The 72,089-nt window shown below is 38.8% G+C and overlaps 1 protein-coding gene across 6 annotated transcripts; it reads left to right on the top strand.

Annotated features, from left to right (window-relative positions):
- The first annotated feature begins 17,849 nt into the window (after positions 1-17,849).
- Positions 17,850-31,012, top strand: LOC149223411 (splicing factor U2af large subunit B-like). Of its 6 annotated transcripts, none has more exons than XM_089385833.1 (18): positions 17,850-18,389; positions 19,948-20,135; positions 20,554-20,667; positions 21,057-21,124; positions 21,801-21,871; positions 22,026-22,097; positions 23,016-23,075; positions 23,475-23,535; positions 23,628-23,740; positions 23,897-24,012; positions 24,182-24,289; positions 28,854-28,929; positions 29,046-29,134; positions 29,244-29,310; positions 29,423-29,515; positions 30,111-30,192; positions 30,279-30,346; positions 30,484-31,012. In XM_089385833.1, the coding sequence occupies exons 1-18, from the start codon at positions 18,258-18,260 to the stop codon at positions 30,616-30,618; spliced, it is 1,713 nt and encodes a 570-aa protein (XP_089241959.1). In that variant the 5' UTR covers positions 17,850-18,257; the 3' UTR covers positions 30,619-31,012. The 6 variants fall into 6 exon arrangements, with proteins under 6 accessions (XP_089241959.1, XP_089241960.1, XP_089241961.1 ...); XM_089385834.1 differs by having other exon boundaries at positions 17,852-18,389; positions 29,247-29,310; XM_089385835.1 differs by having other exon boundaries at positions 17,852-18,389; positions 24,191-24,289.
- Positions 31,013-72,089: the final 41,077 nt, after the last annotated feature.

Genomic DNA, 72,089 nt, shown 5'->3' on the forward strand with positions numbered 1-72,089 from the left:
AGCACGCAACTGACCTTAAACGTAGGAGAACCAAGTCTTTCGCTTTAGCTGAGCATGCAAAAAAAACCAAACATCATGTTTGTATTGAGGAGGCTAGTGTCATTGCTAGGTTTCACAGTTCCATCATCGGAAATTTAGGGAAGCCCTTGAGATTGAAAAGAGGCCGAGCAATCTCAATAGAGAGGATGGCTGGAAGATCAGTAGTTGCTGGATCCCAACACTCTCTCCCTATGCGCTTTCTTCCTTCCCTTCCCCTCGTTTTTTGGCTCCTCTTTTTATTTATTTGTTTATTTATTTATTTTTATTTTAATTTTTAATTTTAATTTTATATAATTTAATTTAATTACTTGTATTATAATAAGTTATTTTAACAATTAGATATGCAATTAATTTTATCTGGTTATCTAAAATATTTTTATTCTTTGCATCCATTGACTTATTCTAATAATATTATTTTTAAACTATTAATACCGGTTATAACTAACTATTATCTTTTTTTCCCTTGGAAAAAGTCATAATTTCTATTAGTAAAAGAGAAATTGCATTCTGTAGATGCCATAGCATATTCATATTGAGGCTGGTTGCCTCACCAGACTGTTTGACGAAACCACCAATAGAAAGAAACTGTACTCTCCACACATGGAGGTCATGTAAATCTCGATAATATTGTTGTTTATCAGAGTTTTCAAAAATAACCAATGACAAAAAAGGAGCAGTGACACTGTATTCTCCACACAGGGAGATCCTGTTGTCTCAAAAAAAGTAATAACACTAGATCGTTTTAACAAAAGTTCTATAGTCGGTATGTACGGAAATTTAAACTGCATACAAAAAACTGAAAAAACCATGAAGAAAGTAAAAAGAGAGTATTTTTTAAGACTCCAGGTCCCTGTCCCGGTCCATGAAAGGCCTGTGATAATATTGATGGAAAGTGCCATCAATTTGCTCCTGTACTAACCAGTCCTCTTCCTGCCGGCGCGCTGCCTCCTTTGAAAGGTGATCTGCCCCTGTGTTGCGCTCCCTGTAGATGTGACGGCATACAAAGTTATCAAAAGATGCTATCAATCTATGAGCCTCATCCAAAATGTGCGACAATGAGAAAGCAAAGCAATGAGATGATCTATTGAGCCAGTCACAGACGAGTTTGGAATCCCCAAAAAGTTGGAGCTGGGTGCAATTTCTCTCAAGGGCAAAATGAAGGAGGTGTTTTGCAGTGGCAAGCTCAACAAAGTTGTTTGTGCCTCTGCCCAGGTGCATTTGGATTTTGAAACAGTGGAAGTCACTAAGGTAGAGGATGGCCCCCCCTCCACAGCCCTCATCTTGGGCTGACCCGTCAAAATAGGCCCATGGGTATGATCTGTCAATGGATTCCAGTTGGGGGTTCCTAGGGGGAGGCTGAGGGGGATCCTCAGGGATAGAGTCAAAATCAGTTATGACTCGGGATTTGATGGAAGGCCAGTGGGGGATTTTGAGCTCGAAAATGGCTCGGTTTCGAGCTGTCCAAAAGGCCCAGTTCATCAGCAGCGGTAGATTTCTGTCCTTTCTGTTGTGTCCACCAAGCCAGCAAAGCCAAGCCTCTCGGAGGTTTCCCCTGTGCCAACCCTAAAGGTGGGGGTATTGTGCCTGTATGAGGTTCCATTGCTCGGAGATAATAGGGCAATCTAGGAAGAGGTGTTCAGTGCTTTCCTCGTTGCATCTGCACAGGTGACACCGGAAAGGTCCATGAAAGGATCTCTTCATCAAGTTCAGGTCGGTTGGTACTTTGTTGAAAAGGATGGACCACATGAGTACTCGCGTTCTGGGGGCCGCTTTTAATTTCCAAAGAGCCTTCCACCATGGTTCTAGATTTTCCGGTTTGTGAGATTCCATGAGTTTTGAGTACCCTTCCTTTGGCGAATATCTGCCATTCTTGGCATGAGCCCACACAATTTCATCCTCTCCTTCAGTGATTCTAATGTGAGCTTATGTGAGGGCATCAGTGAAAAAACCCCAAGCCTGTTGCCATTAGGCCGGGAGCTGTAGGTCCTGGGCCGATTTCCAGGCCTGCTGAAATAAGGTGGAATGTGTGGAATCAGCAATTTGACATAGGTGTGTGTATCCATGTTCCGCCAGGAAAACCAACACTTCAACCGGGAGCCTGTGAGCGTTCCCACATCCAGTCCAGAGGTCGACCCCAATACGAACAACATTTCGTTCTAGAATCCTCCATGTTAGACCATCCCGGATGAGGGGGAGTGAGTTTAGTACCACCTTCCAGATGGATGATATGTTGTTGGTGTTGCGGTGGTCCTGCCTGATCTAGTCCATAGAGTTAGATGGAGAGATGTAATTAGCGTGGGCAACTTTTGTCCAGAGACTCCGTGTAGTTATGATCTGCCATCCCAATTTTGCTGCCAGAGGTTTGGCAAAGATGTCCAATTTCTTGATGCCCCATCCACCCCATTTTTTGGGTCTAGAGATGGTGTCCCACTTGACCCAAGCTAAGAGGCTACCCTGCTTTTTGCCCTTCCATAGAAAACTACTACACATACTTTTGAGCCTTACTAGAATTCCTCTGGGGATCCAAGCCAAGGTCATCCAGTAAACTGGGGTTGCTTCCAAAACAACTTTGATGAGGACCAACCTGCCAGCTCGTGAGAGGTATCTGTTGTACCAGTTATTTAGTCTCTTTTCTACCTTAGAGATGAGCCAGGTCCAGTCCGCAATTTTGTAGCCCAGGGCCTTCAGTCGGAAACCCAAATACTTCAGACCTTCCTCCAAATAAAGTAGAGTAAAAGAGAAATGGCGGAGGGCAATTGTACTTCTTGCCGAGAGCAATCTACAGCAGTCAGAGTGGACTTGTGGATGTTGATAGCCATGCCTGTTGCCTTCTGGAAGAGTTCAAAAACGTGCAGTAGGACAGTGGTGTTGTTGATGCTGCCGTTCAAGAAGATTAGGACATCGTCCATGAACAGAAGGTGAGTCAAATGACAATTTTCCATAATCTTGATTCCCACTATCCTGCCCCTGCTGTGTTCGGCTCCTATAGATCTACTAAGGCCTTCCATGATGAGGAGGAAGAGTAGGGGGGAGAGCGGGCATCCCTGCCTTAAGCCTCTTTCGACCGAGAAGAAAGGAGTGGGAGCTCCATTTAATAGAACACCGTAAGTGACATCTGTGACGCAGCTCATAATCCATTTGATGAATAGGAAGGGAAACCCCAAGTGTGTGAGGAGCAAACGGATATAGAGCCAATTCGATCTGCCGAAGGCCTTTGTTAAATCCACCTTCAGAATCATGCCTTTCAGCTTCTTTGTGTGCATAGAGTGGAGGAGCTCCTGAGCGGTTCCAACTGCCTCATGGATTTGTCGGTGCTGAAGGAAAGCAAACTGCTCGAAGGAGATATGAGCCGAGAGGATGGGTTTAAGCCAATTAGCAATGATTTTGGCTATGATTTTGTACAGGCAGTTACACAAAGAGATGGGACGGAAATCATTGTAAGAGGAGGGCTTGTCAGCTTTGGGGATGAGGGCAATGAAGGTGGATTTTATAGCTGGAGACATTCTTCCCAAGAGGCGGCAGTCCTCCACCACCCTTAGCAGGTTGTGGCCTAGAATGTCGAAAAAAGCCAGGTAGAATTCAGCAGGCCAGCCATCAGGCCCTGGGCTCTTGTCTCTTTGAAAGCCCTTGATGGTGGCTTCAAGTTCCCCCAGGGATACCTCCTTGGATAGTTCATCTGCCCCATCCCCCTCAATAAATCGAGGGAAAAGTTCTGCTGTGCGCATTACCTCCAGAATGTTGGCCTCACCGGAGGCCGAGTATATGCTTTTGAAATGAGAGCTGGCTAGGGCAGCTAATTCTCTCGCGATGTTAACTTTATATCCCTGGTCATTCTGGAGCTCCCAAATGGTGTTGATGGCCTTTCTCCCATTCGCGAAGCGATGATAGAACTTGGTGTTATCATCTCCTTCCTTGAGCCAGGTCGCTCTGCTTCTAAGATGCCAGCTGCCTTCTCTGTCCTTGAGAATTTGGGTTCTCTGCTTGATCAAATGGTTATATTGCTCCTTTTGCTCGAGGGAGGTGAAGGTGCCCTCCGATTGCTCTTCAGATTGAGAGATGGCCTATTCAGCAAGCTTGAGACAAATATCCTCCTGCTCCCTCTTCTTGTGTGCCCATCTCCTGGATAGACCTTTTAGCTCCTTTAGGTTTTTTACAAACCCTTTTGTCGGATCCGGCTCCCCTGTGATCGGGTGAGATTGCCAGTACTAAGTGAGCAAGCTGATGTAGGAGGGTCCCTTAGCCAGATGGAGTTGAATTTGAAAGGGGCAAAGATCTTGTGTGAGCTGTCATCCAGTTCCAGAAAAATGGGCCGGTGGTCCGAGATACCTCCATTGCCTACCCATTTCCTAGCACGTGGAAATCTGGCATAAAAGGCTTCCTTAACGAGAAAACGGTCCAATCTCTGAGCCAGACTTTGGCTACCAGAATGATTGTTTTTCCAGGTGTGCTGAATTTTTGCCAAGGGGACGTCAATCCAGAGATGGTCTTCGAGTAATTGCTGGAAAACATCAGATAGCGGGTCTATCTGAGCCCTATGGCCCCATGATTCCATGAAACCCAAGGAGAAGTTCAGGTTGCCATCAAGGATTACATTGTCTGCCTAGAAGAGAGAGGTGCTGAGGAGCCTTCTCCAGTGGGTCTCTCTGTTTTGACAGGGCCCGTAGACATTTATGACTCGAATCTCCCTCTCCAAATCTTTGGAGGAAATATCAGTTCCAATAAAAACCTCGCCTCCCCAAATGTTCTTTATATCAATAGTTCTGTTCTTGAAACCCATAGCAATCCCCCCAGATCACCCAGAGGCATCCAATGCATGGAAGGTCCAGTCAGCCAGCCAAGATTTCATGAGGGGGATGATCGTGTCAGTTGTACAGAGGGTCTCTTGTAAAAAGATCATGTCGACCATCTCAGAGAGTAATAGTCGCTTCAGGGCTAATTTTTTCTCGGGGCTAGCCAACCCTTTACAGTTGTAGGAGACGAGCTTCATGGAGGGAGGGGGGGAGGGTGTCCTTTGCTCTAAGAACCCTTTCAATAGTTTTCTGTTTGCCCTGGGCGACCTCCAGCCCAGCTTGGTTCCTCGCCTTATGAAGATAGGAAGGTCTACCTTTTGCAGGTTTGGGCAAAGTCAGGGGGGACTCCACATCAAGACCTACAACATCTGGGGGCCTCTCCTTCGCTCATGAGCGGGTAGAATACCTCGGGGTAGAGTTAACTGAGGGGGAGGGGGGCGGGAGAGAAGGGGATGGGTCAGAGGAGAGGGAGCAGGTGGTGTAAATAGGGGGAGGCAAGGGGATGGGGCAGGATAGGAGGGGGGGGATCGGCAGGGAAAGGGGGGCGGATCGGTGGGGAGAGCGGGGCAGATGTGAGCCAAGAGAAAGACCAGATAAGGAAGGGGGAGGGGGGATCAAATCCAGGGAAGATGTCAGGGGAGAGTGCGACGAAATAGGAGCCGATATATGAGATGCAGAGATAAAGGGGGAAGGAGACATACCCGAAGAGTAGACGTCGCCTTTTGCAGCGCTGGAACGCGTCAGTGGAGGAGAAGGAGGCCGCAGAGGGGTCTTGTCGCACTTCTTCAGAGCTGGACCATGCGGTACATCCACTATGTCTGATGTCTTGTTATGTTCAGTCGTCTGAGTCTCTGCCACAGGCGGGGGAGGCTATTCCGCTGGCAATTCCTGTTCCTGGTCCTATGTAGCCTGTTTCAGTTTCCGTAAGAGAGGGCAAGCCTTGTAAAGATGACCCACCTGGTGGCATCGTCTGCAGCGGTAGGGGATACCTTCATAATCAAGCGACTGTTTTCGCGAAAAGGACCTCCATTGAATAGTGATGAATTCCTGTAGACTGCCTCTGGTATCCAAGTGAACAAGGATTCTAGCATATGCCATCATTCCCATGGTCTGATAAGACTTGTCAAAATCCATGAATGTGCCGAGGGAGTTCCCAATTTTCCTAAAAATTTCCTCTGACTAGTATTGAAGGGGTAAACGAGGAAGGGGGGCCGACAAAGGATCCAACAGAGCAGAAGGACCCGCATAGTTCGGAGAGGGTTGGAGGCAGTCCAATATGAACCCTAAGGTAGCCGGGGACGGCACAGAAAATTGCAACCAGGACGAGGGTTCGTTCGGCAAACCGGAGGTGGGGAGAACAGGACAAGAGGGATGCGGATAATCAACAAAATTAGCAGATGGGTCCTCGCTATACATACCTTCAGAGGCAGCAAATGAGGTTTTCCATATGGAGCCCTCCACCAGAGGGTCCTCCGAATAATCTACCTCGTCAAGGTCCATAGTGACAGCTGCACTGTTAAATGCAATACCTCGAAACCAGATGCCGACGGGAAACCGGCACCGATAGCTACGAAAAAACGGACCAAAGAAGGGACGAAAACCTCGGGGGGGGGGGGGGGGGGGGGGGGGGGGGGGGGGGGGGGGTGAACCTCTATGGGAGCAGGGGTAGGCACAGGCGCCTAACCCTCGGGAGATGGAAAGGATGAAAGCGAAACCCGCCTGAGCGCAATCAAAGAAGATCGGAAACCCTGAACAGTGAAAATGTAAAAATGGTGCAGTGAAAGTGAAAAAGAGGGTTAAGGCGGGTAAACAGAGGGGAGAGGAGGCACGGCGAACGAGAAAATCATGTCAGGGGTAGCTGCAGGCCAGGTGTCGGCCTCTGCAGTACCCCGTACCTGTGTTAACCATACCGATTAACCCATCGTTGTACCATTGCAGAGGGTCGCCATCGCTCCGTCCTGTTGCAACCGTATAACTAACTATTATCTTATATATATATATATATATATATATAAAGTAGTTTAAACCTTTAGGTGTATTCATATAAACAGTTAATTAATATTTGGTTAATTTTATTAAATAACCCTCTAAGTTAATTTAACAAAATAGATAAAATTAACTTAAATATCATTTTCTTATTCTAAAATTTCTATTTTTTATGTATTTATTAAATAGTTATTACCTTTTATAACAAACATTTAAAATTACTTTATTTTAATATAATTTATTTTTATAGTTAAAAATTAAGGTATGGTTATTTGTCCCTCTGTCTTAATATAACCATCTTCCTATGTAACCTATTTTTATGACCTTGGTCTAACTAACTGATCCCCGGTCAAATTTAGCCATTGGTCCATATAGCCATTGCCCGATCAGGAATTGTAACTGTTGGAGGTTCCGCTCTGACTATTTAACATGTCTAAGCTTGATCTGATTCTTCAACTTGTCATGACGATGAACCACACTGGTTGTGTCATGCCCCTACACCTGCGGTAGTCTTTCAACCGCTTATAGCGAGGTGCGGCACTACCAATCGTTTTATTTTCACCAATACTTACGATTGTAGACTACGCCTAACATTCCACTTATCCTACTTAGTTTTTGTTTCGTAACCAAGTATTATTAATGTGTTCCTTTATACAAGTGAAAGCCCATAACATTCACATAAACAACATTATATAAGAGAAATGCACTACAGTATAAAGGGAGGGGCAACTCCCTGCAATATGAGTCTGCCCGAATCAATATATTATACAATCTTCAATGTTACAAAGCTTTACAAGTTAAATCTTGGGAAACCCCAAATTTACACTTAGCTAATTTTCACAACTTGGAAAACTCGGTTGCCCAGCTCGTCAGAACCTCCGCACGGTCGCTGCACGACTCACCAACCCTTCGCTCACCTCATCGCACAATCGTGTTATTTGCCTAACTTGGGCGCGCCTCCAAGTTGCCACACATGGGCGCCTCTGCCCGAGACACACCTCCGTTCACAATCTCAATACTTCACCAACAGTCACACCGTGCACACTTGCACGACGGTCAGGCGCTCACCCGAGTCGCCCAAGAACCCGTGCCAAGTCATCGCACAAACCGGGCGCCCATCAACGTTTCACAATCGGGCGCTCCATCGCATAACCTGGGCGCCACACACCTGTGCACGCCCTCACCCAACCGTCGGGCGCTCCTGCTCGCGCCCTCGCCCAACTCTACGTTGTCACCGTGTGGCCCTGCCCAAGAACGGGTGCATCTCTAAGTTCTGCGCCTCTATGCCTTGCTGCACCCACGCACTAGACTGCGCCTTCCTTATGAGCGAGTTTGTTTGATCGTTGAGCGATGATGGAATGAGCTCCAACGCTCTCCCAATATATATGGGGCGTAGGGCGAGGTCGCAGCTACCCAGCCGACCTGCCCACGCCTTCACACGCCATCGCAATACTTCAAAACTCAAGTCGGCTTCCTTCCAAACGCTCCCCAACCTCCGTCGGCTTCATACGTTTGTTGGTCGGCCTCCATAACTCCTAAATCATGCTCCACGCATATATATCAGCTCGCCCTTCTCTTCCTTGTGCGCATTATCTCCATCGCACATGAAGCCGTGAGCTCGCACCCGTTCAACCTGCTACTCGTTCGACCTTCTAACCGCGCGCCGTCTCCATCCGGTCGTGGTCGTTCATCGGCGGAACCGCAGGTCCTCACAGGTTGGTTCGAAACACGTCAACAAATGAAATATCATGCGAATTACTCTGAAAAGTCTGTTGTAAACTTGTTATGGATCACAGAAGCCTCAATTCAACAAATTTAGTCTCATTAGGAAGTGCTCCACTCGATGTGACTATGCTCTAAGTACTTAACAACCTAGTTTCATGTAAAATGTGAATTCATTTGGTTGATTAAAATAGAGAAATCATGTAACATAATCATTAATTTATTTTATATTAGTTGTATAAGTTTATGATAATATATAAGTTCGAACAAATAAGGGGTGGTTTTTATTAATTTATTTTATATTAGTTGTATAAGTTTATGATAATCAATTTATTTTATATTAGTTATATAAGTTTATGATAATATATTAGTTCGAACAAATAAGTGGTGGGACAAATAATCCTCTAAGTTAATTTAACAAAATAGATAAAGTTAACTTAATATCATTTTTTTATTCTAAAATTTATATTTTTTTATGTATTTATTAAATAGTTATTACCTTTTATACCTCGAGACTATGCCCTAAGTACTTAACAACCTAGTTTCATGGAAAATGTGAATTCATTTGGTTGATTAAAATAGAGAAATCATATAACATAATCATTAATTTATTTTATATTAGTTGTATAAGTTTATGATAATATATAAGTTCGAACAAATAAGGGGTGGTTTTTATTAATTTATTTTATATTAGTTGTATACGTTTATGATAATCATTAATTTATTTTATATTAGTTGTATGAGTTTATGATAATACATAAGTTCGAACAAATAAGTGGTGGGACAAATAATCCTCTAAGTTAATTTACAAAAATAGATAAAATTAACTTCTTCTTTTTTTTTTTTTTTTTTCTCAATTGGTCTACTCCTATATTGATACAAAATGATATCACAAAGAGGCCGAGGCCACAAAAGTTCTAGCCATGGAGTTGGCATTCTTACAAAAGACTCTTAACATGCCAAACAGAGAACCTACATAATGACTTGCATCAGGAATTACTGTCTCGGAGAGCATGTGATTCCAAAACTTGACAATGACCTTATCAAAATTGATCTAGACTGCAACTAGAAACTGACCCATACAGTAACCATGATAGACTAGCGTGCAACTAGTACTTGGACAAGTTCCACCATAAGCATAAACGTTAACAGACACCAGCGTATAAGAAAAACACTACCTCCTAGTAGAGACCAACAAGTAGAAATGACTGAGACCAGAATCAGCGAAATTACAAGCATCTTTCTTTGCCAACTGACCAAAAATAAGACTGTAGGTGCAGACAATATCAATCATCTTCCGAGGTTGATGGCTGTTCTTTAACAATTCTGCACCCAAAATGATATGAATCTTTTGAATCAGAATGATGAGCAGCAGAGCTTGAAGGGTCACCTCCCGCGGGTGCGTTGGGGCTAGCATCTGCATTTATCTGCATAGTGTGCAAACCACTTAAGTCTTGGCGCTGGTTGACGTCCTGATTAACCATTCTCTGCTGCAGGGGAGCCGCAGGATTAACCTACCTCGAGCTGACCGCTGCCTGACACATTTCGACAGATACTGAAACAGTAAAAGATGAATTTCCCAGTGAGCAAGGAATGTGAAAACGGGCAGTGTGTGTATGAGAGTGATGCGAGCAAACTTCAGTTGTTGTTTGCCCCCTTCCTCTGCCTCTGTCGCTTCTGGTAGCCGGGTATTTGTAGCAGCAGAACTCCGAAGTGTCCAAGGAAGGTTCCGAGGGGGTCGAAGATGACTGGCGGGAGCCACGACCGCGATAACTGCCCCGTCTGCATCCCATTCTGGGTCGTTCCCTTGGCATTTTGCAACGAGCTGGACCGACAAGCACAAAGGGAATGATAGGTGAGCGCTTGAGGAGCAAGCCCACCTCGTAAGGAGGAGACTGAGCACACTGATTCAGAGCTGACGACCGACGGAGGTAGGAGTTGGCGGAAGAGGTGCAGTAGGGAGCTGTAACCTTGCTAAGTCTGAAGACGCGCGGAGGAGATGCCTGGTGGGTGAATAACCCAAGCGCCATTGCAAATAACGTTAACTCTGGGAGGGGCAACATTAACACTACCATTAATTGGTATGTGCGAGACCATGCCGTCCACCTGCTACCGTAACATTTGGCGCTTGTGGATGGCCACACGCCCACCCTCCACGCTGGATTCGTACCTCTGAGCCAGCTATTCACCCGCATCCGGGGAGATAAAATTAACTTAATATCATTTTCTTATTCTAAAATTTATATTTTTATGTATTTATTAAATAGTTATTACCTTTTATAACTAACTATTAACAAACATTTAAAATTACTTTATTTTTATAGTTAAAAATTAAGGTATGGTTATTTGTCCCTCTGTCTTAATATAACCATCTTCCTATATATATAACTTATTTTTATGACCTTGGTCTAACTAACTGATCTCTGGTCAAATTTAGCCGTTGGTCCATATAGCCGTTGCCCGATCAAGAATTGTAGCCGTTGGAGGTTCTGCTATGACTATTTAACATGCATAAGCTTGATCTGATTCTTCAACTTGTCGTGACGATGAACCACACTAGTTGGTTCGAAACGCGTCGACAAATGAAATATCATGTGATTTACGCCGAAAAATCTCTTGTAAACTTGTTATGGATCACATAAGCCTCAATTCAACAAATTTAGTCTCATTCATAAGTGCTCCACTCGATGTGACTATGCTCTAAGTACTTAACAACCTAGTTTCATGGAAAATGTGAATTCATTTGGTTGATTAAAACAGAGAAATCATGTAACATAATCATTAATTTATTTTATATTAGTTGTATAAGTTTATGATAATATATAAGTTCGAACAAATAAGAGGTGGTTTTTATTAATAACCTAGCTGTATGGAAAATATGAATGCATTTGGTTGATTAAAATAGAGAAATAATGTAACATAGTCATTGTTAGAAAATTATATATCGGAGCAATGGAACACATAAAATATTGCAGAAATATAAACACAGAAAACGCACAAAACAAGAAAGACACAGATATACGTGGTTCACCCAGTTTGGGCTACGTCCACCCCGAACAACCAGTCCTTCCTTTCTATTATCCAGCGAAATGAAGAGATACAACCTACAGCAAAACCGCTGTAATATCCTCTGTTTATCTCTCACAGTCTCACCTCTATGTTTCTCGCTCACCGAATACACATCTATCTCACAGCCTCAAATACAATGCCCTCATATAAAGAGAGGGGTTGCCTTCTAGGGCAAAAAACCCTAAACTAAACATAAGTTCTACCGTCAGATCATCCGCCTAATGAACGGCCCAGATTGACTAGAAATTACTATACTTTACAAGGCAATTTTACAGCTGTTTTTAGCTTCGGGGGCGCTGCCCCCGAAACCCCTCGCCAGGGGGGGGCTCTCAAAAGTCGCTACCGCCCCCCCTGGACCCCCCACGGCAGCGATTATTTTACGGGCGGCAACGTTGAACTGGGGTCCAATATGCCGGTACTATAGAAGATAATCAGGCTCCACACCCAACAATCTCCCACTTGGAGACTGATTGTAGCAACTCCACCGCTGCTCCATTTGCTGGACAATGACTCCTCTTTGGACCTGATTGTTTCTCATCTTCATCGTCATCCTTGAAGACCAACTGAAACTGAGCATATTCTCAGTTTCTCCCTGGTTACAACTTTTGTTAGCATATCTGCAGGGTTCTGGCTAGTGTGTATCTTTTCCAGCTTCAACTCTCCATCTTCCAACACTGATCGTATGAAATGGTACTTGAGCTGTATGTGTTTTGTCCTGGAATGAAATGCTGAGTTCTTTGCAAGATGAATGGCACTTTGACTATCACTGTATAATGTGCCCATATCATGCTCCTTACCTAATTCACCCATAAACCTTTTGTAACCAAATCATTTCTTTACTAGCCTCTGTAGCAGCAACATACTCTACTTCTGTTGTTGAGAGTGCAACAACACTTTGGATTTTTGAAACCTAACTGACAGCTGTTCCTCCGACAGTAAATACATATCCTGTAGTGCTCCTCCTATTATCTCTGTCACCTGCCATATCTGCATCAACATATCCTTGTAGGGATATGTTTGAACCACCAAAGCATAATGCCTGATTTGTGGTACCTCTAAAATATCTGAGAATCCATTTCACTGCCATCCAATGTTCCTTTCCTGGATTGTTCATGTACCTGCTTACAACTCCCACTGCATGTGCAATATCAGGCCTTGTGCAGACCATTGCATACATTAAACTTCCAACTGCTGATGCATATGGAACTTTAGACATATAATCCATGTCTTCTTGGGTCTTTGGGCACATTTCTTTGCTAAGTTTGAAATGGCTAGCAAAAGGTGTACTAACTGGTTTTGCATTTTGCATGTTAAATCTTTTCAACACCTTTTGTATGTACTCATTCTGAGACAATGTTAATTTTCTATTTTTCCTGTCTCTAGTTATTCTCATACCAAGGATTTGTTTTGCAGCACCCAAATCCTTCATTGCAAATGAATTTGCCAATTTTATTTTGAGCACATTTATTTCCTGCATGTTAGATCCTGCAACAAGCATGTCATCTACATACAATAACAATATAATATAGTTGCCATCATTTTGCTTTTTCAGATAAACACAATGATCAGAGTGACATCTAGTATAACCTTGTTCAGACATAAACTTGTAAAATTTTAGATACCACTGCCTTGGAGCCTGTTTTAAACCATACAAGCTCTTCTTCAACCTGCACACAAGTTTCTCCTTCCCTTTCACCTCATATCCTTGTGGCTGCTGCATATATATCTCTTCCTCCAAATCCCCATGGAGAAAGGCTGTATTTACATCTAACTGCTCAAGATGCAAATCTTCAGCTGCTACAAGACTTAAAATAGTTCTGATTGAAGTCATTTTAACAACAGGAGAAAATATTTCATCAAAATCAATACCTTTCTTCTGTGCAAACCCCTTCACCACAAGTCTAGCTTTGTACCTTTGCTTTCCTCCATCTTCTTCCTTCAGCCTGTAAACCCATTTGTTCTTCAATGTAGTTTTTCCTGCAGGCAACCTTACTAAATCCCAAGTCTGGTTATGCATTAAGGAGTCCATCTCTTCTTCCATGGCTACCTCCCACTTCTTCTTGCTTTCAACCTGCATTGCTTCTTCATAACATTCAGGTTCACCGGAATCAGTCAACAATAAATAATATAATGAAGGAGAGTATCGTTCAGGAGGTCTACTTGTCCTGGTAGATCTTCTAACACCACTTTCAGGTGTTTGGGGTGCCTGTTGTTGTTGTGATGGTTGCTGTTGTTGTGGTTGTTGATTATTATTATTTTAAGGCACCTTTACTTTTTCAGTAATTTCATCAAGAACTGCGTATCCCTTGTTTTCTTTTTCTTGTTTCTTTTCTTGCAACTGATTCTTATACAAGACCTTTTCATTGAATATTACATCTCTGCTCCTAATGATTTTGTGATTTTCATAATCATATAAGCGATAACCAAAATCATTAACACCATATCCAATAAAGGTACATTTCTTTGACTTTGCCTCAAGCTTTGTTCTATTTTCTTTATCAATATGGACAAAGGCCTCACAACCAAAAGGTTTTAAAATAGAGTAGTTTACCTTTTTTCCTGTCCATGCTTCCTCTGGAACACCACCATCCAAGGAACTTGAAGGTCCTCTGTTTATTAAATAAACAGCAGTATCTACAGCATCTGCCCAAAACTGTAAAGGCAATCCTGCATGCAATCTCATGCACCTTGCACGCTCCATGATTGTTCTGTTCATCCTTTCTAACACACCATTTTCTTGTGGTGTTCTTGGAACTGTCTTCTATCTGCGAATTCCATGCTCTTAACAGTACCTATCAAACTCTTTGCTGCAATATTCACCCCCATTGTCTGATCTAAGACACTTCAATTTCTTTCCTGTCTCAATCTCAACCAAAGCTTTCCATTTCTTGAAAGTATCAAATACATCAGATTTATTCTTAATACAATAAATCCAAGTTTTTCTAGTTGCATCATCAATAAAAGTAACATAATAACGAGAGCCACCGAGAGATGATACCTGAGCAGGTCCCCATACGTCTGTATGCACAAGCTCTAATTTTTCGTTCTTCTTTTCTTTCCCAACTCTGAGAAATCTGACTCTCTTCTGTTTTCCATAAATGCAGTTCTCACAGAAATCCAAATCAACATTCTTCAAACCTGGCAACAAATTCCTTGAGTGAAGAATCTTCATCCCTTTTTCACTCATGTGTCCGAGCCTATGATGCCATAATGCTGCATCTGCTCCTCTGGAAGTTAAAGCATTAACAGAGTTAGAAATACCATTGCATAAATACAATGTACCAACCTTTTCACCTTTTGCTATTACCAGGGCTCCTTTAGTGACATTCCAAGCTTTATCTGTGAAAGTTGTCACACAACCTTCACTGCCTAACTGCCCTGTTGAAATCAGATTTTTCTTTAGATCTGGAACATGCCTTACCTCCTTTAGTAGCCATTGGTTTCCATTCTGCTGTTTTACAAGAACCTTACCCATTCCAACGATTTTACAGGGTTTATCATCACCTAGACGAACTTGTCCAAAATATCCTTGAACATAGTCATGAAAGTATTTCTTATCAGGTGTGGCATGGAATGAAGCCCCTGAATCTACCACCCAGGAATCAGTAATATTTTCGAAAGAAAGAATCAAAGCATCTTGTAACACCTCACCTGTCACATTTGCTTCATGATTGTTTTCTTGCTGTGCATCTCCTTCTTTTCCCTTCCGAGATCTACAGTCTTTCTTTAGGTGTCCTTTCTTTCCACATTTCCAGCACACTATCCCCGATCTGGACTTGGATCTGCCTTTCCTTGATTTACTGCGATATCCTGAGCTCTTTCCTCTTTCCATTTTTCTTCCTCTAGACTCTGCACTCAAAGCATTTCCCGATGTCTCACCGGAGCTTTTCCGTCGCATTTCCTCGCTAAGGATAGCACCGACAACATCATCAAACTTTAAAGTACTAGATCCAGAAACAGAGTTACTGATGGCCATTACCAAACCATTCCAGCTTTCTGGTAACGAGCATAAGAATAACAGAGCTCTAATTTCATCATCAAAGTTTACCCCTACAGAACTTAACTGACTTGTAACTGTATTAAAATCATTTAAATGGTCTGCAACAGATCCACCTTCCGACATCTTCATATTAAATAACCGTTTCATAAGAAATACCTTGTTCGAGGCCGAGGGTTTTTCATATAGTTTCGACAACGCCTCCATCAAACCTGCTGTCATGGTTTCCTTCGAAATGTTGAAAGCAACTGACGCAGCAAGGCACAACCGTATTGTTCCGAGTGCCTTTCTATCGAGAAGGTTCCATTCTTCGTCTTTCATACCCGTCGGCATCTTTGTTTTTCCGCCCATGGTAGGTATAGATCTTTCTGATACAGATAATCTTCCATCTGCATCTTCCACAGCGAGAAGTTTTGGCCGTTAAATTTCTCGACCCTAAACTTACCATCTTCCGCCATTGCTCCCACTCGAACCAGGAACCCTTCTTTCCTGCGAGTTTATCAGCCAAATAGACCTTCGGCTCTGATACCAGTTGTTAGAAAATAATATATTACGGAGCAATGGAACACATAAAATATTGCAGAAATATAAACACTGAAAACGCACAAAACAAGAAAGACACAGATATACGTGGTTCACCCAGTTTGGGTTACGTCCACCTCGAACAACCAGTCCTTCCTTTCTATTATCCAACAAAATGAAGAGATACAACCTACAGCAAAACTGCTGTAATATCCTCTGTTTATCTCTCACAGTCTCACCTCTATGTTTCTCGCTCACCGAATACACATCTATCTCACAGCCTCAAATACAATGCCCTCATATAAAGAGAGGGGTTGCCTTCTAGGGCAAAAAACCCTAAACTAAACATAAGTTCTACCGTCAGATCATCCGCCTAATGAACGGCCTAGATTGACTAGAAATTACTATACTTTTACAAGGCAATTTTACAGCTGTTTTTAGCTTCGGGGGCGCTGCCCCCGAAACCCCCCGCCAGGGGGGGGGCTCCCAAAAGTCGCTACCGCCCCCCCTGGACCCCCCACGGCAGCGATTATTTTACGGGCGGCGTTGCCGCCCCATTTTGAACTGGGGTCCAATATGCCGGTACTATAGAAGATAATCAGGCTCCACACCCAACAGTCATTAATTTATTTTATATTAGTTGTAAAGTTTTATGATAATAGATAGGTTCGAACAAATAAGTGGTGGGTTTTATTAACATAATGATTAATTGGTTGAGTGGTTAGTATGTTTGTCCTATAAGAAAGTGGACAAAGATTCTATGCTTTAACGGAATGAGTAATAACATAGTATAACATTTGGTCTTTTTTTTAAGACACTTTTCCAATCAAGTTTGAGTTGTCGAATTTGTTTTTTTAGGGCGTTGAATTCATTGTGTATTCAAAACTGCATTTTAAATAATAAAAATTGTGATCTCACCAAGAATTGTAATATTGAATTTAAGTGAAAAAGCTAAAATGTAAAATGTTTAAACCCACCACGAATAATAAGTTATATAATGAATATAGTTGCTTACTCAACTTTCCCCTCTTTATAAAAAATGTTAAATAAATCACAAAACAATATAAAATATGTTATAGATAATTGGATTTATCTCAAGTGCTTTCAAGGAATAAATACTATCCTTTTCAATTAGGTTCAATCCCCACAAATATCATATTTAGCTCATATTTAATGATACAAGAACACGGTTAAATGCCATTACAATAATATATTAATATGAGTTAAATATGTTATTTGTGGGAATTGAACCTAGGTGGAGTGAATACACTACCCTTGATAGGTAATCCAATTGGTTAAATCTTCCTCACTAAATCTTTGATCTTTTGTCAAAGCATAAGTTCAATTCTCCTTGGACCCATCAAGATTAGAATCTACTCCTTGGATCCATTATAATCTATCAATTAAATTAACACGGATGAGACCCCTTCAATAAAGTGAAAAAAAATAAAAAATAAAAATAAAAATAGAAATGTGGTTATTGTTAGAGTATGTTGAACCCCAAGAATATATTTCCCTTGCTCACTGAATGTTGCATCCCTTACGTAATAGAAGGTGAGACACTTTGTTGAATAGAGAAAATAATAAAAAATATGTTATTTCAATAAAGAAAAATTAACAATAAAATACACCCTATTTAACGTTTTGAATATAATGCAAAACTATGGAATCATCCCTCTCTTTTCGCACGCACTATGGCCTTGGCACCACATGACTTCCCACGATATGACCACTATTTAATGCAATCGGCCTTTTTGTCCGACCTACTGCTTAACTATAGACTCTCCCGTGAAGGCTTAGGGTTTGTACTTCGACGCCCCTGGCTAGATAGATAGATAAATGGACATATTGATATGCTCACTACATATTTTCATGGCGGCATGCCCATGAAAACCACGATCACGCTCTTCTCAATTTAAAACCCTCATGCTCAGGTCTTTCCTGGCAAGTGGCCGGCTTCTGCATTCGACTCAGCCAAAGGTTTTGAATTTTACGGTGACAGAAACGGCATTTTTTGGTGGATTTTGGTGGAGCCGAGAAAGCACATGCAGTTTTTCGTATATTTCTCAGCGAAGGCAGATAAAATAAGCAAGGTATAGATTGGGTTAGCAGGGAAACTTTAGGATCTAAAAATGTCGGGATACGACGGGAGGTATGAAGGAAACGGTGAGGGTTACGATGAATGGGGTTCTCCTCGCGCTAAAGAAGAATACCGGGAACCTTCTCCGTACGATGCTTTTGAGGACAGAGACACGCAACGCCAGGTATGGTTATATTTGTTAAAATTGTTTTAGACAGGGCAGGGTTATATATTTATGCATCTATATTTTTTTTTCAGAGAGGTGTATCCAGGGGACGAAATTTGTCATTAAAGGGGACGAAATTGTGTCTTGGAGTTAGATCTTTAGGGTTTATTGTTCGTTAGTAGTCCTCGGAGGGATTCTGGTTATGAAATTATTTTTTTTGCTTATGCTTCAAGGTGTTTTATTTTTGTGGGTACACATTGACTGTCAAAATGGTCGAAGATCCGAAACTTAAATCTTGCCTTTTTGAACCAAGTTATGAAACCCTCACGAGCTACGAACTTAACATATGAAGCTTGCAATCTCAGTTTTGCAATACATCCACGCGAATAGGCCTCGAACTGAATCCTGCCAAGCCAAATCCTGTTAGATACATGATATTTTAGTATGGCAAAATAACCAACATGTCATTTATGATTCAGCTACCTTGAATGGTAATTTACATCCATTGGAGAGAAACATGTAACTGCCGATTTTGCAGCTGTATTTTGATAATTATTTTTTTGTGAACATTGGGTCCATCTCCTAATCGTGGAGATACTCTTGTTTCTTTTTCTATTTTGAACGAGTATCGTCCTTTCGGTGTCGATTAACTTTGAACTTCTTCCAATGAACGGAAGCGTGTGCAAAGCAAAGACAATTGATTCTAGGTTTATCGAGTGAGCATTTTAATTATTCAAAATCTCTACAATATTTACGCTTACCTAAGTAATTTGCATTGCAGTAAAGGCAGAATGTTCCAGTAAGGAATCTGATAGTCCAGTAGTTGGCAGGATAATAAAATCTGATTAAATCATGTATGTCTAAATCACTTACATTGATTGTAAATAATAGGTTCTAATGTAGAATTATGAGAGAAGTAACCTGATACTTAATAAATTTTATTTCTGCTGGGAGCCAAACATAAGCATGGCCATATTTAAATTATTGTGTACTTTGTTATTTTGTAACTTGTTTACTTTTGCTCTCCAGTGAATAATCATCATCATGATTCATCATCTTAATTTTAAAATCATAGCCTAGCCAGATGTGAGATGGATGAGACTCTTGTTTGAGATAAGGGACTCTCTCCATGCAGCCATTTGACTGCTTAGTCTATAGAGGTTCACATATGTTACTCCCCCCTCTGGATTTGAACCTGTGTCCTCCAAGGACAAAACACACATTCTTGACCATTAGGCACACTTGGGTGGTATGGAAAGAAATAAAATATATTAAGTTTTACCAACAGAAGATTCTTACTAACCTCTACCTGTATCACTTTGGATTTTATAAGTTACATCTGTTAATTTTTACAGGCCTATTACTATCACCACAGCACCTGCAATGGTGTCAAAACCTATTGTGTTTGGAATTATTTGTCTATTTCCTTTGGTGGTAATTTTTGGGTTACTAAATGGTGAATAGCTTTCTTGAGTGTTTTCAAGTCCCGAGTTAGACATTACAAAATATTTGAAGGTTGCCACATCTTGATGCATGTTTTGGTTATAATTTCTCACTATTTTGAATTGTATTGCAGCATTCCTTGCGTGATCCAGAAAGAGAACGCCCCAGGAGCAAAGAAAAGGACAGGGACAGGGAAAGAGAGAGAGAAAGGGACAGGGATCGACATCATAGAGATCACTATAGAGACAGAAGTGAGAGGGATGACAGGGGTAGAGGGCGAACTGAAGATCGTGAGCGACATAGAAGTCATGATTATGATAGGTAGTTCTTTGCCCTATTTATTTCAGGATGCACTTAGAAGATGGCACACCACCTGCCATTCCAAACAAAAAAAGTGGTGGTATGTCTGTTGTATATGACATTCCAGATGCAAGGATCAACCTTTTATATACGAGGAGTTTGACAATAAATGTGTTGTTGCAATTTACAGATATTACTTGAAATGAATTGAAAGTATGCTTTCAAAGTTTTGAATTGAAAATTTACAAACCCTTTTACAATGTTAGACCAGAGGAAAGTTAGTTATCAGAACTGTTGATTGTGCGAGGATCTTCTTTGTCCAGAATCCAGATGTTTCTTCTGAAAATATGCTGTACATCTGAAGATGGTTTTTTTGCAGTTTCAAAGTGCTACTTTAGAAACCTTAATCAACTTATTCATATTGTGATGATAAAATCAGGCACAGAGATCATGATCGCGACAGAGAGAGAAGGCACAGGCACAGATCACGCTCTCCTTCAAGGGGTAAATCAAGGCATCGCTCCAAGTCTCGTTCACGCTCACCCTCTAGAAGGTGATCTTCATCTTGTTAATTGGACCTTTCCCTTGGTTTGTTGGGGCCTGGGATTGTTCTGTCAAACATTGCTCAGTTCTATTGCTCACACTTTTTCGTATAATTTGGCTGAAAGTGTGATTTTTTGCATCTTCATATGCATATATTTGTGTTATGGTTTGTGTAGCTACTAGCTCTTATATTTAACACATGGAAGGAGTGGTAGGTCTGGATATGCTTTTCTCATGTGTATAATAATAATAACAATGTCAATATATAATTTCATGTTTTTCAGTATACCTTGAGTACTTATGTGCAATGTCTATTATATTTGATTTACAAGACTCTTTGCTGTTATATCTCATAATATGTATGTGCAATTGAATGATTCCTTTATGTTTCTTTTGCAGCAAACGGACAAGTGGTTTTGACATGGCACCACCTGGTGCTGCCATGATACCTGGAGCGGCAGTCCCAGGTATGCATAAATGCTTCTCTTTAGAACTACACATTAGTTTAGATTAGAATGGTAACGATAATATTTATAGTTTTTCTGAGAAGCTGTTGAATAAGGGTTTACATGTGGACCATCGTGTCTAATTTATTGTTGAGTATTGGTAAAACTGTAACAAGAACTCAGTAAAATAACTTGATTTTGTACATTATTTATGGGCAATTCAGTTTAATTGGTAGTTTCATACAGAAACTGAAAACAATTGTTTGCTTGTTTGCTTGTTGTGTTCTGGTTGGTTGTTTGTGGTTGTTTTTATTTTTTTGTGATAAGGCAATATGGGGGTACATGTCCCTCTGTGCTACCAATGGGCGTGGCCACTGTAGCTTTTATGTACAACGAGGAATCAATGCACCGGTTTTGATGGATCCTTGTTCGTCTTCAACCGGCAACTATTGCCTTTTTGGTAGTTTTACATAAATTTCCTTCAGTATTTGTAATAACAGATTTGTTTCTTTTTAGTTAATTCATTTAATAGGGAGGGATATGAAATAAATATACGTGTAAAATTATGTTGTGGCTCAACAAGCTGGTTCAAAACTATAGTATTCCCTAGTTGCAATTTTTCAACAACTCATTTAATTATGCCAGACTGATCATGCGGAATTGTTTTATTTTATTTTATTTTATTAAAATCATACAGGTCAAACCACTGGAATGTCGCAGACAATGCCCGGAATGTTTCCTAATATGTTCCCCTTTGGGAATGCACAGGTGATTGTGAAAGATTACATCTTTCATTATTAACATGTACTTTTCCTATTAAAAACTTTATCGTATAAAGTTGCTAATAGAATCTGGAGGTGTTTGTTTCAAATTTATTTTACTGTTTAGCTCCAGAGTCTGACTAACAGATACATTGGGACAGTTTGGAGGTCTTCCCGTGATGCCAGTGCAAGCAATGACACAACAGGTACCTTTCGCTTGCCTACCTACCCCTGTAAGTTGGTGAACGGCAATATAACCCTTATGAATAAGTATTTCTCATATAATAGTCTGATGCATAATAGCATTGTTTGGCCTTGCTTGTTATATTAATAATTGATACTTGTAAGATTATGTTTGTTATTTTCTTGGATATCTTGTGTGGTGTATTGTTTTCTTGTGATGATTTGCAGCATCAATATTCAATCTGAAATCAATTTTTAGAAACGATGATTTATTAATTAGCCTCCATTCTTACTACCATCAGTCTGTTTAATAATCCAAATCTGGTCCATATGTGTTTTTAGAAATAGAATATGTCTAGAATCAAGTGAGTATAAGATGGAAATAAGCCTGAAAACTTGGCATTGCTGCAGAAATACATAGATAAAGTTACCTAAATAATGAAAAACGTCAACTGTAAAGTGAAGGTCCGCTGTATAAAAATAGGCTTGTAAGTATATGCGGACCTCAAGGATTAGAGGGAAAGACCTTGATATTTTTTATATTTTTGCAGACAACTATTGATAAAACTTTTTCATATTTTTGCAAACAACTATTGATAAATGCTTGATTTAAAATTTAAATATATAATATATTTCCATTTGTGAAACTGAGTAGGTATGAAGGAAAATAAGTTTTAAACATGCATACTTTCCTTCATAATAAGACAACTCATTAGTAAGCCTTTTCAATGTAATATTTTATAGGGCCCAGTTTATATATTTGTGGAGATTGCAGAGCTGTTTTTTGACTGGAAACATGGCAAATATCTTTAATATATTCTACTGCTCTGTAAGAGACAGCATTCTACTGCTCTGTAGGAGGCAGCATATGACGGATTTGGTTTCATTGAGGTTGGACTCCTTTGATTTTGCATGGTACCTGGATGAGTTCTTAGGAATAACCTGTTATTTTCTTGTTCTTGATACAGGCAACTCGTCATGCCCGGCGGGTATATGTTGGTGGTCTTCCACCAATGGCTAATGAGCAGGTAATTCTGTGCTTTTTTTGGAACAATTATTGATCTGTTTTCTAATAAGATAATTAACAGCCATAGAGATTTTAAAGTTAGACTTTCAACATACTCCTTTCACAACAATTGAGAAAAATCTCACAAAGTCATGATGCTTTGATAATATGTAAATTCTGAATGTGTGTTCTTAATTGCACTGATGATCCATCTATTAAATCTCCATGCAAACCAAGAGATTGATGGAAGTTTCATGTTCAGAAAAGGGCATTGTTTGGCAGAGTAATATAAAGTTTGGCAGAGTAAATATGCTTAGGACTTTAGAAGTGATGTTGAAGTGGTGTAGAAGGCAGCCACTATCATGCATCTTTTTTCTATGGTGAACTGATTATTTCTTTTGCTTATATGATTGATTTCCAGACAATTGCTACATATTTTAGTCGGGTTATGGCTGCTATAGGAGGAAATACTGCTGGGCCAGGTATGGGTTAATAGGAAGTATTTCAGTTTTGTATTTTTATATCATTATCCTAAACCCTAGGCCATGGAACTGAAACTTCTATTTGCGAGCAGGTGATGCTGTTGTTAATGTCTACATCAATCATGAAAAGAAGTTTGCTTTTGTGGAGATGCGCACAGTTGAAGAGGCCAGCAATGCAATGGCTCTTGATGGTATAATGTTTGAGGTATATTATTCTATACTGAGGCTCTAATTGCCATTGTATTCAAGTTTAAAAAATAGTCCTACTTATTTGTACAACAGTAGACAGTTCCTTTCCACCATTTTAATGAACTGAGCCTCATTTTGTTAATTTTCTCATTGTTACCATCGACTTTCATAGGGCGTTTCTGTGAGAGTGAGGAGACCAAGTGATTACAATCCCTCATTGGCAGCAGCACTTGGCCCAAGCCAACCCAGTCCCCACCTAAATTTAGCTGCTGTTGGTCTCACACCAGGGTAAGTTATCTAATGTAACATTTGTATATCAATGACTGAGAAGTGAAATGCTTTATTTTGCTTGTGTGCCTATTTTGTTTCTAGTCGTATATCAAAATTATACTTGCTTATGTTACATAAAAATATTTTACTCTGATAAATCCTAATATAACATGGCTAACTTATATAGCTATGGCAGTGCTGTTGGAGGAGCTGAGGGACCTGATAGAATATTTGTTGGTGGCTTACCGTATTACTTCACAGAAGCACAGATAAGAGAACTGCTTGAATCCTTTGGGTATGTGTGCTTTTAGATATTTGGTTTGTAGTATTATATTTGTTGTCATAAATTTAAATAAGTTGTATGCAGATTTCTCTGGAAAGATATTGATACTTACCATGCATAGGTCTTTTGGAATTAAAATTATTTATAGGGTCCTCAAGTGCAAGATCAAAATGATCAGCCTGATTTCCAAAATAAACAAGTTCAGTGGAAAGATTATAATGATTACTATTCATAAGTGTTTTGGAATGAATAATTGTGTATAGTGTCCTCAATTTCAGGATCAAAATGTTCCACATGCTTTGCGAAGTAAACCTGAAGTACATGTGGATTATTAGATTCACCTATATGTTGAGGATATATTTGCTGATTGGGTATAGGAGGAAACAGACTACAGAGGAACACTTGCTGTTTTTCTTGAAATTGCACAAAAATATAAGTGCTATATTGTTTTAATTGAAAATTTTCTATGTTGGACATGCAGTATACAGAATCATCTGTACAGCATAATGTATACAAAATTATCCACCAAATAAGCTTTTACAAATATCTTTAGTGTGTGAGAATCTGCCCACCCCATGTTGTTTAACATATGTTTTTTCAATATACCTCATCTACTAATCTAGTTTACCAGAATATGAATATCCATCATAATTTTGAAGAGCTTGGATCCATTTCTGATGGGGTAACAGGTACATAAATATAAAAATAGTTTTATAATCAATAAAATAAGGTCAATAAGCGAAACCATTTAGGAATTACAGCAGTAGAAATAGAATTATAGGTTAACAAAATAAAAAAGAGAGTTTGCATATTAATATTAGCCATCTATGTACCATAATTGATAATTTTGAAGGCCATTTCAACATTACCATGTAGCAGGTCATAAGAGTGCTCTCGTGAGCCATATCCACATGTACATGTCAGCAGTGAATAAAGTGGCTTTCTTGAAGGCTATGATGAGACTAAAATTCTAAATAACAGTGTCAGTGAAGTGAGCAACAGCATTGCAGACAAGGATAGGTAAGACATTTACAGCAGACCTTGATTCAGACCTTGGGAGCTGGTCTTGGCTTAAGGGTATATCAGAGCTTGACTAGGAATTAATTGGGTTTATAGTATTAGTGCTTTAGGAGTCTAGAGGTTTAGAATCTTTTCATTAAAAAATTTTGGGGATCGGTGGGTTAAAAGGTCACTAGAAGTTTCAGGATCTGTTTCAAACTCAGGATACATTTCATTTTCCACAGGATCCGTATCATGGCCTCTGATCTGTTTCCATCTGCAGCGGTACACTTGCATGATAGATCCTGGGCAAGACCTTAACAGATCCAGATCTGGATTGAATTTGTGGAACTGCACACAGAGGTGGCAGATCCTATAACAGAGATACCAATTAACTGGTCAATGCACTTCAAAAATGTTGAACCCTACAAAATAAAGAATAGATGTAGTTAGTATAAACTGAAAATGAAAGTACCCTCGAAGGCAGCAATCTTACTTTGAGTATCAATACGTACATCAAATTTCTATTTGACATCTAAGCTTTTGTTATTTGAGACTTGGGGCTCAAATGCTTCCCACATGACTTCTAAATAATCACCTTCTAGTATGGTTCCCAGGGGATCAAGGTCCCAGTTATTCAGAGAATTCTTAATATTGCCTTCAAACATCCAATGGTGATTCTTGTCAAATGATTTGCTGGGCCAGAGTGGGTGTTTATAGGGAATAAATGCTATTGTTGGTCAGAGAGTGATGAGTGCATGCCTAAAAAAAATATGTGTTGTTTTCTATATATACCCCTGAAACTATATGCTTGTACTTGTGGCCTGTGAGGCCATAGCCAATTTTGTAATTTTTTTATTATTAAAATTTGTTCTAATCTTATTTGTTCTGTATTGGCAATAATAAATATATATAATACGCTATATTATCTGATCCTTGTTTTATCTTAAAGAAATACATTTGATACTCTATTATGAAATGTATGTATGCTATGTGACTGGATCCTTGCAAATGTTATCAGAACCAGACTGGTTAAACAACTGGTGGACCTGTAAAAGTGGAAATTGGTTGAAACTTTACAGCATCTAGAAAAAAATGGGAAAATAACTTAGGATGACCAAAATAATTATACACAAATATGGATGGTATCCTTGTCAATCCAAATCATTATAGACAAATATGTAAAGTTCTCATGTAAATAGCAAGTAGGTGCATATATAACTAAAATAGCATCGAGTGCAATCCATATATGCAACAAAATACATAAACAAAGAAGCTGCAAATGACCTCTAGAGTCCAAAAAATGTCATCTTACAACATATAAACACATAATATCAATCATTGCCTATATTGGATCCATACCCTTATACATAATATAATCCAGTGGAAATGTTGCAGTCCTGCCAATTCTGAAAACTGTCAAGTCTCCTGAATTTGGAATGGGATCTAAAATTTTACTTTCTCCATGTTTAGTCCAGTAAGGTAGGAACTGCTCTAAAACATCCTGAAAGAATTAATTGTAATGTTAAAAGTTTAATTAAAAGGACAGAACAAAAAGGAGAGTGTCGACTTTGTTTTGGCTAATCATTTTATAAAACTTGCATACAAGTCTTATGCATGAAGAATTTCTTTTGCACGTGATGTAAGATCATTTGCATGTGTTGCCCATTTGAACCAATGCCTAAGCAATGAAGTGCTTTCGTTTAAACACTTGGACCACATCCTGCTATTATACTATAGTATATTATGAGTAAATCTATAAAGTAATATTATATTTAATATTGATATAGAATTACAAACATCCATATATTCTAAATTTTTTGTTTTAATATGTAACTTTACACCTTGTATATATTAGAAACATGCCAGCAATATGATGTCAATTGTTTGACACAGCCAGGCTTTTACGTTTTGTCATTTTTGAGACCTGCAATTCTTTCACAATTCTCTAGCATATTGTAAATCACCAGGTTAATTTTCCAAGTCTTGAATAATAGTATATATATATTTTAGGACAAATTGCAAACATCTTGCTATTATTTTACAATGTTTTATCTGTCATTGTCGTTATTGTTTTTTTGGGTTGCTGCATAAAATTGGATATTTATATTATAATTGAGTGGGTCTAATGGCTAAGAATATGTGCATTCTTGTAAAATATCACAAGTTCAAATCCAGAAGGGGGTAGAGCATGTACACCTCTGTAGACTTTAGCATTCAAATTGCTGCTTGGAGGCAGGCCCCTAGTCCCACAAATGTGGGGGTTTCATACACCAATTTGGTGTCTGGCTTGGGCATGACCTCAAAATTAGATTATTATTATTATAATTTATATAGCCTACCTTTTGAAATTGAGTCCGCTTGAAATTTTTTTGAAAGGAAAATCTTGCTGGGAAAACCAAGGAGTGCCTTTCCACATTTGTGGATGGCATCTGTGGTAAACTTGTCAGCGTAAACTAGTGCACCTCACCAGGCGGTATTTGAACTGCGTACTTGCAGGCTTTTAAATCAATTATTCCCTGCATTTATTTAATATTATAAATCATCTTCTGTGACTGTATTTCATCAATAATATTTTAAATGTCCTATCTATCTATTACAAAAAAATCACGATGATTGTTGCAGCTTTCTAAGGGATATACTATTCTGTGAATTCACAATTTGTTATAAGTTATAACAGTGAAATCACAACATGATGCCTAGAAAGACATAAATGCAATAAACACTTGGAGGTGAAAACTAGACTGAATACATCTTAATAGAAATGAAAGTCATCTACTGCATTTCTTGAGTGCTGAGGCTACTTATCAAGTATATTGTTGTCTCCTCATCGCTCTTAACTTTATCAGACATCTCTCGTTTGTGTGAATTTGTCCATGGTTCCCTGTCTCGTAGGTATCATCCATTAAAATTCCTTGTTTTTCATTTCCTTGTCAATGTGAAACCAGTCAGTATCATTGGAATTGACACTTGTCACCATGGTGCTTGCACATATTTCATTTTAATCTGTCCACTGTTGTCAAGATCTGTATATAATGAGCACCTCACATGTCAGATCTTGAAGTTTTTCATCTCAAACTGTTCCTGCTACATTTTTTTGAGTATGTGTCTGTTATCTTTTATCCTTGTGCAATCCCCTGAAATTTGGGTGTCTGGTTTTTACTGATAATTGTCTTCCTTACCCTGCCCAAAAGCCTGACAAGATTCAGAAGATAAGCTTCTTCCAGCTTTATGTTTTGCCAGCAAATAATTTCAGATACATAGAAAAGGGTAAATACTGGTTCAGAAAAATTTCCTACTTCTTCAGCAGTCTGATTCTCTGCATTCTTATTTACAATAAATGGAGATAAACAAAGAGCTGTGAATGGTAACCAAGGATGCCATCTGGTACCTTGCTAACTCACTTTTGCTTCTGGACTTGTATGGCTTGTCTCCATAATAATTTTAATTTTCTGTTTATTTTATCATGCCTCTTCGTGGTTTTGATCTCGTTAAAGATAGAGATATGGGTGATTCAAAGGGCTATGGCTTATGTCTTGTCTCCATAATAATTTTAATTTTCTGTTTATTTTATCAGGCCTCTTCGTGGTTTTGATCTCGTTAAAGATAGAGATACGGGTAATTCAAAGGGCTATGGCTTTTGTGTTTACCAGGTATGTTCTGTAAGTTAGTTGATATTTTTGTTAGTCCTATTTTAATAATTCTGAGGTGTCATTTTAACCTCTTGTCATGTTGAAGATGCAAGCTAATTACATTGTCAATATTGTAGGATCCAGCTGTGACAGACATTGCATGTGCTGCTCTTAATGGGCTTAAAATGGGTGATAAGACTTTGACTGTGCGCCGTGCTACTGCCAGGTATAGATATAAACGATGGCATAACAAATCCTTTTTGAATCTACATCTCTTATTGTTCAAGCTTAATTATTGCAGTCTAACTGAGACTATCTCTCTTTTCATTTGATAGCAGTGGTCAGCCAAAACCAGACCAGGAGAATGTCTTAGCACAGGCTCAACAGCATATAGCTTTACAGGTGATGCTTTTGCAGTTGTCACAGATTTTTTTTTGCACATAAAAGTAGTCAATTTTTCTTTTAAACTTTGTTCACGCTTCTTGTCTGTTATATATGCTTTTCTATGCTGCAGAAGCTTGCACTGCAAGTTGGAAGTGGTGTACCTGGTTTGTTTCCAGCTCTTGGCCCCCCAGAAACACCTACAAAAGTTGTTTCCTTGACACAGGTATGTAACCTAAGTCTCCTTTGGTAATAGCATGGCTAACTGTAAATTATGTCCCTGGGCCTGGAAAAAGGTAATTTTATTGGTGCTGGTATCATTCAGGCGAAAATAGCTTTGGACATAATTCCCCTCTTTAGTGTATTGTTACATAGTTTGTAGCCCAGTGGGTTATTTTGAGTGGTTGAGAGCTGTGATTCACCAGTAGGTCTCGGGGTCAAGTCGTTGGGCCTGTATGGACTTTGTGGGTTTCACTTGATGTACCCTATGAGTTTGGTTGCCAAAACTGCAACTATCAATTTACCTTGGTATCATCCTCAGAATGAGGGGAAAAATCGTTACATAGTTTATGCCAATAATGCACACGTTATGGAGACTTGTATAAAAGTAAGAAGAGGCATGCTCATTGGTGCTGGTATCATAGGGCAAAAATAGCTTTCTACATAATTCCATCTCTTTGTTGTATCATTTCATAGTTTTGTGCTAATATGCATGTCATGGAGACTTTTATCTAAGTAATTTTGCATTGATGCTTTGTACCCCAAACAATAGCTGCCAATATTATCATCGAAAGATTTAGATATTCTTTTTTTTTTTCCAGGTTGTGTCAGCAGATGAGCTGAGGGACGATGAAGAGTATGAGGAGATACTAGAAGACATGAGAGAAGAATGTGGAAAATATGGTATAAATTAATTTAATGTCATAACTGAAAGTATACCAGCTTGATTTGATAAAGAAAACACTGAGTCCCATTTTTAACTGTTCCAGGATCAATAGTAAATCTTGTTATCCCCCGTCCTGATCCAAGTGGAGAATCGCGTCCTGGGGTTGGAAAGGTTAGTATGTCCATTTTGTTGTTTGTAGCATTTGTTCGTTCTCAAATGTAACTGATCCACAGAATGATTACAATATATCACTAGACAACATAGCTCTGCTTTATGCATTTTAGTTTGATTTCTACCTTCTTTGGCAGGTGTTTGTGGAATTTTCGGATACTGAAAGTTCTGGCAAGGCAAAAGCTGCGCTGAATGGAAGGAAGTTCGGTGGGAATACTGTTGTTGCAATATATTACCCGGAAGATAAATTCTCTATGGGTGAATACGATTGAAGAGAATGCAACACTTTCTATGTTTGTTGCATATTAATTGATTTAACAGCATATGTTCGGCCTGTTACACCCCCCTTTCTGTATATTATGGATTTGCTTAATGATGGGGTGATTATTAAGAGCAGTTTTGTATATTAGAGCTTTCATGATTGACAGAAAATTCTATGCTACACTTATTGCATGCAATATTTTATGATATTCCTTGTTTTATACTGTATTAGACAAATTGGCATTTGGATAAATACCAATGGCTTGGATGGTGTACGTAATCTTTGCCTCAATATATTACCCGGAAGATAAATTCTCTATGGGTGAATACGATTGAAGAGAATGCAACACTTTCTATGTTTGTTGCATATTAATTGATTTAACAGCATATGTTCGGCCTGTTACACCCCCCTTTCTGTATATTATGGATTTGCTTAATGATGGGGTGATTATTAAGAACAGTTTTGTATATTAGAGCTTTCATGATTGACAGAAAATTCTATGCTACACTTATTGCATGCAATATTTTATGATATTCCTTGTTTTATCCTGTATTAGACAAATTGGCATTTGGATAAATACCAATGGCTTGGATGGTGTACGTAATCTTTGCCTCTCTACTGTAGTTCTAAAATATTCTAAGATATTCACCAATCTAGCTTTTATGGAAGCTAGTTCTCCAGGAAATGAAAGGTATCGATTCTTAATGAAATAAACCCATAAATATAAAATATAACATTGAAAATTAGAATATTAAAGATACGCTTTTTCTAGTATACATGATTTAAAATTTTACGTGCGATCTAGGATTAAATTTTTGCATAAAATATGAATCTCCCTTTTTAACTTGACGTTCTTATCTTAATGCTATGCAATCATTTATTTTTTCAAGATTATACTAATTTTTGATCCAATATCTTATTATTTTGTGAATTTCATCTACATATTTTTCAGGACAAAGCTTTGTACTTTCGTGCGAAAAAATCTCCTCATTTGGAATTTAAATACAACTTTACTTCATATCATTGAGATGAATAGTGTTATAGAGTCGATTAAACTTTATAATTATATTATGTTTTATATGTTAGTATCTTCTAGTTTATCTGCAGCAAATATTCTGGATCATCTGGATGTGTTATGAACCGTGGATTAATAATCCAGTTTTTGGGCTCTGGTAGTATCTTCTGGATAGTCTGCCTGGGACGTTTGGATCGTTGTGTCAAAATATTCAAAATGTCCAAAAGCGTTATCTCAAAATATTCAATACCAGACAATCCGTAGTGCATATACCCCACCTGCTATTTGAACTGAACTAAAATGAAAGAAATATTGTGTTTTGCTCCCTCGCTAACACCAATACAATATGATGAACTCTGTTTTGGTACGATTGGGAAATCATACTCATTACAGATCTCACCAGGTGATATATTATTTTGGGAATATAATGATCTTATCTCATCTATAGGGAGGCAAGTTGTCTTAATAGAGCTACAAGATTCATTATAGTAAGTTTTTGTTCACAATTGTTTAATAGTAATAATAGAAATCTACATGACCATTCTTAGTTTGATGCTGTCATGATATAACCACCTTTCAGAGATTCAAGTAGTGGTTCACTGAAAATGGATTCTAATAGTGGTTCGCTGAAAATGGTGGGATGAGAAAGCTTGATCGGTGAATATCTTAGCGGAGATAGCAACTCTTTATTTGAGTACATAAAAAGCTAGATTGGTGAATGTCTTAGCCCATATATCCATGCCTTAGCTTACGTGTGTTTGTGGGTGAAGCACTCAGGGTTCTTCTGTGTGTTTGTGTGGGTGAGGACGTCAGGTAGTTCTTCTGAAGATCTAGGGAATTAGAATATTGAAAATGGTGGGATGAGAAAGCTAGATTGATAAATATCTTTAGCCCAGATGTCAACGCTTATTTAGGTTTACATGAAAGCTAGAATGATGAATATCTTAGACCAGATGTCAATGCCTTTTTTGGGGTACAAGAGTCTGTGGGTGAACGACTCACAGGTAGTCCCTGTGAAGATTTAAGGGGAATAGGAATATGAGGTGACATTGGTGTACAGAAAAATGCATATATAAGTTGGAATATGACACTTTTCTTTCGAAAATTATTTATATTATAGATTTAACCAGATAATCAAAGTATTCTTAAAAAAGGCGCGCATAGATGTGAAATTCAAAAAGCAAGCGCGCATGTATGCGAAATTCAAAAAGCAAAAAAAAAACATCCTCTATTACCTTATAGTCTTGTAACTATTTTTTGACCTTTGATTTTGCGTTTTTGTTTTTGTTTTCTGCCGCTGAGCCTTTGTTATCATGATAATCTACTAATATAAATCCTTGCTATTTTTACAAATGGTATTTGTCCTTGGATGTCGAGTTCTGTTCTGCAATTTATGTTATTCTCTACTCCATTCTCTCTACTCACTTTGTAGTCTTAATGCAATTAATGTTATTCTCTACTACATTCTCTCTACTCATTTTGTAGTCTTAATGCTGGGAAAATTGTTCACTATTTAGATTATTGTTTTTGACCTTTGATTTTGCGTTTTTGTTTTTGTTTTCTGCAGCTGAGCCTTTGTTATCATGATAATCTACTAATATAAATCCTTGCTATTTTTACAAATGGTATTTGTCCTTGGATGTCGAGTTCTGTTCTGCAATTTATGTTATTCTCTACTCCATTCTCTCTACTCACTTTGTAGTCTTAATGCAATTAATGTTATTCTCTACTACATTCTCTCTACTCATTTTGTAGTCTTAATGCTGGGAAAATTGTTCACTATTTAGATTATTGTTTTTGACCTTTGATTTTGCGTTTTTGTTTTGTTTTTGTTTTTGTTTTCTGCAGCTGAGCCTTTGTTATCATGATAATCTACTAATATAAATCCTTGCTATTTTTACAAATGGTATTTGTCCTTGGATGTCGAGTTCTGTTCTGCAATTTATGTTATTCTCTACTCCATTCTCTCTACTCACTTTGTAGTCTTAATGCAATTAATGTTATTCTCTACTACATTCTCTCTACTCATTTTGTAGTCTTAATGCTGGGAAAATTGTTCACTATTTAGATTATTGGTGGCATCTCAGATTTCTGCAAATTTATTTATTTATTTTTCCACGTAATCATGCACCTCATTATTCAGCTCGAGGCAAGGGAGGCAAGAGTGAGAATTCGTAGGGTTCAATATTGTTCAACGACAAGGCTCTATTACATAAATATACTATATGTACTCAACATGTCACTTGCATAAATTGAATCTGTGGGGATAACAGTTTGCAATTGTTATATAGGTTGGAGATAGCTTCTATATTTTAACCATCAAGGCAATGCTCAAATTTACTGGTATGGCTAGCAAAAGATGGAGTGAATGTTTGAAAATTTACTGGTATGGCTAGCAAAAGATGGAGTGAATGTTTGAAATAATCTTGTGGATACTACAGAATGAATGATGTATGACCAAGCTAGGGGGATAACTTGAGTTGTTACTAGGATCACCCCATAAAAATATCAAGATAAACCCTTAATGCTTGATTAGTGAAAGATGTCAGTATAGGAAAAAGATTCAAGTTAAATGCACTAATTGGAGGGCACGATGTGCAGGCAGTCATGGTGGATGTGAATATCTCAGTTGAAGAAATCATGGGAATTCAGGGGGCAATCAAATCTTCTTTACTTCTTGATCTAACTTTGGTTGGAAAAATTGGGCATGCATTTTACCCATTCCATATATCAGAGAATATGGAAGTTGTTATTGATGGTGTCAATACTTGTGTTAACTTTAAAGTCGTTGAGAAACTCGATGACAAGGATCCCTACCTAGTGTTGCTAGGGCATTTGATAATGTCCATCTTAATATGAAACAATGTTGAGAAGCTCGATGACAGGGATCCCTACCTAGTGTTGCTAGGGCATTTGATAATGTTCATCTTAAATATGAAACAATGATGGGTGTTGTTTGAATAGGGTTGCAAGGGCGTGAAACATGATGAGCCTTTCAACTACCTTTCTAATTGTTCAGAAAATCAATGAAAATGTTGTAAATTTAATTATTAACTTAGGTTTGTATGGAACTTGCAAACCATTTTGTTAGTGCAATCCTTTCAACTACCTTTCTAATTGTTCAGAAAATCAATGAAAATGTTGTAAATTTAATTATTAACTTAGGTTTGTATGGAACTTGCAAACCATTTTGTTAGTGCAATCTGTAGTTGTAGTATTTTATATGTATCACATGTTAAGATATTGATATGCATTCACAAGTCACTAGGAGATATCAACACCACATTTGCAATCCAATCCAATCCACTCTTTGCTGAAATACAAGCATTTAGTCTTGTGACAAGTAGATTACAAGCATCAAAAGTGACTTGATCCAGTGTTAAAATGATCTTGGTATCTTGGTTGTAGCATTTAGTCTTGTGACAAGTAAATCACAAGCATCAAAAGTGACTTGCTCTAGTATTAAAACGATCTTGGTATCTTGGTTGCTGTAACAAAAATGTAGTGTCATGTGCAATGTAATGTAGTGGACTACAAACTATCAAACCTCTTTGTTTATAAAAGAAACATAACAATGAATAAGAGATTGTAAACATACTAATCAAACTAAACCAAATAAAAACAAAGCAATCACATTTCCAGAAAATAGAGTACCTATTGTTAGTGTGGAGCTGTAACAATTATATAAGTGGCGAATTCCTATATATCTTACGATAACAATGAGTTTGTAAAAAATAACAATATTAATCATCGAGTTGTAGTAAACAGACTAGATTGATCTTAACTTTGGATCTACCAAGTGGCAAAAGGAATTAAATATCTTGATATGCAAACTTCTTTTAGAGTGAAAAGAGATTTGATCTTTCTTGGCAATTGGTCCTTTAAATAGAATTTTTCCTTTAAAAAGATTATAGTCCACATGAATACCATGGGTCAATACCATGGACCATTCATTTTTTTTGTAATTTATTATTTTTTTGAAGGTTAATTTAATTTAATTTAATTTTGACCAAGTTAAAAGGTTTACATTACAATTTATTTATTTGTTTTTGTTGGTTTTTCTTATATATAAAATTTGACTTGGTCAAAATGTTAAACATTACAACATTTCTACCATATCGGGTTGAAGAGTGCCTCTTGGCGCAATAAACTTACAATGCAAAGTTGTAGCAATATGAAATATTAAAGTTGCAACGATTAGAATTTTGAGTTGCAACAAGTGTGGAGTATTGTGTTTGGTGGTTTGTGTTGGAGTTCTTTTGGGTCGCGCATTTCTTTGCTTTGTGGCCTGATGCTATGGTTTGCATTGTTGCTAATTCCTTCTTGCTGTTGATTGTTGGTCACATATTGTGTCTGTGTTCGTTGGCACTAGGGAGGACGCATGGGTTTTGAGGCTTTGTGCCCATGCTTTTTTGCTTCCTTGGGGTCTCCCTTCGCTGGTGTGGGTTGTGTTTGCCTAGGGTTTTTTCTGCAAGCTTCATGGGGCTTCTTTGCCTTGGTTTTTTATGGATGGGTTAGTTTTGGGCATTCATTGTTAACCGCCACCAATGGTGGCTTTTTAGTGTAACATTTTTTCCTATGATCACATTATGTCTGGCACAAATCTTGTGGGCATTTTACCTTATTTTTTGCTACCTTGTCTCAAGGCTTGTTTTGGATTTCCTAGGCGCCTTGTGCCTACTTTAGAGGCCTATTGGAGCATACCCAGGTGTTTCTTGCCGCTCAAAGTATCTTTTGACGGTACTTGCTAGTCAGAGTATTCGCCAATACTAATTTTGGTTACTAGTTAAAGTATCTTTTGATAGTTGGGTGGTGAGGGCATAGTCTTGTCTTTAGATAATGGTTGGGAGGGCGCAATGATTGGAACCCTAGCTGTCGTTGCCCTCTTTTGATGTTGTTCCCCTACGGCTTGGTTCATGCCCTACTTCGCTGTCTTTGGGGGTTTGTTGCAGTGGTTTTGCTGTTATTGTTGCCCCACATTGTGAGTCGTTGCTTTTCCTTGGTGCAGTTTCCTGTTGGCTTTGCTCTCCTTTTTTGCTATCGCTCGTAGTGTTTGTAGTTTTTGCGGGCTTGTTGCTTTGGAGCTGCTTACTTGGTTGTCCTTCGGATGCCGTGGGTCTGTTTATGTTGTTTCAATGTGTTTGGAGTTGGTCCTTTTTTGATGTTGTTTAGTTTCTTTGTTTATTGAAGCATATTTTTAACTTCAATGAGATGGCGTGGGAGTGGGAGTGGCTAGAACGTTGCCGACCCTGGTTTGTGACTTCTCTCATGTGGTTGTCGCAACACCTCACTATCACAATTGGCGCTGGTTTGAGGGTTACATTCAACGTTGGATGTTTTGGGGTGGGTTATGTTTCAGGGATAGGTTGACAATGTTTTTTCTCTTTGTCGTTTTTTAATGCCCCCACTTGTTGGTGCATTTGGTATCCATTAGTGTGCAGGTTGCTGTGCGCTGTTTTGAGTGTGTGTGTGTGAGGAGGCCTGTCGGAGCATCTCTAAGCGCTTTTTTGCTGGTCAGAGTACCTTAGGACGTTTTCATGCTGATCAAAGTATCTTCCAGTGTTGTGTGCGACACTTGTGCTTTTTTTCTTGTATATTTTCGTTGATTTGTTTGCTGTCATATTGTGATGAGCAAAGTTGTTTGAAGTTGGGCATGTCTAATGCGTTTATGTGCTTAGCTAAGTTGTAAAGTAGACCAAGGGTGCATGGTAATTCCAACATGGTATCAAAGCTACTTTGAAGTGCAGCTAAATCAAAGTGTGCATACATGTCAGCGCTAAGAGGGAGCTGTGTGACTATTGCCAGAAACAACAATGTTTCCAAGTGTGTTGCCCAGACATTGAGCAAAAGGTTCAACAAAGAACATGGAGATGTGGTCTTGACTGGTTTGGTGATGAGGCATGATGGGAGTTTTGGTGGATCGACAGAGAACTCGGTGCACAACAATATGTTGTGGCAGGTTGTTGATGATGGAATTCCATTGACTTGTCAAATTATGTTGAGACAATTAAAGTGCCTTGGCAAGGAGTGCTTTGGCATGGACGAGGTAACTCCATGTGGATGGTAGGTGGATTGCGAGGTGATATCTTTGTTGGGTTGTAGAGTTGCACATCCGATAGTGGAGCCATGTGCATATAAAGTGGTCTAGAGTGGACTAGGCCCATTGTTCAGTTGTAGGGAGGTTGCGTAGGCTCAAAGGGAGACACTGGCTTCAAAGGTAGACTATGGAGGAAAGTCAGTGGCCCAATTGAAGTCTAACCCTCAGATTCGAGCGAGAGAGTGGAGTTTTTAGCCCATGCAAGGACAATCACTAACCATGTGAGGATAGTCATGGCGGTGTAAGGAAAGTCGTAGACCATGCGAGGACAATCATGGATCATGCAAGGAGAATCATGGATCATGCAAGGACAATCACTAATCATGTGAGGATAGTCATGGCAGTGTAAGGAAAGTCATAGACCATGCGAGGACAATCATGGATCATGCAAGGAAATTCATGGTACATGCAAGCATAATCCTGCACCATGCAAGATAAGTCTTGATCAACAAAAAAAGAAGACTTGGCACATGCGATGATAGTCATGGCCATGCAAGGAAAATGGAATGGTTCATGCAAGGAAGTCATTAACATATAAGGAAAGTCATGGCGCTAGAGATTTCTATGAGGACATGAAAATACCTTCCTCACTAAGAGGGAGTGTTGAAATTTTGGTAGCTTGAAAGGTATTTTCGAGAGAAGAAAATAGACGAAAAGGGAACTTGTGGGCAAAGTATCCAAGTGTTGGGGTTTTGGATCCAAAGTTTTGGGCTTGGAATGCAATATAACAAGTTAAATATTCTAATTTGTTATTGAGTGGTAAAGTTAAGACCCCCAAGGCACTTAGAGAAAAGGTATAAATATAGTGCAAAGGAGAGGCCTAATCACACAATGAGATGGAATTCATGTGTCGAGCAAGAGAGCCCTTAAAGAGCCACTGTCTAAGCCAAAGAGGCCGAGAAAGGAAGCCACAATCATATTTGAGGGCATAAGGAGCCCTGTTTGAGGAGGCAAAGACCTAGTGTAGGAGAACCAAGCCCTAGTCTAAGGATTAGTAGGTTGAGTTTTGTGGTTGGCTGGGGTAGACCAAAGTCTAGCAAGGAGAGGCCGCAAAGCTCTATTTGAGGTATCTATGTAAGAGTCAAGTGCTTGGAAGGTGGCCAAGGGTTTGGTTAGAGAGATTGAAGCTCATATCAAGTAGATCAAGGTGGTTCAGAGCCATCAAGAGGCTGCCCAAAGTGGGCTGCAACCCTGTTTGGGGTAACATTGCCAAGGAAAAGGGCTATCCAAGTAGGTTGTAGGCCTAGTATGTTAACCAAGCCCTAAACATACCTATAACAAGAAGGTCGGAGGTCTGAGTAGCCCTGTTAGGGAAGACCGAGAGGACTTAAGTGGAATGAGGATAAGCTTGCCAAGTGCAGATAAGCTTGTGAAGTGGGTAACAAAGCTTCGACAACAAGGCAAGGAGTTTTCCAAGTGGGAAGAAAGGTTCACTGTGGTCTAAAGGAGCAGACCATGTGTGAGAAGAAGATTGTAGTAGTAAAGGAAGGGTCTTACAACAATGTACAACAACGCTGGTATGAGGGCTATGGGATAAAAGAACAAGTAAGGTAAATCAAGATATTGCTAGTTGTTTGTATCTATATTTGGGAAGATGAAGATCTAATGGTCTAGATGTCAACTCTAGGGTATTTAGTCAATGGATGGAATGCGTATATTAGTATTGTATCAAGGGCCATTATCCTTGGTATAGGAGCCCTATGGTTTTCATATTGATAGACTAGTTCTAATTTTCCTTTTGATTATCTAGTGCAATGAGCTCAAACGTTTTATACGTAAAGCTTTATATCTAAATTAATCAAAGAAATTGATGGAAAACCATGAGAATCAGAGTGTTTCATCTTGATACATCTATTTTTCAAAGGACAATAAATATCAGGCATAAATTGACTTAAGTAATTGTATGATAAGTGACCGTTGAGTCGTCATCCTTTTTTGAGTGCCTATTTTCCAATGTCACTTTTCTCCGTGAGAAAATTTGATTGTTGATTGCCTCGCTATTTGATAGGCGGGAAATAACTCATAGGTGATATCTATTTGGTTGATTGATATGTTAGCACAATAATTATTGCAGAGTTATCTCATCATTTTTCTAGGGTTGCAACATTGTTTTCTTATAATTGCCAAAATGGGCCTAAGCAAAAGTTGCAACAAAAACCATGGTGAGCTGCAAAAAGTTGTACTAATCCAAGAGCCGAAACACATGGAGTTGTGGCAATAGTGAGATGAGAATTACAACGCACAAAGTTGTGGCAACAATGAGGTAAGAGTTGCAACGCGTAGAGTTGTGGCAATGATGAGGTGAGAGTTGCAACGCTTATGATTGTAGCATAGAATTGTAACATCTACGTTTAGGTAGAGTTGCAACACTTATGATTGTAGCTCATAGTTGTAACATTTGCGTTTAGGTAGAATTGCAACAAGTGCTTGTAGCTCAGAGTTGCAACATCTACATTCAGGTAGAGTTACAAAAATTACACTCAAAGAGTTGCGTCCCTAGAATTGCAACAATTGTAGTTGTAGTATTTTAAATGTATCACAAGGCAATATATTGATATGCTTTCAAAAATACGAGGAGAGATACACGCCACACTTGTAGTCCAATCCACACTTTGCAAGAGCGCAAAGAGTACACCTCTTAATTTAAATTGTAGGAAAGTGTTAAACACACAAAGTAAATCACACAATCATCAAAAATACTTGCTCCAATGTTAATATGATCATGGTTGTCATAACACAGATGCAATGGCACGTGCAATGTAATGCAGTGGATTACAAACTATCAAACCATACTTTGTTTATAAAGGAAATAGACCATGAATCAAACGTTGTAAACATAATAATCAAACTGAACCAAATATAAAACAAAACAATCATGATTATGGAAAACAAAGTATTCTAGTGTTAGTGTGGACAATGAGGCACTGATTTACAAAAGTAGTAGAATGCTATATATTCAACACACCATCAATTGATAATGAATGAAATGAAACTTTATACTATAGAAAACTAGAAATATAATTACAATAAAAGACTAATTAGCATTTGGACTAGTTCTAATTTTGCTTTTAATTACCCAACTCAATGAGAACAAGGGTTTTTATACTTAAAGCTTTCTATCTAAATTAATCAAAGAAGTTGATGGCAAACCATGAGAATCATATTGTTTCATCTTGTTACATTGAGTTTTCAAAGGAGAACAAAAATCAGGTTGATTGATTGATTGATCATTAGCAAAATTGTTGCAAAAACTGTAGCAATAAGCATGAGCAAGAGTAGCAACAACAACCATGGTGAGTTGCAAAAACTGTATTAAGATGAGAGTCGTAACACATAGAGTTGTAGCAATAAGCATGAGCAAGAGTAGCAACAACAACCATGGTGAGTTGCAAAAACTGTACTAAGATGAGAGTCGTAGCACATAGAGTTGTGGAAACAATGAGGTGAGAGTTGAAACATACAGAGTTGCAACACTTGCGTTTGTAGCTCAAAGTTGCAACACTTGCATTTGTAGCTCAAAGTTGCAACATTTGAATTTAGGCAGAGTTTTAGCACCTATGTTTTTGCAGGGTATTGCAACAACTGTTGAGAGAGTTGCAACACTTGCGCTTGGAAGGTAACTATGCAATCTCAGTTCCTATATATCATTGTTAGTATAGAAAGGTGTAATTTCCTTAAAATACATAAGAATAAGCACTGTAGTTGCATATTAAGATGATAATCACACCTTGACCAAACATTACCATAAATAAAGCCATGGAGGTCATCCATAAAATCATTGATCTGGACATAACTAAATTAGTAGAAGTTTGTCTAAAATCAACCTTTTTCAATTTTAAAGATGATATATATGAGCAGACTTGTGGTGTAGCCATGGGATCACCTCTATCTCCCATCATTGCCAATATGTTTATGGAACATTTTGAAACTAAAGCCATTGAGTCTTCCCCATTTAAACCTAAGCTTTGGAAAAGATTTGTCGATGACACTTATCATTTGGCCTCATGGAAAAGAAAAATTAGACATTTTCTTGAAGCACCTTAACAGTCAATCTAATTCTATCAAATTTACAATGGAAGTGGAAGAGAATGGCAGCCTTCCCTTTCTTGACATCCTAATCAAGAGAAACCAAGATGGATCTATATCTCACCAAGTCTATCGTAAGAAAATCCACACAGAGCATTACCTTCATGCTGACTCTCACCATAATCCTGCTAAAAAACCAGGGGTTTTCAACACTCTTGCTACTAGGGTTGTTCACATTTCAGATCATGATCATTTTGAACAGGAAAAGAAACATATTATTGATGTTTTTGAAAAGAATGGATATAGAAAACACCAAGGGATCAAAGCTTTCAAGAAGGCTGAGAATCCTAAAAACAAACAACCTATGGATGATTGTGCTGGTAAGGTCCACCTCTCCTACATATTGGGCACCACTGATAAAACTTCTTATATTTTAAAGAAGAAAAATATAAAAACCACCTTCAAACCTATGAACACCATTAGCAGATGCCTAAAATCGGTAAAAGATCCTATTGATCCTAAATGCCACAAAGGGGTTTATTTGGTTCCTTGTTCTTGTGGCAAAACCTACATTGGAGAGACCAGTCGATCAATCTCGACGAGGATTCAAGAGCATGCAGTTGACATCAAGCATAACCGTTCCAAAACCTCAGCTTTGGCTGAGCACTCTAGTAAAACCAATAATCATATTTGTATTGAAAGCTCTAGTGTTGTGGCCAAAATTGATCATTATCACCATAGGAAATTTAGAGAAGCTATAGAAATAGGTAAACACCCTAACAACCTTAACCACGATGATGGTTGGAAAATTAGTGATAATTGGATTCCCACTCTAACCTCTGATTCCACCTTCTCCTAGATGCTCCCTACCCTCTTATCGCTAGTTTTGTCCTCCATAATCTTCCTTTTAGTACACCTACCCTAAATTCATTCAAACATTTTAATAACTACAAATATCAAGAATAAATAATTTATAATTTCTATTTCTATTTTAATTTTTTTTAAAACTAAAATCTTAGTTAATTTAAGTCTCAATCATTATATTCAATTCTAAAATATTTTTTTTATAAATTAGTTAATAATAATTTATAATAATATATTAAAGTTTATAAGCATTAAAGACTTTGCAACATCATTAACAAATTATTTATAGTAATTATAAAAATTAATAAAACAAATTTTAGAATCCTCAATTTGAAATAAATTAAAGGATTAAAAATTTCTATTCAATTTAAACATTAAATTCATTTTTGAAAATAATAATAAAAATTAACTTATTATGCATAATAATAAATTAGTTATAATCATTCACGTATTAATTATCATTTTAATCATTTAATTATAGCTAAAAATAAAGCAAAATTCATACAATTTATTGAATACAATTTGCCAAAAAAATTTAAATCATTAATATTCATTTAAATCATATAATTAATAAAAATTAATTAACTATACAGACTTTTTTTAGTTAGTTTATAATTCTTAATAGATATTGGGTATTAATTAATATTTATTTCTAATCATTCATTAAAAACCAAAAAACTATCTTTAAATTAATGATCTTTAAAGAAAACTGGATATTAAATTAAAACTAAATACTAAAACTAAAATCATTAACAAATTAAAATATAAATAAAAATAAAATTATAACTAAAAATGAATTATATCATTATTAAACCTGTCAGTTGCTTCCCATCCCAACCCTAGCTTTTATTTATTAATCCTATTGAGTTCTAACTTATTCACTCATGGATCCAATTCTGATGGTGAACCACAGAGGTTGGTTCGAAACACCGATTCCAAAAAACATGGATGCGATGACTCTGGAAGATAACACCACACAAAATATCGATCGCACAAGCCTCAAATAAATATTATTGATTCTCTAAAAGGTCATTTGGTTATTTATTTTTCAAAATTGAAGAAGTTCAAGGAAATGAATGATAAGTTGGTTGGGATGTATGAGGTCAACAATTTGAATCAAATTCTATCCTTGAAGAATCAAATCAAGGAAATGAAGATGAACAAGGGAGAGACTATGCAATCATACTTTCTGAGATTGTCTCAAATCTAGGATCAATTGTTGTCTGCTAGAGAATCTATGTCTAATAGAGAGTTGGTACTCATTGCACTTCAAGGTCTTCCTCCAATTTGGGAGACATTCATTACTACTATTAGCAACAATGACAAGTTTCCATCATTTGATGAATTGGCTGGAAAATGTACTCAAGAGGAAAGTAGGATGATTCCCAGAGGTAGAATTAAAAAGCATGAATAAGGAGAGCCCTCTGCCTTTGCTTCTTAAGACAAGAAGAAAGGAAGAGGAAGAACATTTAATTCAAGAAACTTGGCACCATCACCCCGAGACTCTCAAAGAAGATTTAAGAAGGAAAAATTTGAATGTTAAAAGTGCCATAGGTATGGAAACTATTAGCTCTGCTACAGTTCGAGGAGCCGAGGTGGACTCAGTTCTTGGTTTTGCTAAAAGAAGATTCTTAATGGCCGCTTTAACCTTCACCTCCACCTCATCTGTCTCCCTTTCACCTCCATTTCCCGGGTCACTCGTTAAAATCCATATAAGGCTCTTAACGCATAGAGCGGAGCTTAAACTGTCATATAACTGTATTCATGTGACCACGCGCGTTCACCAACTTTCCCCGCCACCACAACCCTTTTTCTGGCGCGCTAAACCCTGTTCTTTTTCTCCATCGTCGATCGCATCCACCATGAGATCCAACGGTGATCGCTCGTCCCGCGCCCGTAACTTAACCACACGTTAATGCGCGGGGAAAGCGGTTTCTCGCCGGTCCCATCCGCCACGCGTCAACCGTTTATTCGCATCACGCACCCATTGTACGTATACCACCACCTCCTAAAAGTGGTGCGGGGAATACCGCCCGCCAACAAAACCGCCCTCCCCTCTTGCTAATCCTCGTGCAACTTCCTTGCCCAACGATCGTTGGATCTCCCCGCTCGAGGTCCAACGGCCCGCGATCTCCTCGCTCATGTACCTCTCGATACTCCTTATCAAATGATCTCCTCCGTCCATACATGTGATCCGACAGCTCATAATCACTCCGCCCCGTGTCCTCCCAATGCCTCTCGCCAAGAGATCTCATCCATCCGTCTGTTCCATCCAACGGCTAATATTTATTCCCTGCCCCCCATTCATTCCCCATGTAGTTTTCGTGTTTTTGGCTTGTCCTGTGCATCTGAAGGAAGAAGGCGATCCCCTACCAGTACCATGCACCATTACTCCTCAGTAACCGCGTTCAAGAGCAGCATGGCCGAGAGAGAGAGGAAAATCCTCGAGCAGTTAGACGCCTTTAGCAATTATTGAAATTCATTCATACAACACTCCACCTGCTCGAGGAGTACAACAAAGTACCAGAGAATGTCAAATTTATCCATTAAAGTAGCAGATCGTAGCAGAGGCCCATTTTAGACAGTTAATGTGGTTGGTGGTCAATTATGACCCCTCCACGCATAAAGCAGCAGAGCATTTTTGTAAACAAAATCTATATATACCTAGAAGAGAGATGTAATGAGGGTTGATGGTTGTTATTTTGATGTAAGGTTCAACTTCTGGAGACTGCAACTACTGTGATACCTGCAACTTCTAGTCTTCATTTTCAGCTAATACAAGCTTCTTTTGCTGTTAATTGCTCACTTTTCACTTCTATTCTGATCTAGGCTATGCCTGTTATGCATTTGTTCATGTGCTCTTGATATTTGGCATTAGAGAGGCTGTCATCCCACCTCTGTGTTAGAATCTAGTATGTATCATTGAATGTGTATGCGGGTTTTTGTTTTTTTAGTGCCAGAGAGCTGTCATCTTGTCTGTGCATTAGGAAATAGATTTACAGACCTTTTTACTGGTTGTAGCTGGCCATCACACGGTCTTGTGCATCTGCTGGTGTGGTCAGTATTCTCCATGTTCACTTAATCCTCAAACTGTGAGTAATTGGTGGTTTAAAGCCTTGTAGTCTAGGGGTGTTCACCCATGTCTGAGGTTAAGCATAGTAGAAGTGGTATCTGGCTTGAATATGCATCATTCCTTCCATTCATCCACCTATTTCCAACAAATTTTGTTGAGTGTATAATATTCCCGAGCATCTCTGAGATAAAACCTAGGAGAGTTTCTTGGGGTGATAACATTAATTGGCTCCGTTGCCGGGGAGAGAAGGTTGAAGCTTAGCTTCCCTCGGAGGATGACATAGTTCCAGATTTTGATGATAGACAAGGTTTGGGCACATTTCTGGTTGTAATCATCTATCTGGCGACTCTATTGGAGGAAGACCAACCTTTGGTGACTCCACATTGCAGTTCTGGCTCAGTTTGTGAGGCATACTCGAAGAAATCCTCAGAAATTATCAGCTGAACCAGTGCTTGACTATGAGAAGATTGTTAAGTTGAAGAAACATCACAGAAAGGAGCATCAGAATCAGGTAAGCCCAAGAAATATTATTTGTCTCTGCATGAGGAGTTTTTAGTTGAGAATACACAATTTGAAGACTTAGAGCCTAGTGTTGCTAGTGAACAAACACCTGCAGAGATTAATAGAGCTCCTTAGCCATCTAGTTCCCCTTTGAATCTCAGTCCAAAGAAAGTTTCCCATACAGTCCATAACATCCCTTTGTCTCTGTCATCCATCTCATTGTTTCATATTGCTCAGTCTACCAGTATCCTTCCACATACCCCAGTCATGGCATGATAGCAAGCACCTATGAAGATAGAAAGAATTGTAGCTACCAGGTATGGACCTCTAATCTTGCTCGTCCCTTTAAACGTTATGCCTACAGGAGAATATCATAAATATATGCCTAAATTCACTAGTTCAGAGGGAGTAACAACAAAAGAACATCTTGAGGCTTTCTATAGTTATGCTGATAACTTGGATATAAGTGAAAATGATGTATGGATGAGAGTTTTTGTCCAAAGCCTTGATGGAGAGGCCAGAAAGTTGTTCAGAGAATTTCCCCCTGGATCTATTGCTGATATTGACGCCTTAGATGAAGCATTTTTGAAGCACTCGGGAGATAAAAAGGACTTGCTATATTATCATACTGAGTTTGGTAACCTGAAGAGGGAAAGTGGGGAATCATTGCCTGATTTTAATAAAAGATACAATTGTATGTATAGTAAGATACCAGCTGAGGTAAAACCTACCCCCACCTCTGCCAAACTTACTTATGCCAATGCTTTTGACTCTAATTTCTGCCTATTATTAAGAGAAAGAAGATGTGCTACTCCGGTAGACATGCAGGATGCAGCCCTAGAAGTAGAGTCTAATATCATGGCTGCAGAAAAGCTCAAAAGTCAAGCTGACAGAAGGAGGCAGAGAGGTCAGACTTCTACTTCCTCTGCTTCATCTTCATAGCCTAAATTAGATAAAATGACTAAGATGATAGAATCATTGGCAGTTGAAATATCTAAGCTGAAGGTTGAGCAGAATTCAGGAAAGACAAGGCAACAAAACACATTTGCTCCAAGAAATCCAAATCCATTCAGAAGAGAAAATGAACAGTTACAAACAATTTAGAGAGGAAAAGAACCAAATGAAGAAAAAAACATTAAAGCTCCTTTCCAAAATGTAGTCATGGAGGAGGAATAGTTTGAAGATGAGGATGAAATTCACTGTATAAAGGCAGTGCTGCCTTTCTGACATTGGCTGCATATGAAGAATCACTACTACAGGACTAGATCAACCAAGAATGGGACAAAGAGGCTGTTTTGCAGACTGAGGAGCAGAAAAGATATAATCTCAGGTCAAATGCAAAAAATGTCAAAGAGAATCCTTCCCAAAGAGCTGCTGTCCAAACAGAGTCACAAAATATCAAATAGAGAAGACCAGCAGCTGATCGAGTCATCTTCAAAGCCCTAGTTCAAGAGGTAAGAGGTTTTGATAAGTTACCTTCCTCTTTCAGCTTTGAGTCAGAAGTCCAGAAATAAAAAATATCTGTGCCTCTGCTAGAATTGGTGAAGAGTGAAGTATTTAGAAAGCCTATCCTTGAAGCCCTTGAGCTGGAAACCACACAAGCCTCCACTGACTCTGTCATATTGCAAGATGACAAGCCTGCCATTGTGCTTAACCCCATGATTGAACCTGCTGATAATAATTCTCCATCATTTTATGTTTCCTTGACCATTCATGACAAAATCCTCCACAATTGCCTGCTAGATACAGGGGCCAGCCACAATTTGATGCCTAAAGATGTCATGGAAGAGTTAGGCCTTGATGTCACCAGACCATATCGTGATTTATTCTCTTTTGATTCAAGGAAAGTGAAATGCCTAGGATTAATCAAAGATCTGGCCATTACCTTAACTCAGCTGCCCATGAAGAGTATGATGGTGGATATTGTGGTAGCAAATGTTCCTCTCAAGTTTGGCATGCTGCTATCTAGAGGATGGATTAAGAGACTAGGTGGGACATTACAGAATGATCTATCTTATGCCACTGTCCCAGTTTTTGGAGGAGAAAGCAGGAGATTGTACAGAGAAGCACAGTTGGAATACATCATCAGTAATGAGAAGAATCCTACTAATCATCCCATATATGCTGTGGACATCGATTTTGGAGCATTGTTACAGGGAAAAGTGTCTATTTAGAACTACTCTATCCCACTAAGGTGTAACAGCTACCTTAGAAACAAACAGATAAAAACTACTTTTGTATTTCCTTTATGAATTATAGATAGAGAGGAATAGAAAGAACCAACCTGTGTCTTGCGCTAATCCTTTGATCCAATCCCTCTCTTCTTTGATAGTCTCCAGCTACCTGCTCCCTTGCATGCCCAGCTTCACAAAGTACCTGTAAGATCACAGAAGAAGAGCACTATACAAAGACATGGATCTATATTCATAAACAACTTAGGATCAAATTTAAGTTAACCATACAAATGTAACGAGCATCAATGATACAAAAGCATGGAGGAGAACTCAAATAGTTTTTATTGATAAACAAGAAAAGATCCAGGAGGAGTTACAACCAGTGGTTCCGATCCAGCATCAACCTCCCAGCAAAGAAGCCCCTCTTCACCTCAAACAAAGCATAAATCACCCAACAATCTGATGTTTGTCTCTAGAAACCAACAACAATTCCTTACAATATGCAAAATTCCAGCCTCCGGACATTGGGATGAGGGATCCATATATAGATATCTGTAAGGAGGATGAGTCAGCTTGTGATTTGATTAGTGTTTTCTCTCTGTCAGTTCTTGCTTCCACTTGGAGACTGAGGGCCTCTTACTCATCCTTGGTCGAATTCAGTGAGGCAAGTGTCACAGGAGAAGATTCTGGAAGCTTCCTTTGCCTCTCCACCTCGCGGAATGACACTGCCATTTGTCATTTCTCGCCCATCGCACCCTATAGAAGGGAGTTTTGAAATGAAACACACCCTCATAGTGTATTTAGGTGCAATGCAATGCACTTAGCCAGTGGAGCAGCTGAAATGATCCTGTTTTGACCAATTTTGAGCAGCTTCTGGTGGAGAACTTCTGGGAGAAGCTGTAATCTGTTGACCTTGTTCCTTTAGGGGTTAGAAAAACACTTTTAGGGACTTAGGAGCCCTTGGTTTATGGACATTTCATGCTTGGAGTTGTAGGGCACAAAAATGTCTATAACATTTGCCCCCTAAAGTATGAGGCCGTTAACCTTTTGATGTCGGGTGAAATGCTTTATTATGAGGATCCGAAGTTCTTTTAATGATGGGAGGAGACCTGTAATAAGATACAATACAATACATTATCTTCATACTGTTTTCATGATCTAGCTGAGGCGGGCATTCCCATGCTCAACTTTATAAATTCATTGTCATGTACATAGGACAGACAATCGTCTGAGTGTAGACTAATGATTCTGATAGAGCGATCATCCTTTTGGTAGGATGATTATCTGTGCTGCAATGCTGTACATTTAATGTCTTTATTTCCCTGAATATATATCGCAGCCCGGATGGATGAAACTAGATCTGGGGTCTTCAATCTCGTCTGATCTTCACTCGAAGTACAAGTCGATCCATGTGAGAAATGTTTTGAAGTCGAACATGGAAATACATCGCTTGATTACCAGTCAATGATGTAAACTGTTAACAAGCGCGAGAGGAATCACCGATAATGATAATGATCCTCAAGGTACTGCAGTACAATTCACGTGGTGTGAATAAAGGACTTGGCGTCGAACACCACGCAAAATCTTTCGGTCGAAGGCCATTGATGTAAACCTGTCGCCGGAAGTGAGAAACTTGCCATTGAGGCATGCAAGCTTCAAAGTACTGAATGGGGTGTTCCTAGATCAACTTCTTGGATAATGAGCTGATGTCGACAAGAAGTGATCCGTCACAGGAGGGCCTTAATGAATCCCACATCAATGACACGGAACGGAGCAAATGATTTTGATGGAGGTGAAAACGATCTGATGATATAAGGTTCAGAGTGGCGGTCATGAAAGAATGGAGTATAATGTATGGTAGTGGGTGAGACACAGGTGACTTCTCTAGATGACTTCTCTTGAACATATCGGTGACGCTGATGTGATGGATTGGTAGCATTAACCCCAAATGTGGATGGTATGGCGTGACCATGGTGATGTGACCGGTGAATGAAACAACCCAACCTGACTCGGACACGGAGTGGAAGTGTCATGTTCAAGAGCGACTTGCTACCAACAAAGTTTCTTTGAGTTTTCTTCCCAATTTTTCCCCAGTCATTGCTGACCAGTACCTCTTTATTTTTGTCAAGCTTGAGGAGGATAACATATGCTTGTTCTATAATTTGCCCTTCGGGCAAACCCATCGCTATGTTTTAACGAGCCTAGCGATAGTGAAACTCGTTCTTGTCTAAAGACAAGTTTGTCACTATTAATCTTTTTAACGAGTTTAACGACAAAGATAACTCGGTCCTTTTCAATTTTAGAGAGTCTGAAAAGGAACGTAAAGGTAACTCCAAAATTCCTTTTTCTTCATCTAATCCCTTAAGTTCGAAAAAGTATAAAACAATACAGAAGGGATGAATTTTCGATAGTTTTAATGAGCCGAACAAAACAAGTGCTCGATATTTTTTTGTAATAATCCCTCAGGTCCAAAAAGATTAAAATCTAGAGGAGGGATAGCACTTCCTGTCCCTTTAACGAGCTGGAGAGGCCAATGGCTCGGCAATATTTTCATATTTTACGAGTCAGTTGAAAAGAGCTTAAAGGAGACTCGTCTTTTGAGGAACGAGTGATAAAACGGGTAGCAGCTGATTCCAGGTAAGGTTTGGAATTTTCCAATCACGACAGTGTCACAAGGATGGCTAGTGAAATCACTCTTCGCAGCTGTTCCTCAAAATGGGTAAACAATCAAATGGAGGTGAATGATCAGCCAATGAAAAGTGGAGGTGACGGTGCAAACACGACCAAGGCTTTAATGGCTGAAGTACTACATTCACGATGGTTATTTACCGGGGAATAGTTCATTTTTTAATGAGCTTAAACGCGGGTGGAAACATTTGCTCATGTCTTATGTTTATTTTTTAACGAGCTTGAACTATGTGCTAAAACTGCTCGATTAATCCAGTCTTGTGATAAGAATGTCTCATATAAAAACAACAACTTTTAGAGATTTGCCCCACATCCTTTCTTTATGCAAGTTAGGAAACGACCAATCCTACGAGTTTAAAGGGTTAGAGGTCCTAAAAATTTAAAAAATAAATAGTCGCTCTTCGCTTGCATTCCAAAAGGTTTGCATGCCCCCAGGTATAAAACAGAGTTTCAAGGTTACCCCTTCTTTAGTCCGTTAAAACATTTGTTTTACCGAGAGAGGCCTACCTCTTACAGGTTACCCAAAGATTGTTCTATTCACAGCGCAAACAAAACACTTCTTCGACGATGTCTACCGAGATAAACAAAGGTGAGCGGCGGTGCTCGCCAACTCTCATAACTTTGACAAGAGAATCTTGTTCCAGTCCAACTCCCTCTTCCAATCACGGACGGGAGTACGGAGGTCATATTCTCTCGCGGAAACCTACCCTATACCCAAAGTTTTCCTGCCGAAGCAGGCCAGGGTGCATGCCCCCTGGGTTTCAGTCATATCCCTCCGAATCACTCCCGCTCATCGGGAGGACGGACTGGAGATTGAGACATTTCTTACGTGAAAAGACCATTTAGGGATGGTATATGACTATTTGCTATGCGTGATCCGGGAAATGAAAGCTGGTCCACGAGCTTAACCACTCTTCTTTCATGCAGAAAACACATCACTTTAAAGAGTGATGAGACAATGGCTCTCATGCAATAAATATAGTCTCGTCCAAGGAGTAGATTGTAATATGGAGGTCCTTGAACTACCATTACATTCATGTGAACAATTTTCCCTCTCAATGTTATAGGCACATCGGGAAGGATCCATAACAGTCGATTGGTTCCTTTATCAAAGCCTGTCAGATTTCTCATCTCAGGCAAAAGCGATGGCGAACCAAGCGCTTTCCAAGCAGTTGAGGAAAGGATACTCACAGAAGCCCCCTCATCTATGATGGTACCAGCCATAACCATTCTATATATTTGAACAATAATCCGGAATGGTATATTGGCCGGTAAATGGGGTCTGCCTAGTTGATTCCAGTCGAAGGAGACAACTAGGTTGCTTGGAGGTGGGACCGAATAGACGGCCAGATACGACTCTGATGAACTTCCTTCCTGCGGTAAAGGAACGGGTAAATTGCCCCCATGTTCGTTGGAGTCTGTGCTTATGAAAAGAATTTGGACGGTATAATCCTTGTTCTCTTCAGTGATTGTATCATCTGCAGATGGAACCTCTGAAGGCAAGACCGGGTCAACTGCCACCTCGACCTTTTGACTTTCGTTTGGTATGGATTCAGATGGTTCATTTTCAATGACAGATGCATCGGCTGACCACCTGAGCGGGTCAGCCGGATTTTCAACTAGTGACAGACTCGGAAAGAGTTTTTTATATCCAGGAGGAAGTCGTAACGGTGAAACCAGACGATCATCCAAAACTCTTTTAGCTTCATCTAAGAAGGGACAAGGGTGGACGGCATGATCGCCTTCGCACAGTTTACAAGGAAATCTATATTTCCCTTTTTGTCCTGGGGCTTCACTTTCACTAATTGACGGTGTGTTTTCAACATGATCATCAGAGGTTGACGACACCGGGATGTGCAAACGAGGAGACCAGTCCCTTAAGATCCGAGGGATGCAAGGACAATCTCTGTGATAGTGGTCTCCTTTGCAAATGACACATGGCGATTTAGGCTTGGTCGGTGCAGTGTGTGTATTTTCGTTAGACGACACTCGTTTGCCCCCATTCGCTTTTGGCTCCTTATTCTTCTTCTCTTTCTTCTTCTTTTCCTTCTTCTCCTTAGGTACTTGACTTTTGGCTTTACCGGTCCCATCAAGCGAAGAGGAAGGAGGAGAGGAAGAATTAGAGTAAGTAGAAGGTCGGTAGGTAACTCTGGACTCGTCTAATTGCTGATTCGATTGTTCAGGAATAGTGGTATTCTGAATGACAGAGGTTGAGAAGAGCCATACAAGCAAACCAATTGTCAGTCCTGGAAGCGATAATGTGGCCATATGGGGTGCACCAACATCTCCCCAAGAGGAGAAGGGACTAGGATTTCCTCCAAGGGGAATTCCTTGGTTGGTGGATTCCATTTTCTCAACCCAAGATCAACGTAGGAAAGGGGTAATGAATATTCCGTTTAAAATAAATTTTAGACGCTTTGACACAACTTGTTTTTTCAGTTTTTAAGAGTCGAGAAAAAACAAAAGATGACTCTAGTCGCCTTCGATTTTTAATGAGCCTGAAGTGACAAGTGCTCAGATGGACCTTTTCTGTTAAGGAGTCTAAAAAGGAACGAAAGGGACTACTCTGGAGATCTAGGTAGAGGGAGTACCAAACCAATCGCAAAACTGCAGAATAATTTTTACGGTACGGCAGTCAATCTTCCCAAATGCTGTGTTCAGTGCATTGCGATCGATAGGGCGGTAGACACGGCTTCCTAAGGATAAAGGATTTAAGCCTATAGGGGTCTCCCAAAATATACTCGACGGTACGTGGGAGCACAAGTTCGTACTGGCACTTATCGTCTCAAAGTGGAGGAATCACCCAACCATCAGTGAGGACAACAGTTACCAGGCTTTACGACGCCGGAATACGTCTCTAGCCTAGACCTCTAAATGTTGTGCGTTAAGTTCCAAAGCGTTGTTAGATTCATTGAATTTATTTTAAGTTGATCTTGTTTATGAAGTTTTCCTTTCGGGTTCACCACGAGATGTAGATGTAATTCCTAAAATGCAATCTAAAGATGATAAACAAACTTTTATCTCTTTTGTGCAATGAAAATCCTAGCTACTAGGGGAAAAGAAAGACAGAATCTTTTCACAAAGAGCAAAGAGCACACTGTAAATATACTTTCCTAAATCAAGCCAAACAGATTGTCTATATGCAAATGCACATGCATGTATTTGTTTTCGACTTTCTTAGTATTGATGCTAAAAAGAAAGTTGACGTACAAATCTGAATTTCTTTTCAAGCGACAAATATAAACAAGCTCTTTTTCGAAATAAAAAACAGAGATGATTACGACACCTTACGATTTTGAAATGAACACTCGTTCTTGACACTAGAAAATTACAAATTCAGACCAAAGGCAATAGTAACAGTATAATCGACCATCAACAACACTCAAACTTTCTCCTATGATCGAAATCGACACTTGCGACAGATTCAAATCAAAGGACGACAGTACGACTATTCTACTTTTGCAATGGAAAACTGTAAACGACTCAACAAACACACAAAAACATCTACAATTCTTTTGTACAAAGGAGGCGAAATAATAGAAAGGAAAAGAGGTTTAAAACAGACATATACTGATCAGAGGCAACAAAATTCAGGGATAGAACTGGAAAGAATGAAGCACAAGAACCACAGCTGCACAGAGCTAGTCTGATCAGCGCACTTGTAACACAGAGAATCTGAAATGCAGTGCAGGTTGCCCCTTCGGGAAGTGCACTGAAATTCAGGATCTCTGAACAGTACCTGCGCTGGGCCAGAAACGAGACTCTGTCCGGGTTCTGGGTCACAGTTTGCAGTTCAGTCCTTGGTTTTTGGCCGAGTAAAAAGCAATCAGTAATGCAACAATGAGGGGTAGATCTAAGGAGGATCTAAGAGCTATCACAAGGGCAATCAGATAGTTTGTGAATCAGCTGTTTAAATCATAAATAGATCCAGTGAATGGATTGAAGCAACAATTATCTACTTTGCATTTGTTATGGAAAATGCAGTTCGAAAGCTACTTATAAGTTTATGAAACAAACAACAAAGCATGATACACAAACAAACTAATTAGACACTCCCCAGTGGAGTCGCCATTTTGTTACAGGGAAAAGTGTCTATTTAGAACTACTCTATCCCACTAAGGTGTGACAGCTACCTTAGAAACAAACAGAGAAAAACTACTTTTGTATTTCCTTTATGAATTATAGATAGAGAGGAATAGAAAGAACCAACCTGTGTCTTGTGCTAATCCTTTGATCCAATCCCTCTCTTCTTTGATAATCTCCAGCTACCTGCTCCCTTGCATGCCCAGCTTCACAAAGTACCTGTAAGATCACAGAAGAAGAGCACTATACAAAGACATGGATCTATATTCATAAACAACTTAGGATCAGATTTAAGTTAACCATACAAATGTAATGAGCATCAATGATACAAAAGCATGGAGGATAACTCAAATAGTTTTTATTGATAAACAAGAAAAGATCCAGGAGGAGTTACAACCAGTGGTTCCGACCCAGCATCAACCTCCCAGCAAAGAAGCCCCTCTTCACCTCAAACAAAGCATAAATCACCCAACAATATGATGTTTGTCTCTAGAAACCAACAACAATTCCTTACAATATGCAAAATTCCAGCCTCCGGATCTCTGGGATGAGGGATCCATATATAGATATCTGTAAGGAGGATGAGTCAGCTTGTGATTTTATTAGTGTCTTCTCTATGTCAGTTCTTGCTTCCACTTAGAGACTGAGGGCCTCTTACTCATCCTTGGTCGAATTCAGTGAGGTAAGTGTCACAGGAGAAGATTCTGGAAGCTTCCTTTGCCTCTCCACCTCGCGGAATGACACTGCCATTTGTCATTTCTTGCCCATCGCACCCTATAGAAGGGAGTTTTGAAATGAAACACACCCTCACAATGTATTTAGGTGCAATGCAACGCACTTAGCCAGTGGAGCAGCTGAAATGATCATGTTTTGACCAATTCTGAGCAGTTTCTGGTGGAGAACTTCTGGGAGAAGCTATAATCTGTTGACCTTGTTCCTTTAGGGGTTAGAACAACACTTTTAGGGACTTAGGAGCCCTTGGTTTATGGACATTTCATGCTTGGAGTTGTAGGACACAAAAATGTCTATAAAAAGCATGTATCCTCCAAATAGAAGAATCCCAGAAGGCCTCATTGTAGCTCAAGAAACCAATTGTTCAGGCCGAGGAAGAGCAAGGAAGTCAAGTTTGGGAGATGTCCTTTGATGGAGCATGTTCCAGGGAGACTGCAGGAGTAGGGGTGGTGCTGGTATCTCCAGAACAAAAAAGCACACAGTTGTCTTTCAAATTGGCTTTTCAAGTCACCAACAATATAGCAGAGTATGAGGCTCTGTTATTGGGCCTTAATGCAGCTAAAGACAGAGGAATCAGAAACATAAAGGTGTTTGGAGATGCTGATTTGATCATTCAGCAAGTAAATAAAACATTTCAGGCAAAACACCCAAGGGTGAAAGCATACAGAGATGAGGTATGGAGACTCAAAGATTCCTTTGATTTTTTCTGTATTTCATATATCCCTAGAGCCATAAAACATCTTGTTGATTCCCTTGCTATGTATGCTAGTCTGTTTGTTCCTCCCATGCCTCCCAGACTAGTGTATGAAGTCCAAATGAAATATAGGCCATCCTTGCCTGATAATGTCCAGCATTGGAAATTTTTTGATGATGGTGATGAATTAAATAGGTTCCTTCAAGTCATTGATGAATTTTCTGAAATGCAAATTGACCAAGAGAATGAAACCTTGGAAGAAAGCCCTCAATCCCGGCTGAGAAATAAAATTGACAAAGATATCATTGTCCAGCTTCCCAGCAATCATATTCCTAGGGGTTTAATTCCTTTAGAAAGATTGTTTGACCAAAATGATGTGCCTTACAAGGCTGCCCAGAAAGAATATCAATCTGCAGTCTATAAGCATGATATAGGGAGTCCAAGTCAGCCTAGATATATAATTCTGTCCACCCATCTGTCTGCTGACCAAAGTTCCGAATACTGCAATTTAATGAAGCAATTTGCTGATGTGTTTTCTTGGGAATACAGTGACCTGAAAACCTACGATAAAAAGATTATTCAGCATGAAATCCCTCTGGAGAAAGATACCATACCTTTCAAACAGAAGCTGAGACCAATAAATCCCATGCTTCTTCCTTTGATTGAAAAAGAAATTAAAAAGTTGCTGGCTACCAAGATCATAGTCCCTCTTAGATATTCCAAATGGGTAGTCAATTTGGTGGTAGCGAGGAAGAAAAGTGGAGAAATCAGACTCTGTGTTGATTTTAGAAACTTAAACAAATTCTCTAAGAAAGACAACTATCCTCTACCCGAGATGGAGCATTTGCTGCAGAAGGTCTCAGGAGCCAAAGTAATGTCTTTCTTGGATGGATTTTCAGGGTTTAACCAAATTACTGTGCATCCAGATGATCAAGAAAATCCTGCATTCACCACTCCTTGGGGCACTTTTATGTATGCCAAGATGCCTTTTGGATTGATGAATGCTGGAGCTACCTTTCAGAGAGCTATGGACATAGCATTTGTGGGAGAGAAGGATAAATTTGTCCTTATCTACCTTGATGACATAAAAATATACTCCAGCAGCTATCATGATCATTTGCAACATTTAAAGAAAGTGTTTCTGAAGTGCAAAAGGTTTGGGATTTCAGTTAATCCTAAAAAATCACAATTTGCTTTAGAAGAAGGCAAGCTGTTGGGACATGTTGTTTCTACTGCAGGTGTGCGAATTGACCCAGAAAGAGTAAGAGAAATACAAACTTTGTTTGTCCTGAGATCAAAGAAAGATATCCAGTCCTTTCTGGGCAAAATAAATTTTGTGAGGAGGGTTATACCAAATTTTGTAGAACTGGTGAAACATGTTACCTCCATGTTGAAGAAAGGGTCAGAGGTCAGATGGATTGATGCAGCAAGAAAATCATTTGAGTCTATTAAAAAATCCATTATGGAAGTGTTTAGTCAATTTAGTGTTATCTAAATTGCTAGTATTTATTGTCAACCCGGGGCTCGTAAGCTGATGAAGTGAAGGTGTACTATATGTACTTAAGTATCCTCTTAGAGTTTTTCTTATCGTTGGGGGTGTTGTTGCGGTTTAATTATGTTCCTAAATGGAATGAGAATTTATAAACAAGTGAGTGATGGTGTGTGTTTAGAGTGAATTCTAAATGAGTGGAAGTGTGTGTTGAGTGATCTCTAACTATTTGCTTGAAAGGAAATGCTTGGAATGAATAAATGAAATTGAAATGACTTGAAATAAACTTGAAAGCAAATGACCACTACCAATGGCACTAGACACCGTTCAAGTTGCTGCTAATAAAAGGAAAAAGAGTCACTTTTAAAACCCAAGAATGAAGATTATCTCTCTCTAACTCAATGCCTCAAAGCACATGTACTGTGTAAAGCACGGAAAGAAAGTAGCTTAAGTGGAATTATAAAAGTGAGAAAAATATGCTTGAAAGACTAATGATAATAATTTGCTATTTCTAATACTCTACTTCAGCCATATGTACTATGGGAAGCATGATTAGAAAGTAGTGAGGAAATAGTCTAGGAAACACTTTAAAATCAAAACTTTTACTTTAAAGACTAGTGGTAATGATTTACTCTTTCTAACTCAATACTTCAAAGCACATGTACTGTGTAAAGTAAGGAAAGAAAGTAGCTTAAGAACAGTCCAAAAAGCACCCAAACAAGCTGCAAGTTAGTGATATTTTGATCTTAAAAGATAGTAGTTTATGATGAAGATCATTCATGTATGTTAACAGCTCTTTGAGAAATAAGATTAAAAACTAACTATAAAGACAAAGGCAGCACTTGAATTGTCAACTTCAAATACCATTAGCTGTAAAGCAAACACAACACATATAAAAATAAATCCCGGGCTAAAAGAAACCTGCAAAGAAATAACACTGATCAGCTGAAAATAAAGGAAAACAAGTAAATAAAACTATACATGCTTAAGGAAACAAATGAGAAAATAATGAAATGCTGCACATGAAATACTTTACAAAGGCTGAGATGAGCAGGGGCCCTCTGTTCATTCAGCCACAAGAGAACTCAAAGATCTGGAAACTTCAAAACAGTGCTATATTGATTTCTCCATTTGCAAAAAGTTTACAAAACAGAGTGCTGGAATAGCACTAGAAAACAGAGTTCACAAACGCTTCTAAATTCAACACGAGTGCAGCAAAATACAACTAATCAAAAGTTCTTTGAGCGTACGCAGACGCATCAATTTATAGGAATTTCTAAGCTATCCTTTACGTACAGCTAGTTAACAGAAAAACGATAACAGTCATGCGTATTAAATGGCTCTTTGACACATCACGGTTGCATAAACGAGTTTGGTGGTTCCTGTCATCATGGATAATAAATCCCTGTTGGATTGCGTCCTCTGCCGTCTTTAGAACCTGGACAAATCACCATTGGAGATGACGTGACCAAATAGCTTTCAAACACCGTTAAACCACTTTGAGTTGACCGTGGTTAAACCAGCTTTGACCATGGATGAAAGTGACGTGGATGGTTGGAACAATAGGATAGGAACCTCGACCACACTGATACCTGAGTGCCCATGTGGCCCGTCTAGCAAACTGACACGTGGATCATAGTGTTTAACAAAAAGGCTGCAGGATCTTCAGATAGCTGCGGGGTCATCAGATAGCTGCGGGATTCCTGCAAGTAAGTCAAAAACTAAACAAATAGTCATCCATTAGCAAAACTTGCTTGATCATGCTTATTGACACTGAATGTAATGATCTGAGAGGTTTTATGGTGAAAATGAGGCAAAAGTGAAGGAAAGATAAGGAAAAGTGGAGGAAAATGGTAGACAAATAGGTGTAAAATAGAGGTTCTACATACCCCCACTCCGAGGGTATTGCATGTCCTCATGCAATGAAAACACAATTCAGTCCATCTGCTGGGATGCCTCAGCTAGGACATCCAACCTCCTTTTCTTCCTTTGTGTAGAAACATTAACCTTTGGCCTTTTGAACATGCATCTGAATTTCAAATTAATTAAGGCTCTGTTCAGCCTTCTGTATCTCTTCTTGAGTCTGCTATGTTTCTTCTGCCACATGCTCATGTGAAGATAGGTATTATCTTGGATTGCCTTGGCAATATCAGCTTGCTGCTTCATTTCTTCATTTCTCTGTTTAATGTGACGGTTCAGCACTTCCAGTTCATAGATTTCTTGTCTAAGTAAATCTATTTGCTGCTCATGAGGTATGACATTACTTGGGCCAGCAGTGTTTTGCTCTAATGTCTCATAATAGTTGTACACCTCTTGTTGAATTGGGTCAACAATTGGTGACTTCCTTGGACTATATTCATGTTCAATTTCAGTTTCAAACTCCGGCTGAAATGGACTGTCTTCTCTTGGAGGAGTAGCTGCCTCACGTGATGATGGACTATCCTCAAGGTCTGCTTGTGTAGCACCCTTCTCAGGTGTGCTAAGATCAACGAAGAGTGTCCTCGTGGCTTTCCTTTTATTCTGCAATCTACTACTCCTTCTTACAGTGGCAGCACTATGTGTTTCTTTTTGTGCCTTTTCCTTTGGTTTTTGAGCTTTTACTTTCTCAGAGAGGGCAGTTTTCTCATGGAGTTTAGTTATCCTCTGTGCTAAAGGCTGGTTATCTCTTTCTTCACCACTAGAATGCTTTGGGGTCTGGTCAGTTTCTCGGATTATGGATTTCCCCTTATCTTGTTTTTGTTTCTTTTTGTCCTCTCTTTTCTTTTTGGCAGCTTCCTTAGCAAGTTCAGCGAGGGTTTCCGAGATGACCTCTTGAGCACTGTCTTCAGTGGGTTCAATCTCAGGTTCAGGATGATGGACTTCTATTTCTTCTACAGTTTGTCCTTCTAAGACATCAGTCTCAGAGATACTTTCCCTTCTCTTCCTTCTGTTCTTTCTAGGTATAGAAGACTCTCCAGGCTCTGCAAAATGATTCCTTACAAGGAATTTTTCCCATGTGTCTTGTTTTTCTTTTAACTGTTCTTCTATCAATAACTTTACAAGACCATGGTGACAGAGGTAAGCTTCTACATTTCGTGGATTTCGTTGAGCCATGGAACACATTTTCCTAAGGCTTTGAAATAGGAAATAAGGAAGGTTTATATCATGTTCTCCTTGAAACTGCAGCATAATTTTACCATGATAGACATACAACACTCCAAATCTCCCTTCACAGGTGAAAAACTTTTGTACTAATAACAATAGAATTTTCCATTCTTCTTTAACATGGGAAATTGGGATGCCTTTGGTAAAAACACTTGTGTCCATACCTGGGTTTTTAAAAATCCGCTTCCATTGTTGATCCTGGACTGCCCGGTTTTTGAACCAACGTTCACGGTTTGTGGAAGAGAGGTAGCCCTTGCTATGCATCCTTCGCTGACTGTAACTGTTAAATCTCCCACCTTTGCCTGGCTGTCCTTATCCGTAAACGATCTTGCAAAGGCTTTGGTTACTTCCTTATGGTAGCCCTTAAACTTTCTGATACATTGTAACCAATTGGCTTTTTGTAGTGCCTCCTCAACCTGTGGATATGCCTCCAAGAATTTCGAACCTTCCGGTTCAGCCCTCAGAAGCTTTCCCATCGACTCTTCAGCTTTGTTTAAACACAAATTTGATGGTGACCTTACACAGTAACTCCATAACTTCACACAGTAACTTCTCGGTCTCTGTTCAGACTCTGTGGAACAGAGGGTATACGGTGCATAAACAGTCTTAGACACCGGGAATTCACGGCTTGAATTTAGAGTTAAGCGGTGGAATTAGCGTGGACTAACAGTTGTAATACGACTGTATTACAGGTTTACGGCTATACGGCAGAGGGAAAACAGAGGATGGTTTATGGAGGTAATCGTAGTGAGTGAAAACGAAACAAGGAAGATAATGGCGAGGAATAGGGTGTTATGAACATAGAGGGTTTTGAAATGACGAACGGAACGGCTACATTCTCCAATTTCGGATATGGAGTGACACATGGCTGTGGGACGAGAGCTGAGGGACGTAATGCGGTAGGTTACGTCATTAGGGTAGAGGACCTTAATGACCGAAACAGCCATATGTAATTTCGAAAATCGTGGTTATTATGAGCTGGTAGACGTGGAGGATTCGGAGATTTGTAGTCGCATGGGAAAAAGAAAATGGGTAATCATTACGTTTAGTGGCCAACAAAACATAACCCAGAAAGTTCGCATAATGAAACAACCATAGGTTTAGAGTTTTGAACATACCTCGGATCACATTTGATTTGGCTTCTGATGATTTACTGACCTTTTGTTAACTTTATTGCTAGCACATGATCTTTTCTCCTTGTCTTTGATGATTTTGAACTGTAAATATTTTCTTCAGACAAACTGTGTTTCTTGTGCAGGTACAGAAGGCTGCAGGAAAGCTAATCGGCTGCAGGATTGTCAAATGGCTGCAGAACTGTAGTGAAGTCTTCTAGCTGCATAAAAATACTTTAGCTGCCAAAAAAAAAACTTTATTAATGAAGTGAAATGGAGTGAAGAAATGAATGGATGAATGGATGAGTGAAAAACAGTGAGATGGAGTGAAGATGGTAGGATGGAAGAAAATGGTAAAATGAAATGGAAATGAAAGAGGGAGAGAGATTTTTTTTTTTTTTTTTTTTTTTTCGGAAAACATGAGGTGTCAGGTGACCCTGATTTTCACCTTATGTTTTCTGCATGAGACTGCCAATCAGAGATTGGTTTTCAGGCTCATACACTTATTCATTTTTTTTTCTCTTTTTTTTCTTTCTTTTTTTTTTTTTTATTGAAATTGAAATTGAAAGAAACAGAGATTTAGGCTGATGGAGGAGAAGAATTCTTCTCCACCAGCCTCATTTCAAAATCGCCTTGGAATAACTTAACAAACTCCTCTTTTGAGAGTGGCTTGTGGTAGACTTTTAACCGGTGGCCATTCACAATAAAGGGAGTTTGAAGTTCATCGATAGTCTTCACTCTAACTGCTCCATTATTAAAGACTTCATCAATCTCATATGGCCCAAGCCAATGAGTTTGAAATTTTCCTTTGAAGTCCTTAAATTTTGAATCAAACAAGAGTGCCCAATCACCCTTTTGAAACTTCTTTTCTTTGATATGTCGATCATGCCATTTGCTTCTTTGGTGCTGAACTAGATCGGTTCTTAGAATTGCATCTTGTCTCATTTCATCTAGTTCATTTAACTGGTCCATTCTGTGCTTCTGGGCTTCTGTTAAGCTCATCCCCAATTGAACTGCTGTCTTGAAGGTCTTGATTTGGAACTCAATGGGGAACAGGACTTCCTTCCCATAAACAAGTTCATAGGGAGAATGTCCTGTAGTGTTCCTCCATGTAGTTCTATAGGCCCATAAGGCTTCAGGAAGCCTTTCTGCCCAATCTCTTCTATGAAGATGAACAGTCTTTGTGATGATGCTTTCAAGAACTTTATTTGTAGATTCTACTTGACCATTCGCTTGCGGATGGTATGGAGTAGATGTTCTATGCTTAATCTTATATTCCTCCATCAGCTTTTCCACCATCCTTGATGTAAACTGGCTTCCCTGATCTGTTACAATTTCTCTTGGGACACCAAAACGAGTGAAAATATCCTTGAAAAGAAATTGAACAACTGAATTTTCAGTAGCAGAAGTTAATGCTATAGCTTCTACCCACTTGGTAACATAATCAGTACAAACCAGTATATATCTATTTTGCTTGGATGGCGGATTAATTGGTCCAACAAAATCTAGAGCCCATTTCTCGAAAGGTTCGATGCATACCTGTGGCTGTAGTGGCATTTCATTTGAAAGAGTTGGTCTCCCAGTTCTCTGACAACTGTCACACGTTTTAACATATTGCTTGGCATCCTTAAAGAGAGAAGGCCAATAATATCCTGATGAAAGGATTTTATAGGCAGTCCTCTTATCAGAAAAATGTCCGCCACAAGGTTCGTCATGACATGCTTTAAGGATGTCAGGCATCTCATCCTCTCGTACACATCTTCTGATCATCAAATCTGGCCCTGTTCTGAACAATTCATTAGAAATCCAAGAATAAAGTGAACTATCCTGAATGATTTTCCTTTTCTCATTAGGAAATAAATGTAAAGGTAATTTTCCAGTAACTAAATAATTAGCAATATCAGCATACCAAGGAGTCTTGGTAGTTACTGCAAACAAATACTCATCTGGAAATTTGTCCTCTACCGGAGAGTTCTCATTAGTGTTTTGGATTCTGGACAAGAAGTCAGCTACTGTGTTCTGCTTACCTGGTCGATCTAACACAGTTATGTTGAATTCTTGTAAAAGCAAAAGCCATCTTGTAACTCTACCATTAGTGACTGGTTTGTTCATGAGGTATCTAATGGCAGAGTGATCAGTGTGGACAAAGGTTTCATAGCCGGTTATATAGTGTCTAAACTTGTTTATAGCATGAACAACGGCTAGAAACTCCTTTTCAGTAACAGTATAATTTAACTCAGTAGGAGTCAAATTCTTACTTGTGTAATAAATGGCATAAGGGATCAAATCTTTTTGTCCCAAAACAGCTCCTAAAGCTGTATCTGAAGCATCAGTAGAAATGTGGAAAGGGAGTTTCCAATTTGGACCCCTTAAAATGGGTGCTTCAGATATTCTAGACTTTAAAGCTTCAAAGGCAGATTGACATTCAGGATCCCACTTAAATTCACAATCTTTGGTAAGTAATTTGAAAAGAGGGGATGCTATCTTTGTGAAGTTTTCAATAAATCTTCTGTAATAACCAGTAAACCCAAGAAAACTTCTAACATCTCTTTGGCAATTTGGAACAGGTAACTTAGAGATGACTTCTACTTTAGATCTATCAACTTTGATTCCATCTCCTGAAATATGATGTCCTAAAACAATCCCTTCAGTAAACATCATAAAACACTTTTCATGACTTAAAGAAAGATTTGTTTCCTTACATCTTACCAGTACTTTTTCCAAATTTGCCAAAGCTTCTTCAAATGTATTACCATAGACTGTGAAATCGTCCATGTATACCTCTACACAATCATGAATCAGATCTGAGAAAATTCCTAGTACAGCCCTTTGAAATGTGGCTGGTGCATTGCATAAACCAAAAGGGAGTACTCGATAGGCAAAAGTCCCCCAAGGACAAGTAAAGGTGGTTTTGTCTTGATCTTCAGGTGCTACCTGAATCTGATTGTAACCACTAAAACCATCCAAGAATGAGAAATACTTTTTACCTGCTAAAGTGTCTAATACCTGATCAATAAAAGGTAGGGGAAAATGATCCTTTAAGGTTGCCTTGTTCAATTCTCGATAGTCAATGCAAACTCTCCATTTACCATTCTTTTTGGGCACTATAACCAAGGGAGAAACCCATTGGCTATCTGAAATGGGGTAAATGAAGTTTACCTTGAGCAATTTCTGAAGTTCTTCTTTCACAATTTCCCTAAGATTTGGATTCATCCGTCTTTGTGGCTGCCTAATAGGTCTGCTGTTTTCTTCAATGTAAATATGATGAATACAAGTCTTAGGGTCGATTCCTTTCATGTCGGTATATTCCCATGCAAAGGCAGTGGAATGTTTTTGCAACAGTTTAGTTAATTCTTCCTGTTGTAGTCTTTCCAAGTTTTTGTTAATGTTTAATGTTTTTCCTGGAAAGATTTCAACTGTAGAACTACCAAACTCTTCCATTGAGAAGAGAGACATTTGTCTAGAGGAGAGATATTCAATATCTGCATCTAACTGGAATTGTGAAGAGTCATATTCTAAAGGTGCCTCAAAATTTTCTAATGTATTTAGAATTTGACTGTCCTCACTGATTTCAGAGATGGTTAGAACAGGTTGAAGGGTTTCCTCATCATTAATCCACTCATCTTCTCCTATTTCTGTTATTGCCTTTGCGGGAGGATACAAGTTGAATTTCTTGGTAGAATTACCATCTGATATATACATGTCTCCCGACCTACAACTTATGAAAGCATCAGCTGTGGCCAGCCAAGGTCTTCCTAGAATAAGAGGATGTCCTCCTAGATTGTTCTTGGGAGTTAAAATCATAAAATCAACTGGATACTCCCAAGAGTCTAGTGAGACTGGAATGTCTTCCAATACACCATCAGGTTTAATGATTGATCTGTCTGCAAGTTGCAGCAAAGTAGGTGTAAAGAGAAGATTAGGAAGTTTTAACTGATCCATGGTCTGTCTACTCATAATGTTGATAGCGGCTCCTAAGTCAATCAAAGTATTTGGGATTTCAACCCCATTAATATGAGTTTTAACAATAGGGCTACCGGGATCTACATATTTTTGCATGGTAATTTTACCCATCATAATGTCTGCAATTTTTCCAACTAGATGTATCCTTTTTGTGTCTCTGGTTCTTTTTATTGTTTTTTTCAAACTCATCTCCTTTATTGTCTTTGCTAGAATGGGAATCTCCTTAATGGCTGTTAACAAGGGGATCTTGATACAGACATTTTTCAATTCATCTAGAAAGCTATAGTCAGGCAACCAAATCTGCTTCTCTACTCCTTTATCAATTTGCAATCTTTCTGGAAAAGGAGGAATAGCTGAAGATGTAGGTTGCTCTACTAAGGGAGTTGATTCTTTTTCTTTTTCTTTAATGCTTGGGTTTTGAAGGGATACTTCAGAACCTTTATTGGCTTTGAGAGATTCTTCCTTAGAAATGTTTGGTTGTTGAGTACTTGTAGAAGGTTGGTCTAAGATTCTACCTGATCTGAGTTGGACCTCATTGAGAGGGACAACCATATAGGTAGGGAATGGTTGACCTTCCATAAGTGGTTGACCTTCCATCACATAAGCATTTTGAGGATTCCTATTATTGGGGTTTGGTTGAGGTTGAGAGGGAAGTTGATTTGGCCTCTGCTGAGATTGTAACAAGAGTTGAGAATTTTGATTTTGTGGAGGAGGTTGTTGTTGAGGGAATGGTAATGACAATGTTTGACCTTGATTTGGAAGTTGGGGAGCTTGCTGGTTCTGAAAGGATTGAGGATATTGATAGAATTGGGCAAATCTCCCATAAGGATTTTGCATTTGCATGCTTTGCAACCATGCTTGGAAAGGGTTTTGTGGTTGTGACCAAGGTTGTTGCCAAGGATTCCAATTTGGTGGGGGCTGGAAATTCATAGAGTTGTTAAACCCTTGATTTTGCTGTCCCTGCCAAGGTTTCCTTGCAACAAAACAAAGAGATTCAAGCGTACTTGGATCTTCTTGAAAGACTGCTTTGAGGCCAGGGATTGAAGGACATTCCTTGGTCTCATGAGTTTCTGAGCAAATTACACAGGTTTCCACAACTTGTGCTTCCAAGGGACATTCCCTTAAAGCATGCTTCTTTCTACACTTTGGGCAAAAAATGGTCATAGTCTCGGCTTCTGCCTTTTGTTTATTCTGAATCTTAAGGGTATCAATTTGTTCACTAAGACTCCCTAAGATGTCAGTTTTAAATTCATCTAGCATATTACCGATTTCAGCCCTACTCACTGATCCTGTTGCAGATTTATTTGCCCTAAGGAGAGAAGGATCTCTAGGCCCTTTTTGAGTTTTTGATTTGCCTCTTGAGAGATGGGTACATAGTTCTGCTATATCACTGAGAGGAAGTTGAGAAATATCCCCTTTCCCCATCATGTTTAAGATATCTATCCACTCATCCCTAATGGCTTTTAATAAGAGGGCTTTTAAGGTCTCTTCATCCAAGGTGCTCATTTTTGCTCTTTTTAAATTATATTGAAATCTCTCAAGTAAATCTTCTAAGCTCTCATCTTCTTTTTGCATCATTTTAAAAACCTCATCCTTATGATTAGTAGGCATACAATAGTCCAAATACCTATCCAAAAAGGTTTGTTTCATTTCATCCCAGGTCCTAATGGACTGAGTAAGTAACCCCATGAACCATTTCAAAGCTTGATCCTTTAACGTTGATGGGAACAGTTTGAGTTTCTGAGTATCATCCAGATAGTCATAAGTTCGACACACAACTTCAAATTCAAACAAGAATGTTTCAGGGTCCTCAGTTCTTAATCCATGAAAATTTGGGAGAACAGATGGTGATATGTTTTTCATAGTGGCTCGGGAGTCCTCATCAACAATGGGAAACCCAAATGTGTTATCCCCATCTCTATTTCCTCCAATGGGACCTCTACCTCCTCCATTGTTATTGTTATTTCCTCCTCCTCCTCTACCTCTACCTCCTCCTTCTTCTTCGGCCATGATGATTCTCCTAGGGATTTCAAAATCTTCTGGTTCTTCTACAAGGGGTGAATGAGAAGAGATTTCTCCTTCCTCTTCAGGTGAGTCTATTTCCTCAATTACAATTGGTTGTCTGGTAGGAGAAAGAGAAGAGTCTCTTCCTAGTTCGAACTCAATAGAAGGTATAGGAGAGTCAACTCTTGGTTCTTGAATTTCAGGACTAGGAGTTTCGGTTGGAGATAAGGGAGGTATCTCTTGTCTATCTCTTGAAGCAGATGGACTTGTAAAAATTGAACTTCGAGCTCTAGCTAAAAACCTTCCCCTAGAATCTCTAGCTCTATGCATGTCATTTTTATTTTATCCTCAAGTTAAGTTAAATAGTTCTTTTTCTGATCTTCCAGTTCACTCTAGGTGCAAGAAGAGAGCATACTTAAGAAACTATTAGATTAATAACTTTCTCCTTTTTGATCCTCTAGATCACTTCAAAGTGCAAGAGGAGAGCATACTTAGATAGGTTATTAACTTCTTTTCTTGAAGTTGTTGTTTTTTTTTTTATATTTTTTTTTTCTAAGAATATGGCTACTTAATTTCACTTCCCCGGCAACGGCGCCAAAATGTTTAGTCAATTTAGTGTTATCTAAATTGCTAGTATTTATTGTCAACCCGGGGCTCGTAAGCTGATGAAGTGAAGGTGTACTATATGTACTTAAGTATCCTCTTAGAGTTTTTCTTATCGTTGGGGGTGTTGTTGCGGTTTAATTATGTTCCTAAATGGAATGAGAATTTATAAACAAGTGAGTGATGGTGTGTGTTTAGAGTGAATTCTAAATGAGTGGAAGTGTGTGTTGAGTGATCTCTAACTATTTGCTTGAAAGGAAATGCTTGGAATGAATAAATGAAATTGAAATGACTTGAAATAAACTTGAAAGCAAATGACCACTACCAATGGCACTAGACACCGTTCAAGTTGCTGCTAATAAAAGGAAAAAGAGTCACTTTTAAAACCCAAGAATGAAGATTATCTCTCTCTAACTCAATGCCTCAAAGCACATGTACTGTGTAAAGCACGGAAAGAAAGTAGCTTAAGTGGAATTATAAAAGTGAGAAAAATATGCTTGAAAGACTAATGATAATAATTTGCTATTTCTAATACTCTACTTCAGCCATATGTACTATGGGAAGCATGATTAGAAAGTAGTGAGGAAATAGTCTAGGAAACACTTTAAAATCAAAACTTTTACTTTAAAGACTAGTGGTAATGATTTACTCTTTCTAACTCAATACTTCAAAGCACATGTACTGTGTAAAGTAAGGAAAGAAAGTAGCTTAAGAACAGTCCAAAAAGCACCCAAACAAGCTGCAAGTTAGTGATATTTTGATCTTAAAAGATAGTAGTTTATGATGAAGATCATTCATGTATGTTAACAGCTCTTTGAGAAATAAGATTAAAAACTAACTATAAAGACAAAGGCAGCACTTGAATTGTCAACTTCAAATACCATTAGCTGTAAAGCAAACACAACACATATAAAAATAAATCCCGGGCTAAAAGAAACCTGCAAAGAAATAACACTGATCAGCTGAAAATAAAGGAAAACAAGTAAATAAAACTATACATGCTTAAGGAAACAAATGAGAAAATAATGAAATGCTGCACATGAAATACTTTACAAAGGCTGAGATGAGCAGGGGCCCTCTGTTCATTCAGCCACAAGAGAACTCAAAGATCTGGAAACTTCAAAACAGTGCTATATTGATTTCTCCATTTGCAAAAAGTTTACAAAACAGAGTGCTGGAATAGCACTAGAAAACAGAGTTCACAAACGCTTCTAAATTCAACACGAGTGCAGCAAAATACAACTAATCAAAAGTTCTTTGAGCGTACGCAGACGCATCAATTTATAGGAATTTCTAAGCTATCCTTTGCGTACAGCTAGTTAACAGAAAAACGATAACAGTCATGCGTATTAAATGGCTCTTTGACACATCACGGTTGCATAAACGAGTTTGGTGGTTCCTGTCATCATGGATAATAAATCCCTGTTGGATTGCGTCCTCTGCCGTCTTTAGAACCTGGACAAATCACCATTGGAGATGACGTGACCAAATAGCTTTCAAACACCGTTAAACCACTTTGAGTTGACCGTGGTTAAACCAGCTTTGACCATGGATGAAAGTGACGTGGATGGTTGGAACAATAGGATAGGAACCTCGACCACACTGATACCTGAGTGCCCATGTGGCCCGTCTAGCAAACTGACACGTGGATCATAGTGTTTAACAAAAAGGCTGCAGGATCTTCAGATCGCTGCGGGGTCATCAGATAGCTGCGGGATTCCTGCAAGTAAGTCAAAAACTAAACAAATAGTCATCCATTAGCAAAACTTGCTTGATCATGCTTATTGACACTGAATGTAATGATCTGAGAGGTTTTATGGTGAAAATGAGGCAAAAGTGAAGGAAAGATAAGGAAAAGTGGAGGAAAATGGTAGACAAATAGGTGTAAAATAGAGGTTCTACAGGAAGCTCCCACTCTAAGTAGCCTAGATTATAGTAAGGAGTTCCATATATTTTCATTTGCCTGTGAAGACAGCCTAGCAATAGTTTTATTGCAAGCAGATGAAGAAGGTTCAGAGCATCCGGTGGCGTTTTTCAGCAAAAACTTAAGGGATGCTGAACTGAGGTATGATATCATTGAAAAACAAGCATATGCTCTTATCAAACCCTTGAAGGCTTTCAGAGTTTACATTCTGCATTCCAAGATAGTTGCATATGTACCCTTTGCTGCAATAAAATATGTGTTAACACAACCTGATGCTGATGGAAGAAGGGATAAATGGATTGCGAAATTGATTGAATTTAATATAGAGCTGAAGCCCACCAAGATTGTCAGAGGTCAGGGTCTTGCCAAGTTATTGGCTGAAGAAAATTGCAGATCATTGGATATACATTTCATGAGCACAATTGCAGAAATTGGTCATACAAATGAAGAAGAGGAAGCATCTGAACTAGAAAAGAATCAGACACTGGCCGAAAATCTATCTTCTTGTGATTGGTATTTTTAAATAATTAATTTCTTGCTGAAGCTAGAAATCCCTTCCGGACTTACTCAAAGTCAAGTCAGAACTATTAAGCTTAGGGCAGCTAAATATTGCATTAATGAAAATCTACTCTATTGAAGGGGTTCACCTGGAGTGATTTTGAGGTGTTTGGACAAGGAACAGTCAATGGAGGTTATGTAGCAGTTTCATTCCAGCATGTGTGGAGGACATCACTATTGGAAAACCACTGCCCATAAGATTATCAGAGTTTGGTACTTTTGGCCCACTTTATTTTCTGATGTATTTTCATTTGTTAAATCTTGTGACAAGTGCCAAAGATTTGAAGGAAAACAACAGTTGAAGTCCCTCCCCTTAAAACCAATACATGCAAAAGGACCTTTTCAGCAGTGGGGCTTAGATTTCATTGGAGAAATAAATCTACATTCTAGTGGCCAGCACAGATGGATTTTAGTAACCATTGATTATTTCACTAAGTGGATTGAAGCAATCCTGACCAAAAAGATTGATCATAATGTGGTCATGAAGTTTTTAATGGAAAATATCTTTACCAGATTTGGCTGTCCACATAAATTAGTCACAAACAATGCAACAGCCTTTAGGGCAAAAGAATTGGTGGAAATGTGTGATTCAATGGGTATTAAACTGGTTCATTCCACCTCATATTATCCTCAAGGAAATGGTTTAGCAGAATCTTCAAATAAAAGCCTAATAAGGATAATCAAAAAGCTGCTGGAGGATAACAAAAAGAATTGGGATTCCAAACTCAAATATGCAC

This window comes from Pinus tabuliformis, chromosome Q, assembly GCF_031772625.1.
Source record: "Pinus tabuliformis cultivar Carrire ecotype Pingquan chromosome Q, CPIR1, whole genome shotgun sequence".
In the NCBI taxonomy this organism is placed as follows: domain Eukaryota; kingdom Viridiplantae; phylum Streptophyta; class Pinopsida; order Pinales; family Pinaceae; genus Pinus; species Pinus tabuliformis.

What these genes read in the sequence shown, in the direction of transcription:
- LOC149223411 (XM_089385833.1), top strand. Translation starts at nt 18,258, where the DNA reads ATGTCGGGATACGACGGGAGGTATGAAGGAAACGGTGAGGGTTACGAT. An exon ending in GTGCGCCGTGCTACTGCCAG is followed by an intron (nt 29,135 to 29,243) that starts GTATAGATATAA and finishes TTCATTTGATAG; the next exon opens with CAGTGGTCAGCCAAAACCAG. An exon ending in AAGTTGTTTCCTTGACACAG is followed by an intron (nt 29,516 to 30,110) that starts GTATGTAACCTA and finishes TTTTTTTTCCAG; the next exon opens with GTTGTGTCAGCAGATGAGCT.